Source organism: Diadema antillarum, unplaced genomic scaffold (assembly GCF_040938485.1).
Source record: "Diadema antillarum isolate AM-2024a unplaced genomic scaffold, OU_Dant_1.0 scf00000177, whole genome shotgun sequence".
Taxonomy (NCBI): Eukaryota; Metazoa; Echinodermata; class Echinoidea; order Diadematoida; family Diadematidae; genus Diadema; species Diadema antillarum.
This window is the reverse complement of record NW_027271066.1, coordinates 714,042-786,130: the sequence shown is the minus strand read 5'-3', so window position 1 is coordinate 786,130 and position 72,089 is coordinate 714,042. Positions and strand designations below refer to the sequence as shown.

The following is a 72,089-nucleotide window of genomic DNA, read 5'->3' as shown; positions in this document are numbered from 1 at the left end:
CTAGATTACACACTCTTTTAAACTTGGACGTTGAGACAGAAGCAGGAAGATAAAATAACGATGAAAATCAGTACTTGGAGATTTGTAAGAGTGTCGTTGTCATGGGGATTGAGCTAACCTAGCTGGGTTGGGACACACGTATGTTGTTGGAAATACACCTATGTATCACTGCAAGACAGTGTGGTATCGCTGTGGGACACCGTGGTAATGGTCGCTGCAGGACACATTGGTATCACCTCAGGACACCGTGGTATCGCTAGGAGTGTGAAGGGTCAGACAGGATGATTTATATACCATCTCCTCCGGTCTTGAGGAGGAAGAGAGCTCCATCGAGAGAGGACTTTTCCACTCCCCCCCCCCCCCCCCCCCCCACCCAACCCACATGGAGCTATCCTCAGAAAAACCCATCAATATGATTTTAACCCTTGCTGCACCACAAACTTTGACCAATGTGCATATTACTATGGCATTTTATACACCACAAACTTTGACCAATGTGCACAATACTACGGGATTTTATGCACCACAAACTTTGACCAATGTGCACAATACTATGGGATTTTATATGCCAATTGGTATTCAAAGCCCACCAAGAGTTAACAAACTACTATAAAAGTGGACAGTTTTCGCAATGTGGAATTTTTCGCACATTTCTCACGACCAGTAACTAGCATAAAAATATAAGCACACAAATATCTTTGCTTGGTATTATAAATATGTATCACTATGTAATGTCTTGATTCTGCAGAATTGAAAGCATACATTAAGACCATCTAACTCTGCAGAGCATGCAAAGTTACTCTCTCAAAAATATCCACTTTTACAGTAACCTAAATATCTGATGCAGCCATCCTGATAATGAGAAATTAATATGAGTATTCCTAGAAAAACTGCCATTAACCGCATTTATATAAGATGTATTAAAGAAGACTCATTCTGAGGTATGGCATCACCCAATGGTGGAAAGCTTGTGAAATATGAATAAGTAACCAAATAGAAAGGTCCTCACTCTTTATGGCATATTGTCAGAGCACTGGAGTGATTTTTTTTTTCACATGATGTTTGCAGTGAGTCAATTTACTGACGTTGGTCTAGCTCCATTTGCCAGCGACATTGGAGTGTCCATGTAACATAACACCTAGGCCTAAAATCAAACTTTTTTACTCCTATCATTTCAGCCTACACATGCATGCGATGGAATCAGGTGGGATTGACTGAATGATTTCTTTCCTTTTTTTTTGGGGGGGGGGCAATTCTGATGATGTTGTTGATTCAGAATGTGGAAAAAGGTAGATTCCTTCAGCTGATCTGGATCTCATTCATAGATTACAACCTAGAAGGACATCTAGACAACATCGCTGGCTTCTCCGCTCTATCATGTGTGTTGATATAATTTTTTGGCCCTTTTTAGTTGCTTGGTAATGATATTTGCAATGTTGAAAAGATGTGGGGGGTAAAATGATCATTTCACTCAAGAGTTGAGATAGGAGATCTCCCCAACCATCTGATAGTGTAGGAAGCACGTCACACTCTTTCTCTCTTTTGGTTTTCTTTTTTTTTTTGCGGGGGGGGGGGGGTAGTATAGTGTCTGTGATTGGCAAATACAGGCCCACCCAGAGTCAAATTACGTGGCCGATACCTCTTAAATTGTTTTTTTCACGCAGGCATTGACGTCAACCAGTAGGGAGAAGACTGCGCGCAGCCATGGAAATGTGTTCTTGCTCTTCCTTCTATGGCAGAGGGGATGTAACTCAACATGCCTGTAACCATAGCTGACTGGTTACACACTGAAGCAGTGCAAGGCTGAGTGAGTGAGGAGAGTGAGAGAAAGAGAGAGATATACAAATGAAGAGGTAGAGAAAGAGAGAGAGATAGTGGTAGAAAGAGAAAAATAGAGAGATGAAAGGAGAAAGATAGAGCTAGATTTATAGAGAGATGAGAGGGAGAGAACAAGAGAGAGAGAGAGAAAGAGATAGAGATGAAAGGAATAGAGAGAGAGCATAGGAGAGATAGAAAAAGAGATAGAGAAAGAGATTGAGAGACAGATAGAGATCTGGAGAGAAAGAGATGAAACAATAGGACAAACGAGACACCTGCAGAAAGACAGAGCAGATTGAATGAAGCTGAACTGATTGCTGAGTTTGTGTTGGTGTTGAAATGTAAAGGTAATCTCTTATGCTGAGACCCAGAGAAGCTCTGTCTCTGATTACAGAGGAATAGAATTAATGCCCTTTATGTTCTTCATCTAATCAGCAGCTGTAATGATTGACAAAGAGCAGTTGTCTCTTAACATATCTGTGACAGATCATCATACAACCCAAATAAAGTTGTAGACGTTAAAGCTAGAGAACCCCCCAGAATGATGGGTTAGCTGAAAAATCAATAGATACTGTCAAGCTTCCTCCTATCCACATTCCAAAGTCTACAAATGTTCTGAAATTCAAAACTCTGTGGACTTTATTGATTTTTTACATTTACAATGTATTTTGATCTTATGATGGCTGCACGCAGGAAATGTGTATTTTGAAGTATCCTAATGTATTAAATACCTTTAGAAGCTTTTTCACACTTGGCTGTAGTCTAAGCTTCTAATGAGTTTATTTAAAATTATCTATATTTTGTGGAGTTCTTCTTTCTGTAACAGTTGTTTGTATATAAAGTGGAATTAATTTCTATAGTGATACAGAGCAAAAAGAGTCTAGAGAACTTGATAATGGCAACAGACAGTAGATGTTTTGTGACCCATTTTGGCTCTCACTGTGACATATCAGATTGCCTTATATCTACTGTGCCATGAAAACTAAGGATTTGCCTAATTTTGTCTTTAAAAAATAGTATGTTATACACATACACTGTAGTCCTATGTTTACTTTTACATATATGTCTTGATTAAAAGGTGTAATTGGTATATCCTTCTTGGCAAGCTAATGTCTTACACTTTTTACACTACAAAGTGTCTCTGATAAAGTTGATATAATTGATTGTACATGTGTAACAATTCTGTCAACTTTTGTACTTGCGTCACACAAGACTTTCTTGATTCCCTCACAAACAAAATGAGAAACTGAACTATTAGTGTAATGCACCTGCTTTTGCTCTAAGGTCAGAGTGAGGAAGAACTGTGGGAAAGCTTTATTACTCTCAGTACTACACAGCTGCACTCAACTGTCCAACTGTTGTCTTCTTACTTTGAGTCAAGGTAACTTTGAACTAAAACATACATTTACCAGACACTGCATTCATGTCTATCTGGTTAGGGTGCAGCATATGATAGAAATTTCACCATATATTGGAAGTATAGGAGGTCACACACTCTACATAAATGTTGTTCCAAGGTAAAGTCTTGTCTTTCAAAGTAAAAAAGTTCCTGTATGAATATTTCCTGCCAGATGGCATTTCAAATGCCAAATTCTTCCAACCTGTCCTCCCCCCCCCCCCCCCAATTACAGTAGGACACAAATTGCAGTCAGGTGCCAGCACCTGCTGCAATGACGCAGTCCTGGTATTGTCTTTGCACAAAGTACATGGTCAATGTCACTTGGACAATTTCCTGTGATATTGTCTAGAATTCTATCCATTGAAAATTGGCCATGAAATATATGGTGTAACTTCTCTTAAGCCTTGGTACATTCATGCTACTAGTACGTTTTAAATGCTCATAATGCAACCAAAGTGTGAATGTTAGGAAAGCGATTGACATCTGAATACATAACGTACCACCTTAGAGGAATGAGACAGGTGCATGCATTTGTGTAATATATGTTTGTATGTATGTGTGTGTGTGTGTGTGTGTGTGTGTGTGTGTGTGTGTGTGTTTGTGTGTGTGAGTGTGTGTGATGGAGATTACAGAGAGATGAATATGCATGAATTCTTTTGATGTCAGTCACAAAAAGAAATTAGAATAGGAAAAGAAAAACTTTGGAGGAGTGTTAGATATTAAATCTAAAGAGTTTACAGTATCTGCATGAATGACATGTAGACATAGCCTAATTATGCATTGTGACTCTTTTGAAGAGTAAGAAATTGATGCGTTTGTTGTTTTGTATCCTCCCACATTTATTGGTACTTTCACATCTAAGGTAGATGTCATGAGTGTGTGCTCATCATCCAGCATACCTTTGACCAATAGGCATTTCTAATCAAATTCAAAGATGCTGGATTGATATTCATGTAATGGAGTAAAAAACTACTGTGATCTCATATTCAGGGGTAGTTTAATGTTCTGAAGAACCTACAGTTGTAGTCTGATTGACTTTACAATACAATACAGTACAATGAATGTTTAGCACCCTTTCTCCATGAATTTGATATCTAATATTAAGTAGCTCATTTGCTATGAATTACTTGTGTTATTCAGTCTTGTCAAGAAAAAGAGAACATCCACTATATCCAAAACCTATATATTGTAGCTACATGTATACTTAAAGCAAAGTATCAAAAAGAGCAGTCGGTAAAGTGAAGACACAAACATATGACATGTGAATTATACTTCTGGTTTGTGTATAGTGTAAGCTCATTGGTACGACTTGATTGGTTCTGCCCCAGATATGATGGGGAGCTATTAGAAGTAATTTGCAGCTAGCAAATGCAAGTACCTGCCCTACTATCCGTGGGTCCTAATTGATTGTTTGTTTTATAAATCATGGTGTGCTTGATTTGTGCAGCAAGCGCAGATGTGTACGTTATCACGTTGCTATCACTCACGGGACAGCCCGCAGTGACCCGTGGTCCTCGCAGTAGCGGTGAGAGTCCAATTTAGCCAATTGGAAACGCCACGTAAAAGTTGTTTTTACTGATGCAGGCTCTCAGTGTTGAAATAAATCAGGGTGCTCATTTCCCTGCCTGGATAAATATATACTCCACCCCTAGGGGAGTCTCATATAAGACTGTTCACATGTCACTGCTTGGTGTGAAAGACAGCTAAACTATGAAGAGACAAGAGAACACGAGTCCTTCTCTGTTTGTTTGTGTGCTTGTTTGTTTGTTTGTGTGTGTGTGTCTTACTCGCGTGAAATGTAATTCTTTGTGAAGATATGTTCTCATTAACTACCTTCCCATTCTGGTACAAGATTTTGCTATGTTACATGATCTTTATATAATTGCCATTAATGATAGAGAGTCAAGATACTTGTGGGGCACTTGCATTGCATGGTAAATTACATCATGTGTCACATAGAAGCTCACAAGCATTTAATTTCAAGTAGACAGATTAGGACAATATTTTCCAAAACAATAAAATGTAAAAACAAAATGGTTTTACTTTCTAGTAAGAATATTACTTTCAAACCGTGAAGAATCACATGTACATTATTACCTTGAGTTGTAAGCTAAAAAATGTACATCATGTGTGTATGTCATATAAACTTAGACTTCATTTATACTTGCTCATTAGTTCTACAGGTGTTTAGGATGTATAGATTTAGTTAATTTAGTTAATTAGTTAAACCAATTGGTTGAGTTGAATCAAGCCCATTTGTGTTTTGGCTTTCCCAAGCTTTACAAGGTAATGTCACCCCTTCAGATACAAATATATAAGATTAAATTCTCAGATACTGTGCTATTAAATCGTCTGACTCTGATCTGACAGAAGTTGGAGGAATTTGGTAAAAGGAAGGGAAAGATGGATAGAGAGATAGGTAGAGAGGCAAACGGATAGAAGATGACAAATGTTGATTCAGGTGTTAGCTTTCAAACTTCATTCTGCCTGCCAGTGAAAACTGCCCTTGAACAGAGGGCCCTGAGACTGTACTGGATTTGACATTATTTGAATGTATGCCACCACACAGTGAGAAGGGTGGCAGGAAGTGGCTAACAGGCCCTGCTTTCATTGGTGGAACATCAGCCACGCCTCCTTCATTGCACATTTATTGTGAGCAAAAATGGCTCTGTTTTTTATGTGTGTATGTGTGTGTGTGTGTGTGTGTTTGTTTGCTTGTTTGTTTGCTTGTTTGTGTGGAAGAGGCTAGGACCCTTGAAACATGAACATGAAATTCATGAAATCAGTTCTGTGGTCAAAAGGGACTATGGGCAATGACGGGTGGGGGGAGGGGGAGGGGAGGGGATGGTGTGTGGAGGTATCTGAATGTGTATGTATGCAAATGCATGAGAAAGACCAGGTGAATGGGAGAGGTGAATAAACCAATGGAATCTAATCATTAGTTCACACCTACACACATCTCTCGCTGCTATGGTCCTGTTTGAATAGCGGGTTTTTGCCTGATTCCCAGTTTTAAGAGACTATGCCATCTGCTTCTATCATTTACCGCTCTTCTGTCCAGATCAAGCCAGTGTAGGTCAGAGTTTATAGGAATCTGATTAGTATGGTGCAGTCAAGTGGATGCTGGCTGCAAATAGAAGATGATGTGTTTACAATCCCCAAAAAGTAAGATAACAAAACAAAACAAAATGATTGTATCTTGAAATATTTTTGTCACATCACTATTTAGTTGCCTTAGAGACACTGTGTGTGCATTTTAAGGGGATCAGTTCATTATTATCTTCTCTCAGATTGGATTCGTAGGAACAGGGAAATGGTTTCTTGTACTACATGATGACTCTATGCACATCTTTACCGTGATGTACCCATTTTACTTGTAATAGTGGTATCAGACTGGAAAAGTAAGAGTTGAGGTTTTTGATATGAGAACAGCATTGCCAAAGCTAATATTTGATTCTTTATTCAATTCTTGTATCTGAAGGAATGCTTTCAGTGATTTGCTTTTTTCCCCCACTCTGGTAGTTTTTCAAGAAAGTAAAAAGCCTCCTGAGCTATCCACAAGTGAATGAGGCAAGTGATTGATTAAATCTTTAAATGTAATCAGGGTGTCTCGACACAGGTTTGTATCAAAACTTTTGCTGTCTGTGCTAAGCGGAGCTTGTATGTGGTAGGCATGCCATAAATACACATCAATTTCTGACTGAATGGTTGCCTAAATCCCGCAACTACATCTTAGCCTAGCCAAAGCTGTCTCGGGGAGAGTGCCAGGGCTGGTCATACACAAGCAAGGAGCGTGCCTTGGTGCTCAGGAAACTCCCATACACTCTTGCACTATGAGCCAAGGGGACATTTCTGGCATACTGTAGCCACTCAGGCTGACCCAAACATACGAGGTGTGTACCTTTGGTAAAACATGTATTCAATTAGAGCCAAGTTGATTTGGCAGAGCTGTCGTGTGTGGGTGCAAGATGAGTCGGGGGGGGGGGGGGGGGGTGTTGAAGAAAGGGTGCCCTCGTTGATGAGAGATACCAGAGACAGCTGTGTCCTGGGTGGCTATCTGGATGCTGCTCTCGGTGACACAGGCCTAATTTTGGCAGCCAGGGGGAGCAGCCAAGAGGAAATGGGGAACAAAAGAAAACAGTGTCTCCTCTGACCTGTTCTCATGAAGCACAACCATCCACAAAGATGATGCTGTCATTGGGGCTAACTATGATTCTAACTTATATCTAATTCTTCATGTGCCACTTTCGCACACCCAACTCCGTCTATGGGGTGCCAAGTTCGCATATTTTGCTCAAATGCACAAACCCGTCCAAACTGATCGATAAATAGCCAAATGCCACACTACAATGAAATCTTCACACCCTATCCCATTCCTCTCACATCTTTCTCGCATCGTGAGGTGATTGAATTATCAAGCACTGTTCCCTATCAGATGTTAGAGTAAATTCTATAAAGTTTCTGTCACTATTTTGTGTGCAAAAGTCATGCATGGACAATAATGTCGCTCCAGGTCATTTGAAAGAAATATAATCAGAGATTTGTCACAAAATCTACATCAAAGCAACGTTTTAAATTTTCTCTACAACTTTGCTCATTGCATGTCCTGCAAAACAGTAATAAGTCTATAAAAACTTTATACATGGAGATGAAAAACAGAATGTTTTCCCATAGCATGCCTGCTTTACAGTCTCAGTATAATGTGGCACACAGTAGGTTTACACCGTGGCACATAAAGAGTTAAAAAAGATAGTCTAAAGGATTCAGAGAAAATATGTTCTGCTGTATCCTGCTGTCTTGTGATTTTGTCTTCTCTGTTTATATTTTCTTCACTGGGAAGTAATGAAACAGTTTGTAGTCTCTCACAAGTGTGATTTAATTGGTCACATTGGATGCTAGAAATATAAAAAGAGGACAAAAGTTCATTTACTCTGTCTATCCTGAATATTCACTCATTTTGTTGTTTTTATTTCAGCATTACCCTCCTTTCAATCATACTGCTGCCTGTGATAAAGTCTGAACATGGATGAATGTGCCATGTGCGTCACTCTCACAAGTTCTTCTGTGTTTCTGCGTTCGTAGAGTTTATGCATATTTCATGAGAATCCCTTTGGTATGTGCTTGACATTTTCCTTATTGTTATGTCCGCGGGTCACATTATTGTTGTGTTGATTTTAGGTTTTTTCTGTATTATAATTGACTTTTTGTAGAAAGCTCTCTGAGCTTTGTGTAGAGGACTTTGACTTGCGAAGGAGATTACGTTAATCTGGTCTGAATTCATCTTCCATTGGTGTCTGTGCTGGATTAACAAGCAAGAAATATTGCATGCGTAAACACACATGCCGTGACTGATCGTACATCTTATTTAGCAGGCTTGTGTTTTTGTAGATTTTGCAAGACCTTTGTTGAGAGTACAAAAGTGCAAAGGTTGATAAATGAGGGAATAGGATGAGAAGAAGAACTTGTGATGTGATTTGTTCTTTGATAATGTCACAATTTCATTTTCATTTTCTCTGATTTTGCTGTAGTTGGATAACAGAAATAGAGTATATGTAGCCAGCCTTGGATTTTAAAAAGGAGCTATGCGGGTCAGGATTCATCCAATTAAAGTCTTTTTCAATGTCTAACTAACAGGAATAGTATTAAATAAATCCTTTATGAGGTACCAAATAAAAAATCACATTAAGAACATAATGTAAAAATTAGTTCGGAACATATAAAATAGAAAAGATGCAGAATCAAAATAGAATAGAGTTGTAGCAGTATTGTAGCAGTAATGATGATTGTACAGTGGACTCCCATTATAACTAAGTCCTCAGGACCTGCTGTTCTCTTGCGTTATTTCGAAATTTCGTTATAACCAAACAAATAAACAATAAAAGTACATAGAGTGGAGAATGTCGCGGCCTGAATTTTTACTTCATTGTAACCAGAATTTTGTTATAAGTGTGTTCGTTATAACGGTAGTGCACTGTAATAAGTTTGTTATGATTGTTTTGATATCAGTATTATTATCTTTACTGCGATTTTCATAATCATTGAACTGATAATCACAGTAATCATTTTCATAGGGCACCTTACTGGCAAGTACTTTCGAAAGTGCTATATTCAATGTATACTTCAGAAAATGCTAGAAAACACTTTGGACATGTAGCAATGTGCAGTCCCAGTCTATTCACATTAGTTTTCAGGTGTGATTTGGGGTGCCACCATCCTGTCCCCTTCGCATGCCGTGAATTCCAGATACTCGCATTACCAGCATGGCAGCTCACCAGTCATCAAGGGGAAGGAAGCAGGTTAAATCGCAATCATCGCTATGATCTTTTTAAAGGAGAGGTGTGGCTAAGATGCTTCGCAGTACGCTGTGGTATAGGGCTCTAGACTCTTTGAAAGGAGATTCTGTGTTCAAGACCCACCCGATACAATACATTATTCTACATCTACACCCTTTGCACATTTTAGAGCTTTTCTCTTGGTGTGCAGGTTGACGTGTGTAAAATATGGATAACCAATGATGGGTGGGTTGATGAAAACAGCAGGGCCTTCTTTTAAAGATTGGTTCTAGCACTGAAAAGGTTTTTCTTGGTTGATCAGGGCATCCATCCCTCCACAACCAATCATGCTATGGAGAACAGATACATGACATGATGCAAATATTAGCTGCAATGTACTGAGCACTAGCTCCTTTCAATCTTGAACTCCAGTAGAAGTAGACACATGTTATTGTTCATTAATAAGGACTAGAAGCTAAACCCATCGGTCATATATTCTTGATTACTTTTTTTGGAAATATAGGAAATTGTGCCTTTTTTCCCCTATACTAGTACTTTCTATGTCTTACAATATGTATTTCATGCATCAATGCATATTATACATTAGAAAGACAGAATTTGATGATTAGGGCTTGCAGAAAAAAATCCCTGAAGTTCTTCATTCCATTTCTGATTCAAAAGGCCAATCTCATCTTTCTGGCAGCATAGGGATGTTTGTGTTGTACATAATGTTTTACCAGTGATTTGGATGATATTGAATCAGTGCACATAAAAGAAAATGAATCAGTTTAATCTGCTTACAAAGTAACGAAAAAAAAGAGCTAGGTTTTTTCTCACCTTTGAGACAACAATAACTTGGCATGATTTGTATCCCACTTTTAAATGCAGGGAAATGACAGCAGAGCTTGCGTTGATATGTATTCCTGATCATATTACAGAGGTAGTCTATGTACTCATTTGTTTCTAGGCTAAACTTTGTTATAAAAAACCCAACATATGCACAACTGAGAGCGTAGATGATCATATTTAGTATACTTTAATTTCAAAAAGTTACTGATTTTCCAGCACCCGTCACTTCCTAGAGATATGTGCGTTTACAAAATCACTTACTGTTTAACCGAACGTTTTCACAAAGAAAGAAGAAGAAAAGACACACATCCCATTATCTTCATTCTAATCAATGCACCAAGGTGATCACTAGTACTGTAAACGTCAATATTTTCGCGCGATTAATTTTTCGCGCTGAGCGACTCGAAAACATATTCGCGGGTTCTTAAATTCGCGCTCGGCAGCGGGTTAATACACAGTCGCTGTTTTCATCCTGCGATGCCAGCGTACGATAAGCGACGTAGCGAGCGGCGCGAGTGCGAGTACAAGCGCTCAACTACGTAGTACATGTATTTTACTCGATACATGTTCTGTAGGACTAGTACTGTAGTCGTGGGGATGTAGCACACCAATCGGCCGTGGGCTCGGTGCGTGCGGTGCGTGCGATGATACTGCTATATGCGTAAACATGTCTGTACTACGTAGCAGTATCATCGACGAAGCGCACCAGGCCGTTCAAAATGTGCATAGAAAATTGCGAAGATATATTCGCGCGTTTTTGAATTCGCGCTAGCCGAACGTAGCGCGAAATCCGCGAAAATTAATGTACCGCGAAAATTTCCACGTTTACAGTATTCAATCTACATTATTTACTAAGACAGAATGTTTAAAATACATTGTGAATGCAGTCAGAGTGCAGGACTTAGGATTCCATTCTATATTTTGCAAGCAAAAACGAATATATTCCTGATAGTGATAAAATTGAAGTTGTGTAGTCACATCATAATATGAATGCTTTTAATAGTCAAATTCAAAGCTTCCATACCTCTAGGCAATAGGTTTGCCAGGCAAGCAAAATCAAAACTGTGGTTTTGATTCACACCATGCTTTAGGCAAAGGGTTTTCCATGGGGTGAAATCAAAACTACGGTTTAGTTTCACACCATGTTCCAGATTGTAAACCCTGACTTTGATCCATTCCTCCATGGACAATTTGGACCAGAGTGGCTGTTACATGGAGGCAATGATTAGGAGAGGAGGTACAGGTATATCAAGGGGGGGGGGGGGGGTGGATACTATGGCCTTTGTTTCTGGAAGATGGAGTAACTGTCAGGGTGGGTGTGAGGGGCATGAGTCTTGAGAGATTATTCTCTGTGTCAAAGCATGATGAGTTTCAGTTTCTCCTCATCCATCATTCTATATTATCGGTTGCCTCTGTGTGTGTGTATGTGTGTGTGTGTGTGTGTGTGTGTGTGTGCACATGTATGTTAGCATGTACATGTGTCAGCATATGTTAGTTGTGTATGTGTTTGTATGAATGTTTAGATTTGTGTTTGTTTTTGTGTGTTTTTTTTTCTTTGTATTTATGCATTACCTATGTGGTGCGTGTTCTCCCCAAACCTTTCCACCATTTTAGTCACGCTACCTTGTACTACTTTCACAGATAGAGCGTATTTTAGAGATTGAATGTGAAAGGATGTGAGTTTTTCTGAAACCATTAACCCGTTGAGGACGAGTCCCGAGTATACTCAGGCATGTGTCATTGGGAAACGCGTGTTGTAGCAAAATCAGTACGTCCTCAACGGGTTAAAGACTCAGTAGCATGTGGAGAGAAGGGTGGCCTGATGGAAGTGATCTTTATTCGCTGCCCACCATGGTACATTAGAGAACCACAACTAGCACAGGCCTGCTATGATAGAATTGCCATCAGCGAAATATGTGCATTGACATGTATGCTCGCAGGCAATGTTCAATTCTAGTCAAGAGTCTTTTGCTGTGTGTGTAGAGATGTGTTGCAAAATGAAATGTGTTGTATACTTATCTTTGACCGGCAGCAGAAAATAATCCATCCGCTCTTGAAGACATTCTAATAAATATATCAATTTCCTATACCAAATCCATGTTTGTAGATGTCTGTTCTAATATTCTAGCAAAATAAAATGAAAATAAGGTCTTTTTTAAGCACTGGATGTATCATCACAGAGCATACAAATACTTTAGCAAAGACTAAGAACAGAAAGATGGTGTTAATTGAGAATTTTTGCATTTAAAAAAAAAAAACTGAGAACAAAATGCAGCAATTTTGGGGCTAGGTCTTGATGTGAGGATGCATCAACAGTTGAAAACGCAGCATACACACTTTACCACTCATGAGAGGTACGTGTAGCTAGTGAAAAATGGTATCAGTCTATTAAAGGATCAACTATCATAATGGAGTACCCCTTTAAGTGGCCAGGCAAACTTCTTTCCCCCCACTCTCTCCTCCAAATTTTTCACCACACATTATGCAAATTGTGGTTAAGCCCAGTCCGCCTTAAAGCATGCAGGTGCATCAGATTTTTCTCTCCATATGCGGAATCCCACTCCTGGCGAACCGTGACGTGCTATGATAATGTGACATTTGGGGTCTGCTTGATAATATGACATATTTGGATGCAGACTGTAATTTGCAATTCGCATGCTTGCGCTTGAAACGGTGGATGGAAGACTTAAGGTGTGTGCACTACCCTTTTCTAGAGAGGAGGCTTCGTGTACATTCATATACTAGTGTGGTTAAAAACCCAAAGTGCTGCTAGTAAATGTGTATGCTGTGTTGATTGGTCTAAGCAGGGTGGCGCTTGTAGCAAAGTGACATAAATGGACTGAAAAAGGATTAGGGATGTTTGTTGTTTTAATGCTTATGATGGGAGTGGGAAAAAAAGGAAAAGAAAAATACTAAGTTCAGACACCCTTTTACTGCGTGTGTGAGTGTGTGTATATTATATATATATATATATATATATATATATATATATATATATATATGTATTATTATTAGAATTTACTAGCAGTTAGGAAAAAGAGAAAAGATAATACAGGTGTATAATATATGGACATGCATATTACTGTGTTTTATTATGCTTTTATGTACAATTGTATGTGTGCATGACATGCACACATACATGAAAAGAGAGAAGAGAAAATGCAGCATGATGTTGGATGTCAAATGTGCTTTTGAAATGTAATTAGAATTATGTAAATACTGCAAAAGTGAAACATGGACACATCTTCCGTCAATTCAAACAGAATCAAGCTTTAATCACTCAATAGTAAAAAGAAGCTTCTTCGTGAGATGGGTTGCTATTCAACGTGATGCATCTTACAGAGGGAAAAGTGAAGTAGCAAGCGTCATGTCCTTAACTGAAATGCTTGAGATGTATATTGCCATGCATGTTTAAAAAGGTATGTAAAGATCAAAACCCTAAAAGGTAGCTAATTGAGTTCTTTTCCACATCCTTAATGTAAAGTGATGCAGTGCAAGCAGATTGTTGTACACTTTTAATCTCCTCCTCAGCTCTTATTCGGAGTTGTTTTTCTTCCATCCGACCCAGTTTTCTTTTTTTCCCCCGTCAACGTCTGCATGCCAAACTGCCCGCGGATTCCAAATTATCTCCAAAGATGGAAATAGCCCCAGACGATGCACCCAGCCTGAGAATGTCATGGCGCAACTTCCGGAGGGGAGAAGCCATTATGACATCATAAACAAATTATCAGCCATGGAGACGAGCGAACAAAGAAAGGGCAACAGAGTCAGTCCCTTTAACCTGTTACCTGTGGGAGTCTGTTAGTTCCTGTGTTGAGTCTATAGAGAACTCAGGATCTTGCAGGCAACTGGGTTACCAACAATTAACCGTTATCGTGGGTTGAGTTTTGCTTGGAAACATATTAAAACTATTTTACCTATTCATGCAACCACATTTCTTTTCATCAGGCAACTTTTTGATTTTTAAAGTTAAATTCAAAATGTTTTTGCAAAATAACTATAAGTCTGTATTTCTACGTCTGCTGTCTAGGTTTTTTCCTATCTGGTAGTTGCCCCATTTAAAGTCTGAGTGATCTTTTTTTTTAGCACTGTAAAACCAGAAATATTCACATGAATTTTAATTTTGCAAATTTCATGAGAGCCAAAATTTGCAAAATTAAGATTCATGCAAAAATTCTTGTATACGCTATATGCATTGAAAGCCAGTGGCAATTCGCAAAAATGTCGTGCCACAAAAATATGCATGCTTTACAATATCCTTCTTTTGCTTTTGTGTTCAAGGTTGTCTTGCTCACCGAGAAATCACCTACAATTAAGATTCTTTGGATATTCATACCAATGTAATGTATGCTTTTTATATTTCATCACTATATTCTTGTATGTGCAATTGCTATTCACTTGAAAATTGATATTAAGTGAATTTGGATTAAATGGAAAATTCTCTTCATTTACACAGTTAATTGTGTTGTTAGACAGATATAGCCTTCAACAACATTCCTCTTGGAGTAGAGGCTCATATATTGTATACCTTGTGGTGTGGTTGCCATGGAAACATACAGCAGCTGTCTTAAGTAATTAACGCACACCTTTCCAAGGATACTCTCTTGCAAGCATGTTGTGTTTTCCTGTACACATGGCTGCCATATCTCGGGTTTCTTCCCCATTAGGTTGATTGTGTTTCATCTTCCTTCAGTTGTCCATCTCTGCTCATTCATCCAGCAGGGTGGCATGCCATGGCAGCTTTGTGGATTTTACGTCTGATTTCAAATGTACATCCCTGTGTTGCCTCCTATGGGATTGGTAGAGTGTGTGAGCTGAAATGACTTCATGCTTTTATGATGGGTTTGGGGAAAGCGCAAGAAACATTACCTTCAAGCTGTATCCTGTTAAAGGCAAGGGAAATTCCATGGAACTTCTTTGCATTTGTGATCTTAATATGAGAAAAACATTAAACCTGTTCCGTACAAGAACCTGGTGACCTGCGTATTAAGTATATGGGCATTTCAGAATTCAGTATTGAATTGGTTAAGACTTGCATTTTCATCTGACCAATCTACTAGTGTTGATAACCTATTGCTAGCTATTGTACAAGATTCTCATGGGGATAATTTCATCAACAGCAGTTGTTTTTTCCTTCTGTTTATGCAAACAGCAGGAATTTATAGGTTTTTTTATGGCTTTGCCTAGTTTGCAACAGAGGTTTGCTATGGTGGTTAATTCCCATCAAATAGACACACACAGAGACTCATAAACCCAGTAACTCAGTCATGAAAATACAATGCAAAGTAAACACAGAAATACCCTAGTGCAGTGTCAGCTCCTACTCTGGTAAAATGACTTCTCCGTTGTATCTTTCTTGAACGCTTATAAAATGCTACCCGCAATCATATATAGATACATATAGTTTTATGTATTTTTTAATTCATTGTGTCATATTCTATGTTTTGGTGCAAATTTAACATTCCATTTGATTTTGAGAAATAAGTTTATAGCACTAGACTGCCAGTTTGAGATGGAATTAAAGAAATGTACAAAGAAATACAAATAACATTTGATATGAGAAACCTACTAAAAAGCAAAAAGCAAAAGCATGCAGGATGTAGGCTCATTATCCATAGAAATAATCTAAACATTCAGTACAGATTGTCAATGACGAAAAAAATCATGTGAGAACACAAGATGTTACAAATGTAGAAAAAAGAATAGATAATGATAGATATCTCTGATGTGAATGTAATAGATATTTTTGACTTGATATAAGAGCACTTGCACAAGAGTGATGGTGCTGAATAGTTTAATAGACCAGGGGAGGAGGATTCTGTCTTTGGTGAAATACCACACAGTCCAGGCTGTCATTGGGAGTCTTGGCCAGATGGTATCAGTACACACTGGGCCATGGCATGCTGGATCTCACTCTCTCTCTCTCATTGAGAAGTGTTGAGGGCGCCAAATGATGCGTGGAGCTTGCCTTTCCTGTTTATTCTCATCTCGCTGCTAGTTATTGGCATTATGGGCGGGTGACATCGTGGGGCGTGAAATACCCAATGTGGGGATATTAGGCATAGACTCATAGGAACCTTTAAAGGGATCGTATAGTTTTGGTTAAGACCTAATTTCACGTTTCTAACATTTTTTGATGAGATAACAAGAGACCTCTAATGAAATATGAAAGAACATGTAATTCCCAGAGGAATTCACCATTTATTTGATGAAAATTGGTTTGAAATAGTTGAGATATCCAAAACAGAGCAATCCTAATAAAAGTTGGGACTGCTTTGTTTTAATTTGTTTTTAGATGTCTCAGCCATTCCAAAACTGATTTTCACCTAATACACTTTGAATTCCTCTTAGAACGGTATGCATTGTACTATTTCATAAGTGATTTCTTGGTATCTCGCAAAAAGTTAAAAGCCCAATCCTCATTTCCACCAAAACTATACTATCCCTTAAACCCATTGACGACGAGTCCCGAGAATACTCGGGCAGGTATCTATGGGAAATGCGTGTTATAGCAGAATCAGCCCGTCCTCGAAGGCTTAATACCGAATGCATAGTTTTGTAAGATCTCCACAAAAAGACGAAATACAGAGCTTCTAATTTTCCCCAAAGCATCTCCAAACAGGTATTAGTTTTTACAATACAGACCAATATTTTACCATGAAATTATCAACATAATCTACACAGTGCAGGAAAGAATTACACCAGTTTCATTCTCTCCTGTTGAAAGAAAAGTTTTGGCATAGAATACTATTAATCTTCAGTCTCTGTCTGCCAGTCTGTGTAATTTTTTTATCTTTCTGTTAACCCGTTGATTTTGGAACTTGGTGATAGGTTAATACTTAACAGGATAGAGTTTGTGTGACCAGGCATATGTAGATGTATACAGACATCATTTTCCTGGACCATCAAGACCACACTCTGCTATGTGAAGTGTTGTACGCTTTGTTCTGTATTAGTTTGGCTCTCTTTACAGTAGTAACAGATTTTGCCAAAAACACCCATCAAAGCTTTAACTTGCCTCATTTAGTTCTTAGTTAAGCATTTCCCATTTCACTTTGTGTTGCGTGGTGATTTACCCTGTGTGTTGTTTGTGGCATCAGAACAAAAAATTAGAACAGGAATATAATTTGGCTGTGTCTATTAAATGATTGTATCATTCAACAGCAGTGGTTTTCTGCCATAAACAATTCCATAAATACTTGAATAGTGTGGGGAAGATTCTCCGCCTTGTAAATTAACTGCATATATAGTAACAAAGAGAATCTTCAAACTACTTTTTACACTTTTCATCCTGTGTTGTTATCTGCAAAAAAAAATGGGTTTTTGTTTGTTTGTTTATTTGTTATAGGGCATTGAATGTTATTCAAAGTCAGTTTTGCAAGTGGTTCTAGAGAACAGTGTGTGTACAGTGCTTATGCAGAGTGATTAACGTATCTCAAATCACAAATGCAATGGCGAAGGGGATAACAAGCATAAATAGTATTGAGCTATTTATAGTGAAGTGGGCAAATGGCCCTTGAAATCAATGTTGCAGGAAATGATTAGCCTGGCAAGCAGATTGAAAGTTGATGCCTGGAGAAATTGGAGGCTCTCACATTCATAATGTCAAGGACAAGACGTCAAGGAGAAAGAGATCATAGAGGAGTTAACAGGCAGGCCGTCATTGGAGGCAGCTTGTAGAGCCATTCTAAGGAACAATTATCTATCACCACTTTGAGAGGTGAGACATTATATCTGAGGTGGGACACAATTTTAGTGGATCCTCATCCAGTGTTATGTACGCCATATCGTCCACAGGGTTTTATTTTTGTAAATTTGGCGAGTTGGGCGCTATTTGCAAATTTTTAAAACACACAAAAATATTCTAATCCTGACATGAATACAAATTGCACATATATATTCTCCATCCATTGCTGTACTCCATGATTACAGAATGATTTCACCATGTGCAATACTCAGTATTGTTGGAAAGTCCTCATTTGCAAAAACATTGACTCGCGAAAATTTGATACAGTAGAAGAGTGTATAGTGCATTCTGAATTAAATGCGTAAGTAATGGTAGTCACATGAATACAAGATGAGACCACGTCTAAGTGTAAGCTTTGTGTATTATGGCAATCCCATGTTCTTTTCTCCCTGTTAACATATGATTTACATGTAGCAAGCAATGTTGCTATCCAGTAATTTCTTACATGTTAATATGTCATTCAATATGGCATTGTTACAGACCTGACAGTTTGTAGACTGATTTGCATCTTAATTTCCTTGCATAATTTTTGTTACTGTACTTTGAGAAATAAAAATAAACAGAAATAAGACCAAACCATAGCACATATATGGTAAGGAGTGAGTACAGTCAACCTTGCCTAAGTCAAATCTATTTGGACTAAAGGAATAGCTTTGACTTACAGAAAATTTGACTTATGAGGGATCAAAATCAATAGAATGTAAAGGCAAGAGGACTTAAAAGAGACCTTTGGCTTACGCGATTATTTGCCCAATGTGAGGTCAACTAAATCAAGGTCAACTGTATTTCCTGTAACAGGTCGAACCACCCTGTCATTATTTGGTTGTTCTTCATGTTCCTGGGCAAGGAAGCTAGTTTTGACCTCTCGAATGAATGATGAAGGAGTGAATGTAATTTTTGATCTCATTGTGCAGTTATGTATGTGCCATATCGGATCAACTCTGTGGGGCTAAGCGATGTGATCTTTCCTTGTGTTAAAAAGCTGTGAGAGAAAGTGGAAATTTAAAGCATATACCAAAAGAAAATGAGTTATGAGTCACCGTCAAAGGTTTAGCTGTGAAGTAATGAGGTTTGTGGTTTGCTTCATCCCTTGTGATAATGGGTTTATGGATTCAAGCCTTGTTGTGGTAAGTGTTCTTATTGTCTATCAACGAGACACTCATCATTCCACAAAACCATTCTCTACCATGGAATACAGATGTGCCTGTTATTGTGTCACTATGCCCAAGGGCCTGTGAAAGGATGGACAGTGAGGTATCACCCTAGATTTTCAGGAAATGGTGCTTGCAGTAATGCGCCAAGATACTTAAATGCCATCTCAGATGAATAAAAGGTTCATAGCACCTTGTGCTTTTGAAAAAAAAAAGGACAAAACTAACAGCAACAACCATGTAAGCTGTAAGGTAATTTAGCATCCAGGATGAAGTCATACGGTTAATATCATCGTAAGTTTAATCTAAAATAGCTAAATCTTTGAAACTCAACAATTGGGCAGATGTAGGCCAACAGTATGCTTTATTTTGTAATCAATCATGTACAATGTATCATGACACACAAACACCTGTCTTCCTACTTTGTTGACAGAGTCTTCTGATATTACTCTTATCTTCTGTGGAGTAATGATATACACTGTAAACATTTGATTTTGATTTGTTTTTCCAGGTGAAACAGAGCTGAAATAAATGATACCTTATGTTATTTCACGAGAGATGTACTTCAAATATATACAAGATTCATTCTTTGTTAAAAAAAAAAGTATGAAAGCATTACATTTTTTTTATTCATGATTCCAAGGTTTTTAAGCCTAAGTAGAGAGAGAAAACATATTTTTTGTCCTTTCTCACTTTTTATCCCGGTTCTTACACCCTATCAGTTTTACATTGAATAACTGAGAGAGCACCATCTTACAAAGCGTACTGTCAGATTGAGTGATTTGCCTATTTTGAGCATCAGAAGAGAAGCTTTTGAATTTGATTGGGTCAAAATGGCCATTTGCTTTAAGCACTGGCAAGCAAACATTAACCTTTAAATTTGTGATTTGCAATTTATGGCATTTTACATCCCCCCCAAATGATTGTTGTATCATTGACTGAAAACCAGAACAGCATTATGACAGTTGGGGGGGGGGGGGGGGTGTTGAATTATTGGTATCACATTGTAAAGCTTCATCTCCTCTTCATTAAGGTGTCAATTTTAAACAATTTTTATTTTTAATAAATTGGTCAAAATCAAAATTATAAGGGTGCTTTATTACCTGATATTTGGAACAACCCTTATAAATTTGCCACTTTGAAATAAGCTTTTTATTTCATGGAAATTGATTGTGTCATTTCCATTTGCAATATGTATGTTCAAATCTTAGAATGCGATAACGTTCTGGTTCTCAGATGACGATATGTACATCTTCCATATGTGGTATGTATGACACAATGAGTTACTGCTGGAAACCCAGATAGAAATGACTTTAATTTGGGTCAATGCATCATTACTGGCCATGTCATGGCTGGTGTATTAAGCACCGCATACTGGCTCCCCCTACCTCACACTACTGTGGGAAAACTAGGATGTGATGTTCAAAGAGTAGTGGTACCCAAACATATCGTTCCTAGTTTTTGATTTCTCAGGAGAGATTGAAGAGAAAAGTTTCAAATTTCCATCAACTATTCATAGCCATTGCCCTTTTTTACTCAGCTCATGCATCCTCATTACGGCTTCCAAACCGTGTTGTGGGATACAAATGGTGGTTAATAAGTAAATGGTTGTGAATATTTGATTGAAATTACACGAAGAGCATTCCCTGTCTTGCGGTGATGAGATGAGACAGAAATGGCAAATAAATTGACATTTAAGAATTATTCTAGGGGCTATGTTAAATTCATGTATATTGATTGGGGCATAATGGGCCATGCCCCAGCAGTGATATAAGGTGTGGTAGGACAGAGAAATGGGATGAGTGACGAAAGTGCAATGAAGTGAGACTAACGACTGTGTAAGAGGGGTGCGGTTTTAAACAGCGTGTTTCGGATGCGACTGTGTGTACAGGAAGAGCCTTGTGACTTTCAGTTGGTTGCAGCCAAAGCTATTCTTAGATCTGGTTATTTTTGACATTACTTCTTGCATACAAGCGTAAAGGTGATGTCACCAGCAACTATTGAAATATTTGCACACAAACACACACACACACACACTCACACAAACATTTTGTAAATATATATGTTTGCATGATATCTTTTGATGTATATGTGTATGTTTGTGTTCCCTATTTGGCTTATACCATCAATTTATCAATGCCTATTTATAACCTGTGTTAACAAGGAGCCAGAATTTTGTTAATCACGTACTGTTCGTGAAAAAAAAAATCAAAAGTTGCCAAAATTAGGATCATGTTTGATATGGCAATGAAATACTGCATTGAGTCTCTGATATATCAAGATCGTGGTCAGTAAAAAGGCATTTATCAACACAATATAGCATGGTGTCAGACGCTTATAACATCTGTCAAAAAGATGCTTGTTGTAAATTCAAACAACAAATTAAAAACTGGTGTCAAAAATGAAGGATGTAAAATTGATGAAGAAAGTACCTCCTTGAGTTTGTTGATAGGAAATCTCATGCAGAATGGAACAGAAGTTTTTTTTTTTGTTTTTTTTTTTAGGATTGGGATCTAGAGCGAAGAGCTTGACCAGTGCTCACCACCAGTTAGACTTACAAAGTGCGACTGATGTACATTATTAGCATACCCTGAATTGAATTTTATACCACTAACAAAACTTGTAATGTAGTGAATCAACTGATTCACATGCTTAAATTTTGCATCATTCTGTTGACATGTCCAAGCTCATTAACTCTGAATCTAATTGACAGATGCTAACAGATCTATGTTCCCTTGTCATTCAGATATCATATTGTTAAAGTTGTGATTGCAGGATGATGATCTTAGGATGGTGATCATAGGATGGCAATCGCATGTTGGTGATGGTATATTGTGATGGTAGGAAGGTCATTGTCAAATGGTGATTGTCGGATGGTGATGGTAGGATGGTGATCACAGGATGACAACCGCATGATGGTGATGGAATATTGTGATGGTAGGATGGTGATCATAGGATGACAATCGTATGATGGTGATAGAATGTTGTAATGGTAGGATGGTGATTGTTGGATGGTGATCATAGGATGACAATTGTATGATGGTGGTGGCATATTGTGATGGTAGGATGTTAATGGTAGGATGGTGATCATAAGATGACAATCGTATGATGGTGATAGAATGTTGTAATGGTAGGATGGCGATTGTAAGATGGTGATTGTAAAATGGTAATTGTTGGATGGTGATGTTACAGATTGTGATCATAGGATGACATTTGTGTGATGGTGATGGAATGTTGTGATGGTTGGATGGGATTGTAAGATGGTGATTGTTGGATGGTGATTGTCGGATGGTGATTGTCAGATGGTGATAGAATGTTGTAATGGTAGGATGGTGATTGCAAAATGGTGATCGTAAGATAGTGATTGTCGGATGGTGATGGTAGGATGGTGATCATAGGATGACAACTGTGTGATGGAATATTGTGATGGTAGGATGGTGATTGTAAGATGGTGATTGTCAGATGTCAGATGGTGATGGTAGGATGGTGATTGTCAGATGGTAATGGTAAAATGTTGATTGTAGGATGGTGATTGTAAGATGGTGATTGCAGGATGGTGATCATAGGATGGCAATCATATGTTGGTGATGGTATATTGTGATGGTAGGATGGTGATTGTAAGATGGTAATTGTAGAATGGTGATGGTGATCTTTGGATGGTGATCTTAGGCTCATGATTTTGGGATAGTGGTCTATGACAGCATGGTGAAGAAATTCATAGTCATCACAAGCATTTTATGGGTAAAATAGTACATTTTACCTTTGATTCAATCATTGGTCAAATCCCTTTCTCCATCAGAAGAACTGTAAATAAGTGAATGAGGCTAACTTAAGATGACATGTCTTCATTTAGATTTTCCTTAATTCACAACATCACTTGGTTCGAACGCATTAGCATGATGGTGATCATTCTCAACTGCATCACGCTTGGGATGTATCGGCCATGCGAGGACATCGAGTGCGACTCCCAGCGCTGTCTCATTCTCCAAGGCTTCGACCACTTCATCTTCGCCTTCTTTGCCGCCGAGATGGTGGTGAAGATAGTCGCCATGGGAATGACAGGCAAGAAGGGTTACCTGGGGGAGACCTGGAACCGACTGGATTTCTTCATCGTCATTGCAGGGTGAGTCTGAGTTATGGGGGGATTAATTAACCTTGGATTGCAAGGTGTAAATATGAAATTTGTTTTGTTTAATGAAAATGGGATTTAAATTTGGGATATTATAGATTTATGGCATATAAAATGTATGATACCTCTGGAGTCCATGCTAGATGGATTGAATTAAGCATTCAAAGAAATTTGTAAGGAGTAGGCAGTAACAGAGATTAATTTGTCAATTAATGGATTGAAAAACCTTCAGGCAACATACATGTATATGTAATGGATTGTGCATCACTCTGATGGCACATCTAATGGGTGGAAAGAATAGATTGTGAAGTCCATAGAGGTTATTTCAGGAGTTAAGACTGTTTGATATATTGACATTGTGTCGAGTGCATAGTTCAAGGGATTCGTGTTATCAGCAATGAGTTGTCAGTGCTGGGAATGAGTGGATTGACCCCAGGATGGACAGTGATTGTTTGAGGGCAGTGGTTGAACTTGTGGTGGTGACTGTATAGCTTCAACAATTTCATTTATCACATGTGTCTTAATATATTATGATGGTGATGGTTGTGGTTATGGGTTTGGATGTGGTTGTGTGGACATAAGTTATTATTTTTCAAAGTGATCTTTCTTATAAAACGAGTTGAATTTTAAGGTAGATTTGCCAATAACTTTTGTACTAACAAAATGATGATATGCAAAAAAAAAATCAAACTTCAGGTAGAAAAAGATAGATCATGAGAATCACACTTTAGTTTCTACTGACTTCAATTGACTCTTGCACTTCCCAATATGCACCAAATAAGATACATGCCCTTATTACAGGATAAGGTATAAGTTTGAAAAAGATGGTCAAACATTTCTAATCAGATTACAGTTCACAAGTGCTGTGCTTTCCACTCTTTTACATTCTCGGAATAAATTACACCAAGCCAGAAGCTATCAAGTTTCTGCAAGAGAGAAAATGATGAGTACCTATATGCTTTCAAAAATCGATTATATCTAACCATGCAACCATTTTAATACAGTTGATTTGAGTGAGGCAGCAACATCATTTAGATATTGACACACATGTATGCAAAAAAAAAGAAGCCCTAAGCCTTATTCTATGTCATTTGCAAATAAGATGAGATAACCTTTTTTAAAACTCTTGAGACATAAGTGATTCTCTTTAGTTCATGTTAATTAGAACAAGTTCAATGTGAGCAAGCAAGCACTGTATTTGTTAAGTATGCCAAAGCGTGCTTCCTGAGAAGTTGAAATTTCAACTTTCCAATTTTCAAGTGAGATATGTATACCATTAATATTGGCCTGCCAATCTTCCCCCATAAACCAAGAGTATACATACCATTTGGGCTATCTGTAGTTACAAAACAGTTATTTACCTTCTTAGTTGATGATAAGCATTCATGCAAAGAATTCCCTTTGAAAAGAACTTAGTCTTCAATTAAATTGAACTAGTGGGGACATTAAGATTATGTCACCCACTCCTAGCTCTTGCTTTGTGGATTATATGTTTTCACAAATCTCCAACTAATCCTCTTAAAGACTGATCCTAAACCTGACAGAGAGGATTAAGTAAGGATAGAAAAGTGTATAATGGCATTTATTTATATCTTTAAAGCACAAGACCTTGCAATGATAAAAACATCTGAAAAAAACGTTATAATATCATTCATTTGTAATCAAACTTAGATATTAACAAAGCAGGAAGTTCATCCTGTGTAAATGTATAAGTTACTGCAAAGTTGGGTTTTTTTTTTCTGTGCAGTGCTAAAGTTTACCAAACTAAAACTTAGATCGAGACAAAGACCTTGCAAAATGTGATCTCTACAACTCAACAGATGTGTTTAACATTATCTGCAAACCTTCAACCAATTCTTCATTATCTTTACTCTATAGCAGATTAGGATAAGAGCAATCCTTTTATAAGTTGACAACAGCATATTATGCAGTGATCATTTTGCACAGTCGGAATACTGTAAAAAAAAAATCATATTGTAAACTTAGTGCTTGTAATAAATTTTGATAGCTAGATTTTTGTTATGGCTTTATGTCATCAACATCAACTGACTATGAGATTCTGCTTAGAAGGAATATATATAAATTTATGTATATCTTTATTGATGCTGATGCTTATAATCTATATTTGGTGCATATTGTCTCCTGGTTGTTGAGAGTGAAAGAGAATGAATAGATATGCACTGAGACATTGAAGACTATAACTGCGCACAGAGTATCAAATGTTTTGAGTTGTGTTTCACAAAGATATGACATGGAATTTGCTGCCTCTTTTGATTTATGAAACTTGACTATTGCATCAGAATGAGAAGCTTTTCTTTATGACTAAAAGTGTTCCGTAATTGCAACCATGTGCATGTAAGTTCAATGAGACTTCTTGGATTGAATTTTCTTGCTTTTGAACAGCCTTCTTGTACATTATATTCAATATATATTTCTCTTGAGTGTGCATTTATCAAAGCTCTGTATTGTACTTCTTTCCTTTGAATCAATTCCAAACTTTATTTGATAAATCAACATTTTAATTGATATAAAATTTTTGGAAAGTGACTTAATTAGTCAATATACTGTTTGTAATAGGTAATAGCTCAAGCCCCCTTTGAAAGTGTTCCCATAGTTATGTACCATTATACATGTATGTATGTATATGTATGTATGTATATATACATTTATGTATATATACATGTGTATATACATACATACTGTAGATATCATGAGTTAGTCTCTCTAAAAAAAAATCGAGTGAAAATATTCACTCCTAAAAGAGTGAATACAAAAAAGAGTGAATTTAGAGTGAAATTAAAGTGAATTTTGAGTGAAAATGTTCATTTTCACTCATTTTGGAGTGACCTCAGGGATCACTCAAAGATTTTGGAGTGATCCCTGTGGTCACTCTAAAACGAGTGAAAATGAACATTTTCACTCAAAATTCACTTTAATTTCACTCTAAATTCACTCTTTTTTGTATTCACTCTTTTAGGAGTGAATATTTTCACTTGATTTTTTTTAGTGAGTAAGTGAAATAGCCAAGTTTTTAAGAAATTTCATCTGTACAAATCTCCACAGTGCCTTGTTAGGTTCTGCAACTCAAAAGATGTAAATAAAGTGCTTCTTTCATGTACTTTTTGTGATTTGAAAGTATGAAATGATATCTATATTTGTTACTGTATTATGTTAAAAGAAAAAGAGCCCAATGCAGAGAGTGAATGATATATTGTAACCAGACTTAATGATAAATTATCATGTTTGGGATGTGAATTAAAAAGACAACCCCTTCCATTCCTTCCATTTCAGTTTTCCCCCCAACAATCTTTTGCAAAGCTAAGTGTTTTCTTGGCCTCCGGTGCATAGGAGATGATTCTTTTAATAACGTCCTTCCCTTTTTCCTGCTTCCTTTGCCTTCCTCTTATGTTCAAATTCTCTGTATGGGAATGTTAAATATGATAAAGGATTGCTGAGTACATCATGGAGTAAGAATACACTTCCAACTTTATTTTCTTCGTCATTTTTTATATATTTCTTCTTCTTTTTTCTTTTTTGATTGGTCACTCAGTGTTGCATTGTCCTTGTGAATCAAGAGTTCTAGAGTTGTCCATTTTTTCAGTAGTGAACTAATGCAGCGAATCGTGAAGAGCTATTCTCAACCCATCGGTCCCAAGTGCTAATGGGAATGGGAAAAGTAGAGTGTAAAAACACCTCTCTACTTAAATGTACACATTTTTCACCTTGCCCACAGCCAGAAGGAAAAAAATAAGACACATGGTCATTGAATGTCATTCTACTGTAATCAAGTATTTAGTTTAGGAATTGAATTTGCTTCTAAATGTAACTGTGGCCAAAGTCAGTCACCACTGATCTTCTACCTCATCCTGAGGTGACAAAAAAAAAGAAAGAAAAAGAAAATGATAACACATTAGTTGCTCACACCTCCACTGAAACTCTGTCTTGGGCATATGAGATAATTAGCAGTCATAGTCTTACTAATACATGAATATTCATGACTTGCCACAGCCAATGACATTCCTGGGCCCGATGGGTGTGCTTTGCAGCTAACATGCATTTTGGCTTGATGTATTTTCTAACACTCTAATTTTCACTTTGCAATGTGCTTGCAATATTGATTATCATTAATTTCTTTCTTTTTTGTACGATACTAATAACTGAAAACTTAAGTTGTAGATGTCCTGTTGTCATGCATTTCATTAAATTGACACTCACATTTTTAGATTCTTTCTCTTCTCTGCATAACTGTATGTTTGTCATACACTTTTTTTTCACACCTTATTTTTGTCTGAAGACATGCAAAGCTGTGCTTCATTGCAAATTCCATCCCACCAATTGGAGAATTCAAAGAAATCAAGGAGTGAGAAAAAAACACAAATTTAGAAATAAATGGGTTATTTTTCATGCTCACCAGAATATTGCTAGAGTCAGCAGAAATACAAGTTAGTGGCCTTGATGTTCAACTGAGATATAGATTAGGACAGTGAACCATGTATACCAGAAAATTTAAAAAAAAAGAAAATGTGCCCAAGGCATTGAACGCTTTATGCTCATGATTCTTCTCTCATCATTCATTTCATTGCTCAAAGCTAGTCATTTGAAGCATGGATGCACCCTTTATATTGTGTTTCTTCATCCTTATTTTTTTCTTCTTTTCACTGCATGCCACAGACATTGCACAAAGCACATACTGTGAGCATATCTCATAGCAGCTCTTCACTTTTTTTCAGTCAATGTGCAAACACCTCATAGCCAGTAGACCGCTCTGTCCAGAGTGATGGGAAGATATATCATCGTGGGAAATGCTGCTGGGAGGACAAAAATATGTTAGCTTTAATTAAAGTTTAGTTCAGAATTTGGATATTGCACAAAATTTTTATTAGGCGCTAGTAGAAATATGTGTAAAGTGGATGGAGTTTAGCTTTATGTGTACACAGAGCAATTTAATTATCAGGTCGTGTGTAGAGAGAGATGTAGGGTATGACAGCATCTGTATATGTGATACCTATTCAGTAGTGTTGATTGTCTTAATGCAGTGTTACATCAGTACAACAGAGTGTTCATTTACAGATAACAATATTCTGGTATATACAGTGTAATCACATCAAGACTCTAAAACTTGATACAAGCATTTGTCTTGCAGAAGTTTTTCTTTTTCTTTTTCCTCTCTATCTCTCTTTTTATGCTTCAGAATGTACTAGTAACAGTATGAGGACATAGATAAGATCATACTCTATGCTATGACATCACTGGCCTACATTATTATATGCCAGGGAGCACAAAAGAGTGTGCAAGATGGATGTAAAAACATGAAGTATGTTTAATCTTTTGCCTGCTTTTGGTTTAGAGGACAGGATGCAGAAAACATGCAGTCTGTATGCAAGTCTATGTAACATTATACCAACTGTACTACTGTATGCCATGCCTGTAGACACAATGGTACACAACACTAGTCAAATTAAGTACTTGGCATCCAAATTGTTGACATTAATTGGTACTGTATGTCAAGAGGATCCACAATAGGTACATAGGTAATCGTAATATTTGATATCTTGGGCATTGTTTGTGGCAAGATTTCACGTTTTCTGAAGACCAGAATTGTAGACAGTCATGTTCTAGACTTAAAAGAATGTTTTTCATGCAGTATCTCAAAGCATAATGAACCTGATGACCCAGCAGTAAATAAAAGAAAGAAAGAAAGAAAGAAAGAAAGAAAGAAACAAACAAGACAGAGAACAATTGGCAAATTAGAAGGCTCCTCAAACGTTAAGGTAACGCTTTTACAGCCTTCTCTCATTGGGTGTGTCAAAGTAAGTTGGAATATTTGCAAGTGTCCCTTCCACTTGTATCACGACATGACATTCAGACATTTCTAGGAGAGCTACTTTCTGAGGGTTTTCTGTGTACTCAGCATACCCATTTTTTTGTTAAACCTACAAGTAAAGAAAACCTTTCTATAGTTAGATGCTAGCCATGGCTATTTTCTAAAAACAGGTTCATGATTCCATCATATTTTTCCACTAGGGCATTCCCAGAATACCTCATGGCTCAAAAGTCAGTTTCATAGTCCCCGTCCGCTGACCTCCGAACCGTCCATGCCTCCCTGTTTAGCCATCTGCTCATCTCCAGTCGCCTTGACCCCGCCTATCCCTGCCACATTATAGATTTCCCCTGCCCAAGCCTAAGCTCTCTTTCCCCAGCCAATTCCATTATTTGTGCCTAGACCTTCATTTCCTCAGCCTATTTTTTCCCTCCCTTTTTATTTGCTCCTTATATAATCCTGTGAAACTCTGCAACATCCAAAGCTTGATTTGAGAACTTACGAAAGAAAACATTTTGTATTGCATACTGCTGTTCAATTCCCAATGAATAACAGATTTTCTTCTCTTCATTATTCTTCCATTAATGACCAAGTTTGACAATGTGTAGACCATATTCCATTGATTTGAATGATGTCCCATCCAGAGCTGTATACCCTTAGAAAACCATACTTTTTTTTTGATAGACATGCTATAAAGAAGAATGGAATTTGAAGATATCAGACCACATCTTCAATATTTACTTTGTGTGGTTTGAAAGCTCTAGTAATATTGACTAGCATCAAATGTACTGTGAGGCAAGTTCCCCGGTAAAGTATATGTTCAGACCAAATATTTAAACAATGAGAGGCCTATTCCTTGCTGGAGGGTGTGTAGGATGATGTATTTTATCTCACAGAAGTAATCTGTGGTATTAATTAGTTTACCATTGAATGACCAAAAAAAATCCACAAGGAATAGTGCACCTTACCTGTTAAAATTTAAGCATTTCCAATCAGGAAATAAATACTCCATGTATCATAAAATAGAGGAAGAGTTATCTAGCTGCCTTGAATTCAATTAATTTTTGTCAGATTTGCGTGGAAATATTCTGTTCTTACGTGATAAAGTGAAGAGGACTAAAATACTTTGTAATCATTGTCTTATCACATTTCATTGCTGATGCAGTGTGCATAGTAATGTGTATAATATTATGAGTGGATATGTAGGCTAGTTATGACATACTTTTGCAGAATATTTTGTAAAAAAATCACTGTTTTCATTTTGCTACGAGAGGATTCACCATTTCCTGGACAGAAGAAGTCATAATGTGGTGAAATAATGATCCCTCTGCCATAACGGCTCCCAAAAGGGATAACAACTTTTCCCGCCGCCATCACAACTTTTATAGTACACCACAGGAAAAATAGGATCCCTCACACCAAATGCAAGATCCTTGGCTTTGCAACATTCTTTTGAGTAGAAAGAGTGAAATGCAAATTTGATGAAAGTTATAGAAGCATGAAAGTTGTTTGATTTTGCACACCCAGTGGCACACCTGAAAAATCATTGACTGCCTGCATTCATCGCTGCACTCGACTTGGTCAACTGGGTTTGAGACGGTGGCCATGTTGTCCCAGTGCATGTTTACAATCTTTGTGCATACATATGGTGGCAGCACTGGTACCCTTCTAAAACCGAATTGGCCATGCTCTTTGTGCAGAAGTGAGGTGCTCAGATGGCACGGAGCCAACTGCCGTCACTTCGCTGCTCACAAACATCCCCAGTTCAGTTTACCACCCTCACTCCGCAAGTTTAATTTCCATGGCTTATCACATCGTTATCGCAATATGACATCTCTCACTCGCCCAGTCGTATCGCTTCACCGTGCTCCCCGCCCCTCCCCACCATGCTCTTCCCGCTGCCTCCCCCACTTTCATCTCGATGAAAACATGAAGTCCGCTCTCTCTCATTGAAGAAAGTGTATTCTTCCAGTGATACGAAGCTTAATCTAAGGATAACCACTACCCTCCCATTCCTTCTATATGAAGTCCAGTTTTTATCAGGAAGAGATACTTAACACACTATATGTTATACACTCTATGCATTTGATCTTTCTAAAGCTCTGATTCTTATTGCAATATTGTTTGATCTCTGCATTGGTGCTATATTATCCAGATCATTAACATAGTCATGTTTGAATAAAACACTGTGTATATATGAGCAAGATAGATTATCAATGGTGGTACTATGGTTATGGTAAAAGAGATATCCCAACTCTTTCTAGAAAATGGAAAAGAAGTCTTTAAACCCAACATCATTATCAATTACCGAAAGAGCAAGTGGAAAGCAGATTTCCCAGTCGAGGAATGATGGGGACTTCATGTTTTTTTCAAGGTGAAATTTTCTCTGTGTTTCAGACAGTCTACACTCTTACTGTCATTAAGAAAGAACACTTTATTCAGCTGAGGTAGATTACATATATAGATATGATGTTATTCCTATAAAATACAGTCTGTATGTGCATTTTAAATGAAATTTGAAACATATTCATCTTTTAAGAAACTGATCAAATTCTTTGCAAGCTGCTGTAAACTCGTGCAACTCTGCTCTCTCCTTGAAACAAGATTTGTTCTTGGATTAAAAAGTTGTCATATTCTCCATTATCTGTAAATGCTGCACTAGTAGTTTTTTTTTTCCTCTCTGTCTCACGCAGTTATCTACATTACCACTTGGTTTATATCTGTTCATTGATTTTTATGGCAAACTTATCCATTTCTTGCTGTACAAGTCTTTAAAGCAAATTATACCACACTTAAATTTTCTCTATATGTTGATGATAGCCGTGCACAGCCATATCAGTAATGCATGACATATAGGCCATTACAGCTGTGTTGTGTTCTATTCAACGTTGTTGTCTTATTGTTTTACTCCACCATTGATCGTCTATCTTGCCTGCTCGGTTACATGATTTTTCTATATTTTATTGGGATCATATCCATATACAATTTTATTTTCTTACGGTAATAATCAGATGTACCTTTTATCTTGTCAACTGTGATAATCCAGTTATCAGAGTACTTAATACTGTTCTAACAGTTCTAATGATTATGTAAATGATTCCAATCAGTTGAATGTGTGATCTGTGTATGATTCAGGTATCAAGTTCTGATGCATGGTTGATGTTACGCTAAGTTCGAGGCATGTGTGAGATATCAAAGTATTCTATTTTACAAGTTCAGGACTATGTCATGCCCTGAAAACAATCTTTTTAATGTCACCTAAAATATAATCCAAAGAAAGCAAATGTAATAGAAAAAAGAAAACATCTCCAAAAAAAAAATGTCCCCTAGATCTTCAAGCTTGATAAAAATTCATAGGGCAGTAAGGTACCCACTTGTTGGATGATAAGAGCCAATTTCAGTTTGTAATCAAGAAGTTGATTCTGGGATCATGTCTGGACTTTATCACAAATTCCATTTCAGCGGAACGCATACTATGCACAAAATTGTATTAAAGTTGTCTTTCTTTTCACTTACTAAATATAAAGACAACTGTTTGAAAAGTAAAGCTACACAGACACCCAAGAAACATCATGTATCCTTAGGATACCGCTGTGCCTTATGTTCATGGAGTGTATTTATGTAACTATGAGATATATTTTTAGTGTTTCTGGAGATGCTCTGTTTAATATGAATGCAATAACACATACTGTGTACCAATGATGACAGGTTGGTAACAATGACTTTTGTTGAACACCTATGAAAAGAACTGGCTATTCCAGATGGCCTTGACATCAATCAAATTCCTCCACCAATAAAATGCTGTCCATTGCATGCTGTAAACACGAAAGAAATCCCTTTTGTCCATGTCAGTATAATGTCTAATACCTTCCTTCCGATACCTAACTGACTTTGATGTATTACACATAACATTTGTATATTTATCATCCATTCCAAACCCTCTGATGTAACTATTGTCACACTAACATATTGTGAAGTCAGTTACTGTAAAACCAGACATGTTTGCATGCATGAAACTTTCGTGAGGAGCCACAGTTTACGAAAGTAAAATGCGTGTGAAAGAGCTTGTCTAGACAGTCCAGTACATTTTTTTCATTTTTCTTAATGGTTAGTATTTCTTTAAAGTTTCATGCCATGAAGAAGGTCCTCAGCTCCAATTTGTGAAATATTCATGCTGCGAATGTTTGTGGTTTTACGCTATTTACCCTGAACCTTTCCTTTACCTTGTGATGTCTGCAGTTTAGGTGTCTTCAGGTCAACATTGTCCACATGTGACTAAATAGAACAGCTTTCAGGCAAAAGTACATACATATTATGCTCAAATACCCTCTCTTTTCCTACTGTTTTGATATTAATGAAGGTTCTATCACTACTAGTTAGCCATGTGACTTGAAATGTTCTTACTTCAATCAGATACCATCCATGCCAGATTTTTAAAAAAGTCATGTTACTACATTATAGTCTAAACAAACAGTTTTCAAACAAAGTTTTAAAAAAGTCCAGTGAAACTGCTGCCAGACATTTTGACCTCTGTTTTTATATTGTGTCTAATAAAATGCATAAACATAAGTCAAGATAAGTAAAGATTTGCTCTAGGACAGGAAAATATCAAATTTAAAAGTGAATAGACTGTAATGCCATTAACATGTAATATAATATTGTCTGAAAACTGAGAACCTAATGATTGGCTATCTATAATCACCACCACATGCTTCAAAAGATTTTTGCTCTCTTAGAAATTCATTATGCCTTACCACAGATAATAAATTTACATTTAGTAGTTTTCAAATTGAATGGAGAGGATATTTAGTATTAATGTGAAGAAATGGATGTAGGGAATTGAATTACAACATATTGTAGTTCTTTTTCATGCACCTTGCTTCCAAATGTGCAGATACACAGTTAGGAAGTATGGAAGTGTTGCTGAGAACAAGTTTTCTCCTTCTTGTGTAACATGCTTTCAAAGATTTGTTAATTTATTAAATATAGTGCAATTATAAAGTATTTCTAGGATTCAAAAAAGGCAAAGTGAAAGTAGGGTTTTAAACTCTTGAAATGTCAAGCATAAAACTTGCAATGGTGTTACATTAAATCAAAATGTGAACTAGTGTTCTGTAAATATTTAGCCGTGTTGAAAGTAAAGTTTATCAGTATTTAAATCTGTAGGATAAGGAAACTGACTTCGTGCACACTTTTCTAAGGCAACGTTGTTTTTCATTGTGTATTAAAGTCAGCATAAGTTATATTCATGCAGAAGCGTGGATAATTCGGGTGCTGTTTGTTATTCCGAAGGTTCGTTATTCCAAAGGATTGTTATTCCGAAGGTTTGTTAATCCAAAGCACACAATTTCCCTATGCCTAGAGGTTCTTTAATCTGAAAATGAAAAAGGGTTCGTTAATCCAAACATTTGTGGCGATATTCCGAAGGTTCGTTATTCCAAAGGTTTGTTAATCCGAAAATGAAATAGGGTTCATTGTTCCAAAGGTTTGTTAATCCGAAAATGAAATAGGGTTCGTTATCCCAAAGGTTCGTTGATCTGAAAATGAAATAGGGTCCGTAACGAACCTTCGGAATAACGAGCCTTATTTCATTTTCGAATTAACAAACCTTATTTCATTTTCGGATTAATGAACCTTCAGAATAACAAACCTTATTTTATTTTCGGATTAATGAACCTTCGGAGCAACGAATCTTCGGAATAATCAACCTTCGGAATAACGAACCTTCAGAATAACGAACCTTCGGACTAAAGAACCTTCGGAATAATGAACTTTCGGAATAATGAACTGTAACCGAGAACTCAATATCAGGCTTTTATGGGGGGGGGGGGGTCAGATTTGTTCTAATTCAATATTGTTTTGGAGTGATACATGGTGATGTCAAGATTATATTTGACATTTTAAAAGCACATGATCTGTTTGATCATAAAAAAGGTCCAAATACACTTTCCTTTTGACATTAATGCTTCTCTTTAATTACAGAGAGAGACTGCCTGTGGGATGCAGATATATCACACATACAGAAGAATTTATGCATGTGTACCTGATCACTGAATTATGCATCCCTACCACTGCTTCTTAGAACATGTGTGGTAAAGTTTAAATAAAACCCACTTTTTTTTTTTGGGGGGGGGGGGTTCCATAAGTGAAGAATTGATGTGCCTTGATTTTCATTGGCAGAGCTGCTGGGATGTAATTTGTCGTCTATGTTGAAATTGCAAGACTTAAAAATACTTGAAGCAATAAGTTAATATGATAGTCATGGTAAATCTGAAAACCTAATGATAGCCTGTCAACTGCTTCTCCTTAGGATTCATATTCATGTTTTCTAAAACTACAGCCTGTAGAGTATAGTCTCTTCTTATGTGTTACCACGCTGTGCTGAACAAAATGTATATTGTTAGTCCACTGCCAAATTTCACAAGAAATAAGATACATGTAACTTGCAGGTTTTTCACTTTGTTTTTATGATGAAAAGACCAAATCAGTCATCAAGGCAACACTACCATGATTTGTCAGCAATTACTCAAATGTTGCCCCTTTTTTTGATAAATGCCAAAAAAGTGTGACAATTGAAATGGGCATTTACATAATAACCTGCAAATTGTCATATTTTGTTTGTAACCATAGGAAATTGCTCATACTTCAATACCCTTGTCTTACTACCCAAATTGTTGATCTCCCTGGAATAACATTCAAACATAAAATGCAATTGATGAGTATATCCAAATATCCCACTCTGCAATTACTAAAAACATCCTTCTCATTTGGGAACGAAGTCTTTGTAATACTTTAACTCTTATATCGTTGTATTCTTCAAATTCACATTAATCATTGTATCACATACATATGCATACAATATCAATATATTGGTAAACAGGCAATAACAGTTAGTTATTAAGCTTTATAAGCATTTATGTCTCCTAACATGTGCTAAGGTATCAAACAAGAAGGAATGTTGATTTATTAAGAGTCATTTACTGTATGGGAGTAATAGTAACTAAATTATTTTCCTTGTTTTTATTGACTCATATGTTTCTGACTTGTGTTTAAAAATGACATGTATCTCTCCATGTAGATGTTAAGTAAAACTGATTTGTGATATGCCTGCTAATACATCTGGAAATGTGGATTTATTTGACTTAATCATGCATGATTTAGTTTCTCATCTATGCCTGCACGCTTTTTAGGAATGCTAATGGCTTCATTTCGATCAAAATGTCAAAATACGTTTGAAGTCCTCCTCGCATTAATGGATTTATGATTTGTGCTTGTTGTTTTGTATTTGCTATGCATGGACAGAACAAACTGTGATCAACAGTAGTATTATTGTGCAAGCGTACCACATGCTAGCTTTATTCCCGTGTAGTGTAGATAGAACTGTGTATGACTGGTAAAGGCTTGTCATTTCTGACTGTACTTTATTTGATATGTTTGTGCTGATGTGAAGTATTGTGTGCAGTGTTATTATTTTGTGTCAAGGCCTATCTGGAATTGTTGCCATAGAAACTGTCTCTTTTGACAGGTCATTGACCTGTTAGAGACACTCAAGAGCTGACATATCTTAGCTTAAGAAATCTTTATGATGATTGTGCCATAATGTATATGCTGTATATTTGTTTTTGCATATTCTTCAATGCAACTTAGCTTTTACAATCCAAAATGATGATATACTCAATGTTGATGCTTATGGAATTACAGCTTTCTCTATTTCTAGCCTTCTGTTACCAGCATTGTAAGTTTGTTTGGAAAAGAACAGTCTTCAAACATCAAATGGAATGCTTTTTTATTGTCAACTAATCTTATTCACCAAACCAAGCTTCAGTTTGTTTTTTTTTTTAGTATTCTAATTTGAGAATGTCTTCTTTTCACTTCAGAAACTTTACATTTCTTTCTTTTTTTAAACTAGAAGATTAAAGGGTTAATCTTATCACTTAGAAGAAAAACTTTAAGAAAATGATTCCATAGTGCCCAAGAGGATGTTTAACTCATTCAGTCGAGAAATGCATGTAGTGAATTAAGTGTGATGGCAAGTTGTTATTAATGCCATCGTAAATCATTCATGTCCATGATTTCCACTTGAGCAATGGTAAGCTCAGCCATGACTTCCAACAGAAGTATTTGTTAAGTCAAGACCATGCATCATTTAATTTTTACCATAAAAGAAATCCTTCAATTCTGCACTGCAAGATGTGAAGTGAAAGAGAATCTGTTTCTAGTAGACTATCATTATATTAAAATCTGATTTTTCATTGCTGAGAGGCACAGAAGAATTGTAAATATGTTTGCCTGACTTCAGAGCAAACAGGAAGCTTTTCTAGGGCCAGAAAATCATACCCTCGAATGGACAACAAAAGTGACTGTTAATGTCAGTCTTGAAACACATATTATTAAATTATGGTAGACATTCCATAATGAGAGTTATGATGGAATCTGTAAACTTAGTTAACATCACAGATTTAGATGTTTCAATTTTATTTGCACTGGGAGAAATGATACCAAAATGGTACAAGCAAGAATCTTTTTCAGTTAGGTACATAATATTCAATTTACAAATTTCTGTGTTTTATAGTTGCCTTTGCAAATTTTCCACTGATTATAGATTCAAATTATATGTTTGATTTTTCAATGTCAGCCTTATGCAAGACCAGTTCCTAGTTTTATTTGAAATTTTGGTATCATGGAAAACTTCACATTTATACCTAGTTTCATTTACAAAAAATCTTTCCTTCGGCAAAAATATTGTGAGGGAATAAAATTTTGGAAGCCTTCTATGCAAAGGAATAAAGGACATTGACATGTGCATCACAGTATATGCAATCATGCAAAGCGTTTGATCATTTTGTGATAAGATCTTACCTGAATATTGACATGAGTTGATCAAAATTATCATGAAATTAGCAAGGCAAATGTGGATAGCCTGTAAGACTATCCACAGGGCACAAAGTTCAACTTGAAGTGATAGAAAAAAAACAACAGAAAGTTGCATTAAAATTTTGTTGAAAAACTCTCAACATCATGTTACCAAAACCTTAATTCAAATGTTCTGTCATAGGAGAGGCAGAAGGGGATTAGTATCCTCAAAAGACTGCACAGAGGTATTGCCTTTTGCCTCTCATTCAATGACGGGTGTATGAAAAAATAACAGACAATGTGAATTCCAAATTGATCATAGATGGATGTCATTTTAATCCATAATCTTCTATGCTCTCTACCCGCTCCATCCTATCTTCATCCTACCATGCAACCCGCAGAGTCTTGGAGTACAGTTTGAACTTGGAAAACATCAACCTGTCGGCCATCAGGACAATACGAGTTCTGAGACCTCTGCGTGCCATCAACAGAATACCAAGTAGGTGCTCATTGTCATGCAGGACCATGCAAAACTTTAACGAGCTTTCATTATTGGGGTATGAGTCCCCCTTGGATATACTCTTGATGAATTCCTTGTGCATTTAATCTAGTATGATGACCAGGGAATAATATACCATGACATTTTTTTTGTAACCAGTGCTGGAGATTCTGGTTGTGGATAGAAATTCATGTTCTTGTGTCATATCAGAAGAAAATTATGATTGGAGTCAAAAGGGGCCTGAGCTTTCAATCCTAGCAGAATCTTTGTCAGATGCAAAATGACAAACATGTAGGGTACGAAAACACATGTGTTTGCTTTCCCCTACATGGACTACACACAACAAACAATGACCCCGTTTAAAGTGCGGGCGCGGCCCGGCCCAGCCCCGCTTCAGTACAAACACGCAAAAGGCTAAATCCGAGGCCAAAATTGGCCTCGCATTTGGCCTTGCTCTGGAGGTGGTCGAGCCGCGGCCGAGCCGAGCCCGGCCTTTTCTCAGTGTAAACGCAAACTGGGCCAAATGCGCGGCCAATTTTAGTCTGGCTTCCAAACCCTCTGTCTGTACTATTTCGCTAATCAGGATATTAAACCCCTCAACGTCGAAAACTAGCATAGTTTAAGGTGGTTTTGTCCTGCAAAGGATTTTTTCCTTCGACAAAGGCCTTTGCCCGAACGGCGACTTCGTCGCCATGGTATTCAGTTGGCAAAAGGTCTGAAAACCAGACAACACCAAATTGCGTTTGTTTACAAGCAGAGAGCCACTACGACAAAACATTGAAAGGTTTCAATCAAAAGCGCGGCCGAGCCCGGCAGTGTAAATGGACGAAATTGCTGGGCCCGGCCTCGCAATTGAGGCTGGGCTTGGCCCGCGGCTCGGCCGCGGCTCGGCCCAGCCCCGCACTGTAAACGGGGTCACAGTCTGAGGAAGGCTAGGGACACAGAACGAAGAAAACAATGTAGTAGGTCAGAAGTCAAAGGCAGGGACCAAAGCAGGTGAGGAATGGGGATTAAAACATAATTAGAAAATTATGATCATTAGTGACTGCTGCAGGATCACTCTATATCATTTAATTCATACATTTCTGTGTTCTGTAGCAACAGAGTACAACTCAAATTTGTTTTTTTTTTTGTGAAAGGGAGAGGGAAAGAGGTCTGTACGGGTAAGGTATTAAATCAATTTGCAACATTCTTTGTCCTTCTCCTATCATTCGTCCGTGAAACAAATACCTAGAAATGTCTTCCCTTTTATTGCCTCCTAAAGTATCATACCATTTTATGAATGTGTGTGTGGGGGGGGGCACATTTATCATGGATGGACAACCATGAACATGAACATGAACTCATTTCCTTGTGTTATGTTGGTGTTAACTTTAAGGAAAATTGTCATTGGAGGTTGCTTTTATCTTATTTTACTCTTTCTCCTGTTTTTCTTTGAAGTGAAAGGCTGTTTTTGTCTTCTTGTTTTGTTTCCCATAGTTAAAGGTTATTATGATAGCAAGATAAGGTCACCAAATATATGTTTCCAGTATCAGAGCACATCACAAAAGTCTTTCTTGAAATACACACATGGTGTTTAGAAAATTGAAGGAAGGAAAAAGGTTGTTCACACTATGCATTATGAAGAATTACAATTTGATTAGTTTCTGTGCAGTTGTATGAAATGATAATTTATATAATCTTATTCAGTACTATGAGAGTGATGTAAGATTTATGAATGTCAATCTAAAACTGATTTGATGTCTTCCCAGATGAGTGGGTCCCAGAAGATTTCTAATCCTTATGACAAACTCGAATGCGTATGCCTACTTGTGTGTGTATGTCACACATGGGAAATAACATGTAATTGAAGTTGGCAAATATTCGAATGAGATCCGTGATGATCATAACTCGATTGTGATGAGAACGGCAGGAATGGGTGATTTTTTGCAAAGAGGGGTGATGATGCTGAATGAATTTTTTAAGGGTGTGTGAAATTATCAGGGGGAAGAATGTCATGTTTGCCAAAAAATTGTAATGCTGCTGGATTCGTCTTCATGAGCCAGCAAGGTCCCTAGCTAGATATTGCCAGTTCGTCGTAAAAGGGTACAGTCACCAGCCACTGACCTTTAGAATGTGACCTATCTTCTTTACTTTCTAAAAGGATCAGTGAACACTGTACAGGTGCCACATGATCATTCTCTAATATTACAAACAAGTTTTTAAATATGTAGGAAAACACACAAAGTGCCTGTAGAAATGGTTTGCTGAACTGTACCAAATATAATCTAGCAAATGTAGGCGCAACTTACCCCCGTTTTGTGACAGCAAGAACTTTGATATTTAATAATCATGTGAAGATCAAGAAAGCAATGTACTATATAGAAATTTTTGAAAAAAAACTCACATTATGTCTTGACAACATTGAAAATTGTTTGCTTTGGGGTAAAATATCACATTTGGTTTGTGTGAACATATTTAGTTTAATGTACAAATTAGTTTGGGTAAATGTTAATTCATATTTATAAGCACACAGTATGAGTAGCTATCTTCTACTACATCTTAAAATATCTGTGCTTTACACAAAGGTAATGTGTGAACAGAATTTTCTTGATAAGTAAGCAAAGATGATTATCTAAATACTAAACCCATATTCTACTAAACCCACAATATCTTGGAGTGTAAATAAAACTCTGGTAGCATTATTTACAATGAACAAGGTAGTGTCAATTGTGTGATCTGTAGAAAGTCCTTTATGACATCAAATAAGAATATATCTAACATCTGTTCTTTATTTTTTTCCAACATTATCACAAAACAGAAAAGCTCATGGCTTTCATTTATAATCTATTAATATTCATCCCATTAATTGTGGGAAACTCAACACAGTTCAACACAGAAACTCAACACAGTTTCCCAATTATAGGGAAACTCAACACAGAAAAGCTCATGGCATTCATTTCCAATCTGTTAATATTTATCCCATTAATTATAGGGAAACTCAACACAGCCTTAATGGCAGTTTGTATCATAAAAGCATGAAAAGAAAGACTATTTTGAGTTCTTATTGTAACAGTGCTGAAGAATTTCTATCTCTGTCATAGGATTTTGCCTACAATGTGTAGCAATTATTACTACAATGATTTCCTGCTATGACATTTCTGGATTGACAACCCCCTCAACAATCGTTCAGACATAGTGAAGACTGAGGGTCTCTTCTACCTGGAAAAGATGGTATCAGCGTGCCTGACTGATTAGGCCATGTCGGAATGTGGTTTTATGCACGATAGCAAGACACGCTGTTGGTTCCCAGAATGGAATAACCGTCCGCTTTCATGTCTGAGAATTTAAGTTTCTCAGAAGATGTGTTATTGTATTCTGATCTCCTGCTTTGTGGATGGACTGCATGAGATATCACTGAGAAGATCTGATTACACAAACCTTCAATTTATGATTTATGTTTTCATTTGTTGGAATTAACAACAAGAAAAATTGTTACTTTGTCACTAAAGTAAAAGTAAAATTGTATGCCCTTTTCCCTGTGTGTAAATGATATTAAAAGAAAAGGATGCATTTCTTGCCTGTACAAAATGGTATCAAAGGAAAACCTTCAGAATACATTTTTTTCCTACATGAAAGTCATTCTATGGTATATATAGAAAAAAAAAACCCAGAATGCAGTGGAAAGCAGTTGTGAATTGTCTATCTTGTTGAAATGGGTTTGTAGGCTGTACAATGAATATGAATAAACAAGTGAGTTCATATAAATCTCAAACCCTCAATATGTTGTGATTTATGCATTCAGTTTTTAATATGATGTGCACATCAGGTGATCCAGCAGATGTACCTGTATACATACCTTTCATACTGTCCAGAATAAAGGGAAATACAAGCACCCAATAGCAATCAATCAAATTGGTACTGTTTCTTTATCTGTTAACTTGTATCTGGCTATGGACATTGGCTTTTTCTTTCTCAATCTCTCTCTTCTGTGCCCTCTGTGATAATAGTATGTATCCATTGGCAGTGATTGATATGTTACTTGTGTGCAGGGCACAGGTGTGTACAAAGGAGATCTGGCTACTCAGTGTGTGTGTGTGTGTGTTTGTGTGTGTCCCTTTCATTATGTGTGTGTTTTCATCCTCTCTCCCTCGCTCTCTATCTCTATCTCTATAATATGCTCTCACACAACTCTCAATCTGCATCTCCTCAAGCTGCCCACACTCCGGTGCAGATCGGCAGGAGACCGGTGGGGAAACATGATAAGATTCACACCGGCTGAAATTGAGCGCTGCCCTAGATGGGATCTAGGCCCCTAATGAGCCCAGTATATGAGATGGACACACCTGCTGCCTACTGGAGTCCATGCCGGAGTCAGATTCATGATGTATTGTACATCCTGCTCTCCCTACTCCCTCCGTTTCCCCTTCCTCTGCACTCTGCCTCCCCCTTGTCTGTCCTCCCTGTTACATCATCGATCAGTAGATCTGTGTCAAGTTCATACGCAGACAATACAGATCTAGGATCGCTGACGTGATAGGTCCTCCCCTACAAAGGGTTGATCGATAGATGCGATCTCAGATGCATTTATCGCATGGAGGAAAATATTGCGCCGGTGTTCATGCGTGTGCTGGTAACATGTTGCCATGGGGACGGCTCAGGCAGAGGCAGTCTGCGACACCTGACTGCTCTCGTGACATGAAATGAGGCACTCCGCTATCCCTCTCTTTCTCTGTGTGTGTGTGTGGCACATTACAGGCTATTTTCAGCATCACTGTGATGTTGTCCATATTGGCTTGATTGTGCCCGGTGTGTTGTTACTCTCTGAAGAGCCAAATTGGCTTATGTAGCGGGTTGTTTACTGTGATATGAGATGCATTGGTAACATATAACCATTCTGCAGAGTGCTGGTGTTGTCCAGTGCCATTGTTTGCTATATCAAAACATGTCCTACTCTGATTGAAAAACAATCTCATTTCATTTGCTATTCTTAACTGTAAGTGTGCCGCTTTCTTCTTTCTGAGAATGATATTTGAAGCAGCTTACATCTCATGAAGAATGTCTGTAGTGCAGTGAAAGGAAATACTAGTGGAAATGAATGTCAGTATTTCGTCCTTCAAGAGACCAAGTATGCATAAACAATGTGTATAAAATGCTGAATACTCCTGAATGAGTACTAAGATATCAAAGTCACTTCTTTTTGTTGAGATAGCACGGATGTTTCTTATCCATTGCTTGCTGCTCTAAGAAAGAGAGACACCGTACACGTGTGTATGGCAATATGTTGTGTATGGTAATCAATGTTATCTTTGGTAGATATGGATACATATTGCCCAAGCACCTGGAATTTTTTGTTTTGTTTTGTGTAACAAGAATGAAACTATTATTACTATCAAATTTTGCATAGGATCATGAGTGTTGTATAATGCTAATCAATGCTATCTTTGGTAGATGTGGATACATTTTGTCCTGGCACCTAGATTTTTTGTTTTGCGTAACAAGAATGAAACTTTTTCATTGCTTTCAAATTTGCATAGGATCATAGGTGATTATTTTAGGTCTGGAACAAGCATCAGCTATGAAATATGATATTAAAAATATCAGTGGGATAAATAACAAGGGAAGTGACAGAATAGGAAAAATTGTGTTTTGACCAAAGCATTAAATGTACCCAAACATTACAATCAGTACAGTTCACCAAGATATGCCTTTAATGGAAGGTAACAACACTATCGAACTTTATTTGGGATCTCTGTTGTGATTGTCCTTTGTAAGGTGGTCATTATCATTCAAACAGCATGGTAATGATTAATTTGGTCAAACAGTACAATTGTTATAATATTACTCTAGAGTTGCATTGCAATCACGTTGTGAGATGAAGTATAAATGAAAATAAGGTTTTAATTTAAGGACAGGATGTATTTATGCACCTGAGACATTTCATATCGAGAATTCTCAGTGCAGAACTAGAGATTTGCAAAGGGTTTCAATTCATTGATCTTACAGTTTTTAAAGATATGGATTACTCGGAAAGTTTTGCAACACCATATCAAAGTGATATTCTCAATTGCCAATGCATACTTGATATTAGTATACAACTGAACCTATAATTCTGCAGAAGGTCCATTGTAATACTTGTCTGGTGATTTTGTAGTATATAACTACTGATGCTACAATGTATCCACACCAGGTCAATCAAAAAATATTTCTAGCAGGATGATGTAAATGTTCATAGATGATATTAAATGGACTGTGCTTATTTCATCAATAGTTGATATTTATAACAGGCTTTCTCTGCTGGACAGAAAGTGTTATGAAATGACATCCTTGGATCAGCATTATACAAAATAGAAACACACTACCAGGTGGTGATAGTGTCCATAGTCTTGGAGAAGCAGCAAAGAAAGGTTCATGAGATAGCCAGCTAGCTTGTTGTTCAGTGGTTGCACAAAAGTCGCTGATGTTCATAGTCCACTGCACCTGGAGTAGGATGCACGTTATTGCACTAATTTTGGCCACTTTGGAGACTAGTATCTGGAGTTTGAATGAGATTCTATCCTTGACTGGAAGCCAGTGGAGTATAGATAACTCAGAGGGATGGAATATTATTAACCCGTTGAGGACGGTTTGATGTTGCAACAACACACATTTCCCATAGACAATTGCCCGAGTATACTCGCTACTCATCCTCAACAGGTTAATAGTAGTCCTATGAGAGATTCCAGTCTGGTCTTCTTAATGCTGCTGTGAAGAAACGCACAGAAGTAATACAATGGAATGAAGTTATCAAATGAATGAGACAATTTCTTGTATTTTCATAGTTGCTTTAACGTTTGGGCTCACTTTGCAACCTATTATCACAGGATATTTTTTTTTTTCATACATCACTTTTGATTTAGGAGAACTGATACTGGCTCTGTGACCTGTGATAAAGTGGAAGCCAGGCGCGAATCAATGTGCATTAAATATGCATTCCCATGACTCATAAAAAAGAAAGAGAATAAGGCTTGTACAGTTGTAGACACTGGAACTGAGAGTTTCCCAGGTCAAGGCTGGTAGCTAGTAGCGAAGAATATCACAATGGTAGAATCTATTTTTCTTAGGCTCTGACAAAATTCAGTAGGTTCTTTTTTCTGAGCAGATTAAATTTAGAGGTAAGACTGATATTTAATAGGTTTCAAGTCACACTCTCTCCTAGTGCAGCAGTAAGTGATGAGTGTTTTTCAATGATTTTTTGTACAATCTCTAAGCATTTCTATGCTTTTTGAATTCAATTACTTTTCCTTGTATCATTTTTGGCTGCTCAGAAATTATACAAATGGACATTCCACTAAGTAGGCAAACTGCAAAATAATTTGTGGTGAGCTGTTTTCTAGCAGAATGTCTTACATGGAATGTGAAAGTTTTTTTTTTCTCCATTTGTTAACCCCTTGAAGACTAGTCCCAAATAAACTATAGCAGGTGGCTATTGGAAATGCATGTTATAGCAAAATCAGTTTGTCTTCAAGGGGTTAAGGGAGGCTATCTGCAGCATGCATAGACATGAAGGTATATCATTACCAATCCAGAGCTATAATACCTATTGAAGGACATTGATCAATTAATTGTCAGTGTGACATCAGAGTTATTGCAGGGGCATCGGTTTGTTTGCCAAGGGAAATGAAAGCTGTGTTTATACTGCAGTCCTCTGTGCATTTCTTGGAAATTCCCTTAGAGATCATCTACCCAAATTTTAGGGTAACATTCCTTATTGAAACAGGAGGTAAAGTACCAGTTATATGCACACAAACATCTTGTGTCCTGATGTGATGTTTATGTGTACATATAGAAAGTTAGATCATACATGACCATTCATGTCTGTGGCCATGAGCACACCCTTTTTAGGAATTCACTAAGAATGCATCACTTTGCCACTCCATGCTTGTAATAATTCTAGTTTCAATGTGGATTTTTGGTCAAAAAGCATGCTGCTGATATGCCATTGGAAATCAGCTTCATTTACAACTAGCCAAAACTTTGCAGTGGAGCATTGTGTGCAGTTGGATGCTCTCGCGTGAGACTCCCAGTTTGTGTGCTGAGTCTGTCAATACTGATAGTAACTTGCTACACCCTCCGGAGGTTCCTCAATGTTCGTTCTGGACAGCGTAGCATTATTTCCATCTCACGTTTTGCTGCTGTATTTGTAACATGTTTGTGCTTTGACTCGCGACCGTGTGTACTGACAACGAAGGAGGGTAGTCACGCCAAAACTTCTGGAATTTGCCTTGTGTTTTTGCTGCCTTTTTGCGCAGTATAAACGGGATACAAGAGAGCTCTTCAAGACGAGAAAGAATGAGATAGAGAGATAGATAGATAGAAAAGGAGAGAGAGTAAGAGGAGAGATAGAAAAATATAGAGGGGGGAGATGTAGAGAGGACACCCATGGAGAGTTGAGAGTGAGTGGTGTCACTGTTGCTAGGTCACCACGGGACATCGCACTGCATCTTTTGTGGTCCGCTATGGGACCGGATGACTTGAGTTTCAGAGTGCCTATCCGGTCTCCTCTTGCCCTCAGTTCAACCCAGTTTTTTTGTTTTGTTTTTTGTTTTGTTCCGTAGCCTGCAAGACACAGCCCTAGATTTTCAGCTCATTGAATGCCCTTTGTCAACTCATATCTGCCTCCAGTGCAAGTCTAGAGTCCTCCTCTTTCTCCCTCTCCTCCCCTTCTTCCTCCTCCTCTTCTTCCTCCTCCTTCCTTCCTCCTCGTCCTCCTCCTCCTCCTCCTCCTCTTCCTCCTCCTCCTCCTCCTCCTCCTCCTCCTCCTCCTCCTTTCTAATCCTCCTGCTCCTCTTATCTTATTTCTCTGGGAGGGATCTACCTAGAAGGCTTATCTTGGCTTCTACACACTTTGACAGAATTCATTTACTACAAGTTGGAAAGTTTTCCTTCCTCTTTGCACATCTTCCTTTCTTTGTTTTTTTCACTGGATATTGTTCTTAATTTGGTTCCCCTCTTATCTGAGAAGGCAATCATTTTGAAGGTATTCAATTCATTGGAGAACCAGTTCTGCTCAATTTGCATGTATATCAAGAAATTAAACTTGATCACTTGATCAATGTTATTGTATACCCTGTCAGTTGGTTTCTCTTTCATGGTTGCCTTGATTTGTTGTCTGAGTATAAGATTATGTTAATTTTGTCACACTACCACAGTGCAGGAAAATTCATGAATGTTTGTATCCTGAACAAACATGCAGAATTTCAGTCATGTCTCTAGATGATCATGTAGTTGTGCACCCTCCTGTGGTCATAAGCTATAAAGTGCAGGTGTTTTATTAAGTCAAACAAGGAATGGCTGTCCTTAAAAATGTGATACTCATTTTGCATGTTAACCCAATCCATACTCAATTCTGAAATCCCCATACACTTAATACACCTGCCACCATGTTCCTGCATTGAACAAGTTAATTGACATCAGAGTAGATTCCAGGGGATTTTTCTTTTTCTGTTGAGACTCATAGCAGCCATGTAAAATAAACTAGACACTTTGCTTTAAAAACATAGTATCAAGAATTGCTCGTCATTTCTGGTCAATAGAAGCACGATTGTAATGGTGTCATGCCCATTTAAATGACCGTTGTAATGTACCTGTTCCATCCAAAAAGACAATTTGATTTGATAAATCTGTAAGTGGAGTAATGCACATAGTTGCCTGAGATTGTTCTTCTAGTGCCGTGGTGATGTACGGCAATTTCAATTTCCAGGAAAGAAACCCCTACGAGAACAATTCATACCACGTTTCAGAAATAGATGAGATCAATTGTAGTTTCACTTCTCTCTCAAATGTATCTTTGTGGCTGTCCAGATGAAGCATGCCTTCCTTTCTACATCTTTTAATGGCAGTATTAAGGAAGTCACGTGACTTTTTTTTTTTTCTTCTTCTTCTGCCTGCAGGAGAAAGAGGGACTTGAGTTTCCGAGAGTCCAATTCAGCCTAGAGACCTACAGGTCACAGCCATCTAGGTTGTGCACATAGACAAAATAAGAGGGAGAAAATTGTGTTCTGAAGGGAGGGGGGGGGGGGATCTGCGTTAACCATGAGACTTGCTGTATGAGTAGTGAATGGAACTACAATCAATTCTTCCAGGGTTCTCTTGTCTTCAGGGCACATTACATATGGCTAATATCTTCCTTCACTTCGTGTTGTTCGGAGGAAACAAAATATGCGTAATGATCTGTTGTCATATCCTTGAAGTTCCCGATTACGCAAAAACAACATCAACTGAATGACACACATCATGTGAAGGTTGAAATGCAATCTATGTATTGCTCACATCATCTGTTCAAGTTTTATGAAAAGAGAAAAGAAAAGATCAGCAAAAGTATACCTTCTTGTTTATTTATGTCTTTATTTGTTTGTCTTTGTTTTTTTAATCTCCTCCACAGGTTTGCGTATTTTAGTTATGTTACTGCTGGACACCCTTCCGATGCTGGGGAACGTCCTCATGTTATGTTTCTTCGTCTTCTTCATCTTTGGAATCATTGGGGTGCAACTATGGAAGGGGCTCCTCCGCAACCGCTGCTTCCTCGATCTGGGAAATGTCACAGTGGGAGACGGGTGAGCAAAAGTTGCTGATACATCTACTACCACCTCTACAACTACACCACCAAAAACACCACACCCACTAACAATGCTGAAACCACCTATTACCGCAAAAGCCCTATGAGAGTACAGCTACACCCACCACAGGAATCACACATACCACATCAACCTAGTATAATCATAACAAGTACTACTACCACAACAACAGCCGACACGATACTGTTGCCATGACAACAGTAACAGGAACAACTTCAACAACAAGTGCCACCACTACCACCATCAAACAGTTTAGCTTCACCTGTGACAGCGTTTGAAACAAATATCTTATAAAACCACTATACCTACAACAATAACTTTTCTCAAAGATTCCTTTTAAATTGAGATTATAGTGCCAATGTGTACACATTAGGTAATGGCCCTTGATTTGCGTCACTGTCACACAATGAAGCCTAATGATACAAAGAACATTCTCACAGACTACAATGACAGGGCTGCCAACTCTCACTCATTGAGAGTGAAACTCACTCATTTTGGTCCTTTCTCACTCTAAAACTTTATTTCATTTGCATGCATTTCTATTGATCTCACTCATTTTGACTCCTAAATTATAGCATTGGCCTATGGGAGTCTCACTCTCAACTAGTTTCCAGTGTTGGCAGTCCTGCAATGAGTTAATTAAAAGTGCTGTAACACTGACAAGGGAAAACAGATTGAGATGAGGTATATCCTGTTCTTGAAAGTCAAATTGTGATTTGTTCTGCAGAAACTGATTCTGTTACATCTCAGTCCCACACTCTTCATAAGATGTAAGCACTGGATAAAGTAAATCAGAGTAAATGCCTTGATTATTTGTTGTATACAGTAGCTTTTAGCTGGCATTAGGGAGGTTTATGTGAGATGAAATACAGATGATACATTTCATTAATACATAGAAGGGATATAAAAACATTTGTTAGGCTGCAAAGGGCAAAAAACTAAAAAACTAAAAAACAAAGCCATAAGACAAGAGAGATGTAAGGAGCTAGAAAAAAAGAAGGTAAATATTGGTCCTGCGTGCCATCCATTTCCAGCCCACATTGGGGGCACCCAGACCCACAAATATTGACTGCGTCAAGAATAGCCTGGAGACATGTCTCTAGTACACCACCCTGACATCCATCATGGCGGCTGAGGGCAGTCCGTACCTCCGCCTTTTTTTTTTCTCCAGTCCATTCAGGCATGGTAGCTGGAGGTAATGGTTGGGATGGGGATCATGGGTGCCTGTAATGTCCTGATATCGGCATTTACACTGCACCATTTTGTATCTCCTCCTCCTCCTCCTCCTCACAATGTACTATTGATTTTGAATAAGGGGTAGCCCTCACCTTTCCCAGGAATTCTTGGGTCTCAAGGATGCATAGCTTGTTTGTCTCATTACATCTTTTCTTTTGAAAGCAGTGCATAAAATTCAGGTCAGGGTGACCATGATGTACTGTAGTGTTGATAAGAGAATGAAAACATTTCTCTTCAGATGATTTCCCCATCCCCAGACAGACAAATGTTTACAAAATTTGAAACTGAAATATGGAAAGGAGCGCATAGGCAATGAAATCATCCAATTTTAATCTGTGTTGTAGTATTTTGACACGTGCAAAATATATAGGAATATAGTAATGAACAAATACATGTGTTCATATCTTGCAAAATGCAATCCCATACACCCACTTGCAAATATTTAGCTTATACAGCACATGGTCTAGACAATTTTTTTAAAAATTTTTGCATTTGCATGACTGGACAACTAATCCTGCTTGAAGAAGGAATTTCAAGTCAGTGCTTGATTACCCATTCATACAAATGTTCTCGTCTTTTCTGATTAAAAAACAAACAAACAACAACAATAAACTATATGCCAGCATATATCAAATGTCCAGGATTTCTTATAGCTCTTGTTCTGTACAAGAAATTTAAAAAAAAACATCAAAGAGGTGCAAGAGACTTTTGAAGTCTCTGTATGATATTTTGTTAAATGATTAACTTGCACTTAGAAGGTGATCATTCTGGCCTTCATTTCTCCCTCACTCGAGATGATTTGGGATAGATTGATTTTAGAATTAATTTTCCTTTGTTTATAACTTATAATATCACTGTCTTGTTTGGAGCAAATCTACAGCTGTTATATTGTAGTTTTTTTTTTCCTGTTCATTATAAATTGTAGTGAGCACCCTATTTGAAGAAAGCTGGATTAGTGCCAAGGTGCTGAGTAATTAGACTGTGAAATCAAAGTGATAGGGAGATAATTACACTCCAGAATGAAACACACTCACATTCCTTACAAGTGAACAAGGCAGTGATGACCGCATAGCTGGCTAATGGCGCATTTACAGCGAGCATGGTACGAGCAACGGGCCGGGTTTTTGCTATAGTACGCCAAAAGGAACCATGTCTGGTTCTGTCAAAAAGGAATCAGTAATTCGTTACAAAATCACCCAAAATGTTATTCTTATGTCCAAATCAAGAGCAACAAAATCAACAATAGAAGATTAATTTCGCAAGAAAATTATAAGCGGGGAAGTGACTTTGTAACAGAACCAGACATGGTTCCTTTTGGCCCACCATAGCAAAAACCTTGTTCCGTGACCCATGCTAGATTTGGTGTAAACACAGCTTAATGGATTGCTTTAGTTACATAGTGACATAATTACTAACAGCATGTACCTGTATGGACCTACTTTTGTATGATATTTGATTGTGACCATCATCATAATGGTATTGGTAATGATGTCAGTCCATTGCAAAAAAAAACCCAAAACTTTTGTTTGTATGTTTATTTGTCTGTTTGTTGGTTTGTTGGTTTGTTTCAGTTATATTTCAAGAGGGTAATGTCTTCAAGACCAGCAGGTCCTGCTCTTTTACAGAACCTTGCTTTCATGATAGAAATACATATTTATCATTCATCCTAGCTCAAAATGGACTTCGTACATAGTGGAACAGAAAAACATCATAAAATCTACACAGATTGTTAAAATCACCTTGTTAAAATGCATACAATCAGAATATCAAATTAAATCATGTCATCTAAATGAAAATGTTACCTTTAAAGTCTTGAAGCAATAAGAAAAGGACAGACTTGAAAGTCTTTGATCCTATTGCAACCCAAACCACACTGGCACCACAGGGACAGAATTGTGTACTTCAGCTGTACCTTGGTTCTGCCCAAGATGGCAGCCGTGCCTGCGACACCATCCCGTGAGATTCCGTCTCACTTCACACCGAAACAATTGTTGCCAGTCGGCGAGTGATGCAAGACGCGGTCTGTGCGCTGGTCCTCCCTGTGGGGCATCCAGCGAGCGATGTCACGTTAACGTGCTTAGAGCAGCAGGGCGTCGCCTTGGCGCTGGATGAGTGGGGCTATACCTGATATCACTGGTAGCAGCCAGACCAGACAGACGAACTGGGCTGCTGTGATTGCGTGACAGCTGTCCTAATCAGGGCTTGTTAATGGCACAGATCTCAGTAGCCAGCCGTAAATATGCATGATATGTGAAATCTGTAATAGCTGGATGTACATGAAGTCTGCCAAAGCTGGATACATGAAGTCTGTGAAAACTGCTCACATCTATGGCTCGCTTTGTTGTAGTCTTGAGCAACAGTTTAACCCTTTCAAAACCAACATCACAAGAAAATCATTGAAACAACACACAAACAATTATTCATGAGTATTGGGAGAGTTAGATTTCCCAGGCTGTAGCATGTGATTCAAAAAGGTATATCCAAATTCTTGAAACATATTGAAGAGATGCACAATTTTCCTGAACATATATGAGTTTACTTCAATATACATTATTTCAAAAGAAAGATTACTAGAAGAATTACACCAAAATCAAAACACTAATCATGTGACAGCATACCATGATTTAATATATCAAAGTGATGATATGCAATGTATACTATCCCTCTCTTTATGATATTCTGAGTGATTATTTTTCTATGTCAATTCTATGCAATGTAATACAATTGTACAATTGTTTTTAAGTCAAGATTTTAAGGTTTTTTAATGGGTTTAGGGCAATTACCCCCTGTGCAATTACCCTGGACCCATCCCCTGGCCCTAATCCTAATCCTGAACCTAATCCTAACCCTAACCCTAATCTTTACTCCAACCTTACCACTAACCAGTATTTAGCCGGGGGGTAATTGCCCTCTGGGGGTAATTGCCCGGATACGTTCTTTAATATGTATTTGTATCAATTGATACTGGAGGCCTGGTTACATGACTGAAAATTGCCTTTATGATGCTATAAAAAGTACTTTTAGAAGAAAACATGAGTGACTGAAAATAGCCTCATAGTTACTCCACAGAGCACTTAAAGCCTTCCTTTTGTCAATAGGATTGTGAGAGACAATGCAAAATAAAGGACTATCAGTGGAAACAGATTTATGCAATCTTATCCCTTTGGGAAATCAACAATAAAGGATCAATTATATTATTACTATTTTTGGTCTAAATGTGAGTTTTTAGTCAATGAAGTGTCAAACATATATATCTGTAATGAGTTGACCACATACAACAATTTTATGCTATTGCCTCTTCCTCTCTACCAGTTTTGAGCTAAGACTAGGTAGAAAAAAAAAAGTAGTTAACAAGCATATTCACATCTTACACCTACCTGTTTAACAAAGGCTATACCTCATAAACAGAAAGCTTGTCACAGGTTTGCCAAACATAGCAATATCTGATGTATAAAAATTAGATTCCACATTATTACAGTGTATTTTGCATAGCATTTGATTCATTGGATAGGAACAAAAGGAAGTACATAGCTCATCATGATTGTTGAACAGGGAAAAGTATTATGAATTTCAATATATCAGTAAATCATCCTTTGTGTGTGTAAATAGAAATGTTCCCTTTTTTCTTCTTTGCTACATCCTTAACCCTATTACATCGTGTCTGTCCTTGCAACAGGTACCCCAACCTTACCAACTTTTACAGAGAGCCTGAGCTCTGGTCGGACTATGTCTGTAGTCTGCCGTCAGACAATGGTATGCGGCAGTGCACGGAGAGCAAGCCGCCGTATGAATATGAGAACATGGCGTGCAACATATCGGCAGTGCCGTTTGAGGACAATAGTTATGTAATAAACTCCACGGAGTGTGTAAATTGGAATCAGTACTACACGCAGTGTGCCACTAGTGATGAGAATCCATTTTTAAATTCAATATCGTTCGACAATATACTCTACGCATGGATCGCCATATTCCAGGTAAGTGTCCAACAAACGTATGACTTTATTTTCATTGGACTCTCAAAGAAGCTCTCTATGAGACTTTGTTATAAGAAAAAATTTAATGGAAGATACATTGTATATGTGACCCTGCACCACAAAACACAAAAAGTCGCCAGACATGGATTTTTAGTTAAGGGCAGATTCTGAAAAAGCAGACTCTAAGCTTTAAAATGATGTATAACTCAATTCAAATGGATTCTCCTAACCTATCTACATATTGGAAAGAAAGCACACACTCAGGAAAAGAGTGAACTGAGAAAAGAGGCTCTGAAGTACAATGTGTATTCAAGCGCTTAATCTTTACCAAGCCGTGCTGCCTGTGCAATGAATGGGACAAAAAACAGAAAGTAAACCACCGGAGTAAAAACAATGAAGGGATTATCAAATTGAACTGATATTGAGCATGCCTTATTAACACACTCTGTCCATAATTAATGCAAACTTTTAAAGCAGTAGCGTCATCCTTTCAAAAGTTATTAGAGTTGAAAAAGAAGAGTGTGTACAAGGTTTCTCAGAAATGAAAATTGGACTCTAAAGACACATCAAATCACAGTATTCTACCAAAAATGTTCAAGATAAACTGCTATAAAACACACTTTCCTGCCCGTTTTATGATCCCAAATTTTAGCATAATGTAGAAGAAGGCTTGCTCTTTCAGAAAATATGAAATAGTCAAGATCGGCTAGGTTGACCCATTTCACCTATTTTCAGTCCTCACGCAAAAACAGTGTGTGCGACTTTTTGTTCGTTTTGTGGTGCACGGTCACATATATTTCTAATCAACCTGTTAGAATCAAGGTGTAAGTGTAAGTTACTAAAAATGTATTATTCATTAGATGTTTTCCCACTAGAACATGATATACAGGCACGACCAAATCTCAAGACAAAGATTACAAATGTCGGTGTATCTGTTCAAATTCGTCCATGTGTTACTTTAACATGTTTGCCTTTTATGCACAGCTTGGATGATTCGAAGAGGATCTAGTTATTTTTCTACATATTTGGAACATTGTAAGGAATGCGAATACATAATGCTTATTTATGAAAATAGATGAATTCACTCTCTTTGTGTATTTTTGAATTTGAGACAGAGATCCCTGTTATTTGTATTTTGTTTCTGTTGAATGGCAAGCAGTTTGCACTGGAAGTATGTGTTTCAGTTTTATCATTTTGTCTTTCTTCTCTTGATCAAAGCTGACAGTATAATGATACCAATGACATAAATAATCATTGTGCCATTTATTCAAGTTCCAAAAGATACATTATTTCTATGAGTTACTCACTATATTACATTTGACAGTTAAATGCCCACTTCAAAGATATGGATATTGAATTTGACAATTGTAAGTGATTAAAAACTGTAAGACAGCAAACATGATTTTGCTTTGATCATGTTTAACAGTTACTATTTATTCACAGTGAATCCTACATGCATGCCAGCTCTGCTCGTATAAGACAAGGAGTAGAATCCTGATCAGAACTGAATACTGGCATCGATTTCTCTTCCAATGCTAACCTTTAATCTATCTTTGTTTTTCAGCAGTTTACAGAGAGAAGTGTGTATTGATATTGTAAAGTTGCTACTGTCTGTACTTGTTACCCTCTTATAATGTGCTCTGGCTGATGTGTGTAAGACTGACTGAGGATGTGTGATTGTGCGTATTTCCAAGCATATGTCCTGAATGATGTATTAAAGTTCTACCCAGGCTGTGTGTTTGTTTGTTTTTTTGTTTTTTTTTCATTATCATTCTTTCGGCAATGTCACTTTAAATCATGGACATCCACCTACTGTGAAAATGTTTGGATGGCTGAATACATGCAGCTGACTACAGATCATGTTTCAAAAAAGTTTGAAATGTATACATCAGGCATGATATTTTGTGGATTTAAATCTGATTTCAGATTTTTTTTCTTCTCAAATCTGTACACATTTTGCTATTTTCATGTATCAAAATCACCTGAAAATTTTGATTTCCAATTCAGAAAACCTCAATATCATCCCTGGTACATATGTTCCAGTTTTCTTTTCTGAAGGAATATCGATGGACTTGATCAATTCCTCACCCCCCCCCCCCCCCCCAAAAAAAAAAATGAAATACAGAATACTGTGTGCAGCACTAGTACAAAGAAGAAAAAGAGGAAAAATAAAAGAAAATACTGCATTTCATCAACAGAATAAGTTTTTACAATAATTGCTGTAACAAATTACACATTTCACACAGTATTGAAAAAAAAGTTGTTCCTGGAAATTAAGTGAATTCATATCATTATTGTTTATACCACCCCTTCCCCCCCCCCCCCCCCCCCCCCATAGCTCCACACACATCTTGAGAGAGAATTAAAACATACATATTCAGGATTGCAGCTGTACCAAATCACTGTATTCAAAACTAAAATGTAAAGGAAAAACTAAGCTAAAAACTGAGATAAACATCAGACTACTGAAGCATGAATAAAAGAAAAAGTATTCTTGGGTAGCAAAGATATTGAATAATGTTTACTTGCATCAAAGAATATGAGAGATACATTTGTATACCTCTAAAACACAAAGAATTACTTTTCCTATCAAACATGCAAAGTGGCAGTGATGCTAAAGTGTATCATGATTTCACCCTTTTCCTATTTTATGATGTCTGTACAACAAATCTTGTCAGCGGTATGAAAAGTTAGGCTATTTTTCTCAGTGTCTCCCGACCTCTACATCCTTATCTCTAATATGCAATATGAAACATGAAGCGGCCGGTATGACATTACTCTCATGCATGCAATATTACAAGCAAGCCGCCCAGCAGACAGCACTCCCAAGTCATAGGATGACAACAGTTGTCAGAGTCCGTCCCTCAAACTGCATAATGAGCCAGCCATTGCGGAGAAAAAAAGAGAGAGAAAATGGGAAGGTTATGCACAGAGTGTGTGGTCAAAGGGGGGCAGGTGATGCATTCACGTTACCATGACATCAAAGAAAAAAAAGAGAGATGATGCGGGAAGGGGGAGGGAGGAGGAGGTCATCTTTGGATAGAGAGGAAAAATACTCCCAATTTCCTTCATCTGCCCAATGTATTCCTCCTTGCTTGCCGCAGGCTTCTCCTCTTCACCCTCATCTTTTAATACCTCTTCCTTGTCTTCTCATCCGATATCTCATTCTGGTGTACTATTTGCTGCCATCCATACAACCCTGCCTCCTCTCTTTTTCTCTATCATCCTCTGTATCTTCCTCCTCCTCCAATCCTTCTTGTTCTCCTGTTCTCTTCTCCTTCCTCAACATCTTCCTTCTCGTCATCTCATTTCTATGTCATGATCTCTTCATATCTCTTCTTTGTTTTCCTTGTTCACCTCTTCACATTTCTCCCTCCTTGTCTTCTCTTCTTTTCTTGTGTTCCTATGCTTCTTTCTACCTACCCTTTTCCTCATTTTCCAAATTCCTCTCCTCTTCCTCCTCCTACCCTCCTCCTCCTCCTCCTTCTCCTCTTCCTCCTCTTCTTTTTTTTTCTTCTTCTTCTTCCTCCTCCTCCTCCTCCTTCTCCTCCCCTCCTCCCCTCCTCCTCCTCTTCCTCATCCTCCTTCTCCTCTCTCTTCCTCTTCCTTCTCATCCTTCTCATCCTCTTCTCCCTCCTCATCCTTCTACTTCCTTCCCTCTTCCTCCTCCTCCTCCCTTCCTCCTCCTCTCTCCTCCTCCTCCCCCATCTCCTCCCCTCCTCCTCCTCTTCTTCTTCCTTCTCCTCCTCCCCTCTTCCTCCTGCTCCGCTCCTCCTCCTCCTCTTCCCCTCTTCCTCTTGCTCCCCTCCTCCTCCTCCTCCTCCCCTCCTCCTCTTCCTTCTCCTCCTCCTCCTCCTCTCCTCCTCGATCCTCTTCTTCTTCCTCTTCTTCCTCCTCCTCCTCCATCCACTAACTACTACTACTCATGCACCCTGTCTCCCTCTATCCATCCCTCCCTCATTCTCTCACCCTCTTTCATTCTCTGCTGGGCTGGTGCACATGGCCAGCCACATAGCTGGACGCATTGATTTGTGACAGAATCAGGCCTTATAGGCCCTGAGGGAGTGCAGATGTGCGCATGAAAAGCTGGAATACTTGATAGAGATACGCTCAATTTCTCCAAAATGTTACAGGGGCATTTTTGTACCTCAGCTCTGACACAAAGAACTGAGAAGATTTGAATAGGCATACCTGAGGCTCTAGAGTATTCACAATTCCATGCAATTGCCAGTGGATGTAGAAAATCTTTTGTTGGACACGGCAGGCTCTTCAGTCAAAAGAACATTTTTTATTTGATTTAATCTCCTTGGGCCACTTCTTAGAATAGCATGGGAAAATCTATGAGGAAGGTTTTTGTTTTATTATTAAATCTTAAAAGAGTTTTGTTGGCATGAAACATAAAACTGGAAGCTTTGATAAGCACCCTTTTATTTGTTATGCTCTGAAAAATGAATACGGTCTCTTGTATTTCAAAGAATTTTCTTTTTGTGTAAAGATCAAGTCATTGTAGGCTTCTATCTTGTGTGGTGGTCAATAGAGAATCAGGATATTACGAACTATCTAAAGAGGAGCTGGCAACATTATCTTTGAATGTGTGCTTGCATAAGATTATCTGCACCAATGTCTATGACTCGTGTGGACAGTCAGACATAACAGAATATAGACCAGTCAGACATAACAGAATATAGACCAGTCGGACATAACAGAATATAGACCAGCCAGAGGAAATGAGGGAAATTATTTCCTCACTCTACGGATGGTCCCTATGAACATGTATCCAGTGATATGTTAGAATGCTGTCAGTGGATTCTTTGTTGTGGTCTCTGTAGGCAGGTGGTCTTTATTCCCAAGGGATTCAAAAGAAGAGTGCTTCTGCCTGTTAAGTGAGCATAGTTATATTCTCACATCTAAATGTTACACAAATGCGTCTCCTGCATGCACAGTGCACATTGAAGTGCTACATTATCCCAGCAGCCTCACATTGTGGGCAGGATTTGAGAATACATTTTCATTTTTAGGTACCAACATTAGATTTTTGGTCGAAGTGATCAATTTTTGCTCAGTTTAATCCCAGACTTTGTTAACCAAAGTGACACGACATATAAGGGACAGATACCACAAAAGGGGAAAAAAAAACTGATTTATTTTATGATGTGAAATATGTACCAGATCAAATGTCAGGTTTCAAGACTTGTAATCAAATATGTATGCAGTGTCTGCGTGCTGAACAAGTCTGGGTAGGTTTGTGCAATGTGTGTGTTTGTATGACTGTGTGTGTTCATTCGTGTCTGTATTCATTTGTGTCTGCGTAATTCTGTACTGGCACATGTTCAAGTGGTATGCACCACTATAATGTTTGCCTCGGAAGATGTGATTTTGATTTTCATGTAATGCTGAAGATCAATCTGTTTATGCCTCTCTTGTTTAATTCTCCTTTCCTCCAAGTGAATATAAATGTTGTAATTCCTCTCAGTAAAACCCCTTTTACCCAAGATTGACAAGTATTGCAGACAAATTTAATATCTGTGGTGTAGCCTCAGGGGCATGCTATCTGTATATGTCATTCCATTGAGAGAGGGACCATGTCTGCTTCCCAAGCATACGTTTCCTGACAAGCATGGTGGATACACACACGTGTCATACGGACCGGCCTGCTTAATAAAACCGTCCTGCTCGTTTCAGTGCTTGATAAACTATCAATTTGCTCGAGTCCTTACGTATGATATGCATTGTCGTGACGTATAAATTACGCACTATGTACATTTCCGCTCACGTATGTCAATTTCATGTATGTCAACATGTTTGTTGACCATGCACTCTTGCATACCTATTTATATCTGTGTGAAAATGCCAGCTTTCTTACAAGAGTGGATATTTTGCATTGTTCTTCCTAATGTCACGTTTTTGTCAAGTATAAATGTTGGCTCTCTTGCATAACTTGAGTGCCGCAATGAGGTATGCTCTGTTTTTTGACTGCATCAAAATCCTGAAATGCACTCTTTCTAACTCTTATTGTGAGGCACTTTTTCCTATCAAATCCCAACACTTTGTAGCTGTGTGGTAGTGTATGTAAGTGTGTATGAGTTTGAGACAACTCTAATCCTCAATGTCCACTATGCCTCATTTCCCATGTCATTTCTTTGACCAGCACGTTACTGACTTTGACCTTATGACTTTTCTTCTGTCAGAACTCTTTTCAAAAATGTTCTCGTAACCTTTGACCTTCTGTTTCTTCCTACCTGTGCGTTGTGTCTGTGTGTCGGCACTCTGTAGGTGATCACTTTAGAAGGCTGGGTTGACATCCAGTATCACCTTCAGGATGTCTACTCTCCCTGGGTTTGGATCTATTATGTGTTTTTGATCATTGTAAGTATATATAATAATCCCAGCGCTGCCACCCCAAAAAAAAGAGTGAAACTTGGTTGCGATGTAAACCCACCATAATCAACCTCCATGCCATGTATTATTATTAGCACCTCACTTCAGTGGAGCCATTTATATGCACATGCTTGCTGCCCGTCTGTTCACACCAAAGTTACCAAAGCATTACTGCACAGCCTGTTCTAACATCCGATGGTTGCTTCTTCCTGCATATACAGTGTATCCTGCCGTGTTTCATGGGAATAAAGCTGTCGGTGAAAGGCTTTACATGTGGTGTTTGAATCCCTTACATCCGCATGCTGTCCAACTCACATGATACGCAGCTTGCCCCATTACTTAACTTGATATAACATACTGCACAGTAGTGTATAACCCCACCTTTAAATAATAACATATATTGACTTTCAAGATTGTATATCCATATTTGTATTCCTCCTTACCTCAAAGCTGCTGCCTGCTTCATCCATCTCTCACAAAGCTCTGAATTTTCTTCATCTTGCTCCATCGATCTTCCTTATAACCCTTGATTGTGCCAAACCCAACTCCATACATATGATTTCTTCTTCTCTCCTTCAAGGCAGTGCAGCGGTGTCATCCACAAGGTCCGACAGGGGAGCGCTACTCTCCCCCCTTCATCTCAGCCCTTTTCACATGATGATTTTTTTTGACACCCAATCACCCCATTCACACAGAGTTTTTAATCCTGTTTCTTTTTTAGTCAACTTTGGCTGATTCTTTTGCCCACCATTCTTTGTCTCTCCACTCATTCCACTCATCCCCCAGGTTATCACACTAGAGGGATGGACCGATATCATGTACGATATTCAAGATGTTCATAGTTTTTGGAATTGGGCCTATTTTGTGATTCTCATAGTTGTAAGTATATGGACAAGTGTTGTCCTTTGACAATCTTCTCCGTGATATGTTTTGAAGCAGAAGATGTGATTTTTTTCGGCACGTATCTTTCTATCTCTCGTTCTATTGTCGCGCTTCTATCATAACTCTTATATCTGTGAAAAATGTCTCATTTACTCAAGCTCAGTCATCTTCTCTCTGTCAATCTTCTGTATATGTAATCTCTTGCAAAATTGTCACATATCATGTGTGCACTGCTGACGCTTTCACCCACTCAAAACTTGACATCAATGAGAGCTACCAAGATTTCATATATGAAATATTTCAAATACACAGAATAGGGAAATATGGAAGGAAACATTTCCTAAAACTAACTATGCATGAATTCACCGAGTTTACTGAGGTATTTGTGGACAAGTACAATGTTTTTATCAGTAATCAGCAAAGATGACACATTCTGCATTTAAAGGTCCTGTTCACCTGTGGGAGAAATGGTTTTAAAAAATGTTGAAGATATCACATTTCATGCATATGTGTAGGTCTGTTGTATCACAAAACATCATACCATATGAAATTTTGGCAGTAAAGCCTAAATTATAAGGAGACATCAGTATTTTCTCAATAAACCATAACTGTAGATGGTTTAGTCTGGAAGCATTTTTATTATAACTATTGTTCACATTTTGTGTATTCAACATTACTCATCATCTATTATACGGATTCAAATTATACAGTGGTTGTTTCTATTCCTAACTCACATTTTATAACTATTTTAAAGCACCAATGCTGGGGTTTTTGTTTCATCTGCAAATGGTAAATTATACCTTTAAGGTCTGTCAATAATGTAAAGGCTACCAAAAATTGAGATTTAAGTAATGAGTTTATAAGTTGGTAGTGATATGTTATAAACCTTTATATGTAAAAGAAACCTTTATATGTAAAAGCAACTTTGTTTTGTGTGACAATAGATAAGTGAAGTATAGGAGAAGAGTCAGGTAAGGTTCTCGGAAAGGCATGGTCATTTTTCGCGGTGATACACCTTCAGCCACAAGGACTGATGAAGTGTTTTAATCTCATTCATATTAAATTAGCGCTTTCCTGCCTTAAATCTGTACTTAACGGCATGTGGCTGGAAGGTGGTCATGGAATGTAGCCTTTCTCTCGGCTTCATTATCTTCAATTATGTAGATTAAATGTCATCCTTCCATCACCATTCCTGAGGTGCCACCTGCTACCGTGTATCCATGGTGTTTTACACCTACCCCTTCCTTCAACTCCCCCCCCCCCCCCCCCCCCTTGGTAGAATCATACACGTAGACCAGAGAGATGATACTATCTACATTGGAAAGTCTTTCATGGGGGAACCTCATTTTTCATGAGGGGGGGGGGGGGGGGGGAGAGGGATGAAAGACTGACTAATTGCCATCTGAAGTCAAGTGGCAGCATACAGCACCATATGAAATTTTGTCATCACATGATGAATAAAGACACAAAAAAACCTCATCCTTTCTTTGAAGTAATCAGTTTGAGAAGCCTAAATATCATTCATTCCCCCTCAGTGAACCTGCTTAACATGATAAAGCTTGTAATAATATGTAACCACAGTCACAGAATGCGCTATTCACTATGTATTTCCAAACAAACAGATCATAGCCATGTAATCTGCAAAGTGTATACAACATTTCCACCTTCATGCTCCATTATTACATCCTTGAATGATCCTCATCTATCTTCTTATATTATTAAAAACTTTTCAGAAGCAATTTCCCCTGCCTTGAAGAACACAGCTGCTCCCCATTTCACAAGTCTTGCAAGACCGTTGCCATGAAGACGTCTTAAGATTTACATTTTCAAACAAAATGGAGCTGATAGATATAATGAGCAACTTGAAAGCAAAAAATCTATCGCAAAACAGAACAAACAAAACAAACAAAACAAAAGGCAGACTTATAGATTTGTCGCTGCATTAAAGATGCACTTCTTAGAACCAAACTTAGCGACACGCTCCTCGTTGTAAATTTGAGGCCTGCAGAATATTTCAGGTTTGGATATGGCAGATAGCTTCAGGCCACACTTTGTTTGTTTCCAAGAGATACTTCTCGGATGAGCTGTGCATTTGTACTGCGTGGCCCTTAGGCATCGTGTGAAACAGACCTTTGTATGAATGACATGTTGACTTACAGATAGCAATATCTGTTATGGGATGGGATTTCAAACAAGTGGAGAGCTAATGAACAGAAACAGCAACAAATAAGAATACACCACAGCTATAGCACCGCCATATTTTCATCCCGCTGAGAGCCTCAGAATTTTGCACGCGAGGGCCTTCTTTGATTATCCATATGTACATCAAATTCACTTTCATTCAAGATCATTTGCATTCATACATTCAATTTAATCTATGCAGATTTCATCATGAATTCACTGCATTGCAAAGTCTTGATCATGTGTCAAATATCTTTCTTCTCTCTTTCTTTTGTAATACTGTTGTGTCCATTCAGGATTTCCTTGTTGGTACCTTTGCTTTTGTTTTTGTTTTTTGGTGCTCAAGAGGATTTGCCGTTGGTTTGCTATTTTTGAAAAAAAAATGGCTACATTTTAACCAAAATTAGAACAGTCTTTTAAAACTGCACCACAAGCAATTGCTTGTGCAGAGCTGATTAAACAAACCAAGAAACAAGCAGTGCAAGCAAATGGCAGCATACTGAAGGCAGGTCCTATGAGCTTTAACACAACACTACGTAGTAAATTTCTTTTCAATATATTAGCAGCATTTTCAGTCTTTTTCTTCATGTCTATTTTTATTTTTGATATATGAACTCATGCACAAATGTCAGTCTCGACTTTGTCATATCTGTTTCATTCATGCACTTTCCTTTGTTTTTTCACTTCCTGTGTCACTTGCAAGTACTGAGACTAGTAATTTGTTTCGTTCTCCTGCATGGATCATTTCTTCACTAATATCTTTAGCAAAGGATATTTCAAATTTGACTTCTGTGACAATGGCTAAATGAAAAATTAACAAGCAAGCAGTTTATATTACTGTGAAAAGAATTCTCTTGGCTGGACAGTAATATACTTGTTTTACAATGATAGACTAAGTAGTCATGGAATTTAATTCTTAGGATTTCATACTGTTATCATAGAATCATTGACTACGAAAGCGATTTTCTTTCATTGGTTTTTCTTCCCTTCTTTGCAAACATGTATCATACATGCTAATGCTGCAGTCACTCACCGCTGGATTTCAAACTGGGTCCATAAATAATCAAAACCGCATTGACCCGGTTTGAGCCATAGAGACCCGCATTGACCCGCATCGTAACCCGTGTCAATTCCTGATGGATTCCGGGGGCTAGGATACGGCGGTGAAAATTTTTTGGTCGTGTTCAAGATTTTCTCATGGATTTCAATTCCGTATTGATATCCAAATTGACCCGGTTCAAACCGCATTGACTCGCATCGACCTGCTGCAACCCGCAACGTAAAACCGTATGGACCCTTGCCGTATACCGCATTGCCTTCATGCAATGGATGATGACATGGTTTACATCCGGGTCGATAAGGGTCGAAGCGGGTTGACACAGGTCGATAGGGGTCGAAAAGGATTCAGTTAAGGATGTTACAGCGGATTCTTATACGGTTCCATTCCGGGACTAATCCGGCGCATTTTCACTTGGATCAAATCCTTTTTGTGACCCGGCCGTGTGTGACTGTAGCATTAGTTTAAAACCTTGTCTTTCTCACTTCTCTACCGCACTCATCAAACATGAAACTATGAGAGTAAATGCTGCAAGTGAGGTTATGGCTTGCCAAAGTGCTGTTGACCATCACACATTGCGAGCAGCTTCTTGTTATTAAACAGACATCTCATTTCCATGAAAAGCAGCCATAAGCCTTCGAACATAAGCCAGAAATTCTAGGAAAGAATTTGTGGACACATGCAGAGATAGTCGTGTTAACTGATACACCCTGATGCATTCTTAGGCTCGTCAATGAGTCAGAATCCAGGTGCATTACATACTATGTACGTACGTTCATTGAAGATATGCCCGAAGCATGCTGTCATATTCACTAACAATACTGTTCATCATCATCAGAGCTAAATCGGTGTTGTGCTCTTTTCATGAAACTCACAGCTTAGATAAATCATTAGTCTCATGTGGCATGCAATGAAGGCCAGTGGCCAATTTAAAGGGAATATTTTCCCGGCCTTGACTTAGATCATTTTTATGGAAGTAGTACGTTGAAAAGTGCATATGATATGTATGTATTTACGTGTTTCTGTCTTATATGTATGCTTCTCCTGGCTATGTCTTTTTTTCCTTCACATCTAAAAGATTTAAGATTTGAAGACTTGTAAATTGGCCACCGTCGAAGTTATGTGCAACATACTCCCCCTTTTCTCAGATGGAGGTTCCATGTATAGAAAGTTACTTGTCAAGAGGTTATTTGAATTTTTCAACTGATTATTGATCAAGTCCACTTGAACATGAATATGGGACACCAAGGTATAAGAATTATGTGATTTAAATGTTTTGAGCATTTCTGGATTGAACTAGATTTGAAGATTTGAGAACAAAATAATGACTGCCATGAGTTAGAAAGTCATATGACACAAACAGTGCTTTGTTTATGTTTCATTTTGAGTTTTGAGATCTGATCTTTGATTTTGAGATGACATTGCCAATATGAAACTCTTTATTTTGTGAATATTGGTTCTTTTAAGGAAAAAGAAATGGCTACCATTACTTTGAGCTAGGTATAAACCTCTGATTTATTTTGAAGAAACTCAAGCAAACACACAAATTTGGATAATTTACTAATTGCCAAAAGTACAGGTTGGCATTATCAACAAGGACACAGGCATCCTATTCAGATTTTTTTTTGGCTCTTTTTAGAAGATTTTATTTGCAAAAAGACTGAAAACATATTGAAAATATTGCATCTGACACCAGGATATATATGTGATAAATTAGATGTGATGATGTTTTCCCTAGGCTTGAAATATGATCAATTGTAACATCATTCAAATTCATGTATCTGTGAGCTGAAATTTTTGTTTGCAAAGAGTGAACATCCATGAAAGAATAATAAATTGCTCTGTTTTCTGTTGTTATAAAGCACATGATGCTTGCAATCCCCCCCCCCTCCACACACACACTGAAAAAAAAAGTTTTTGACATTATGACCTAGTAATACATTTTCTTCTTGGCTGCTTTCACCCTTCCCCACAAATCACAGATTGGTGCCTTCTTCTTGATTAACTTGTGTTTAGTCGTCATAGCAACCCAGTTTTCAGAGACCAAGCAGCGGGAGAGCAAGCTGATGGAGGAGCAGCGAAAACGTTTTCGTTCTAGCAGCACCCTGGCCAGTAACAGTGAGGTAGGGAGCTGCTATGATGAAATCCTCAAGTACATTGGACACTTATTACGTCACGCCAAGCGACGCTTCCGGCGGTGGCGGAAACGCATGCAGAGTAAGCGCCAGAGGAAGGTGATGCCAGCAATATCGTTACGACGGAAAAAGAAAAGGACCAGAAGTGTGCATTTGCACCATCACTTACACCATCACCACCACTACCACTTTGGAAATGGGAACTCCCAAGCCCCAAAGGCCAGCCCAGAAGATAGCGATGTCAGCTCCTCACCTTCACGCAAGCACAAGCTGGCATTACCATCAAGTAATGGTAGTGCCACCTCCCTCCAATCCATGAACTGCTGCACGGAGCAGCTCTCCAAACTGGAACCAGTTCCTCTCCACCAGGGCCAATTGTCTTCCCCGTATCACATGACCACCACGCTGTCCATTCACAGAGCGTCGTCCATCAACTACCCCACGACCAACTCCAAGGACCTCAACCAGGCCGTCATGTTTGCCAAGATGGCGTCGGAGCGCGAGGGTGGGTCCCCGAACCCGGGCACCGTGTCCCCAAGCAGGTTGCAGGAGAAGTGGAGCGAGTTGTGTGGAGGGAACCACATGAGCAAATATAGCAAGCTACCACCAATCAAGACTGACAGTGCCAAGGGTGGGTAACATCCTTCTTTCTCTTCCATCTTCTCCTCCTCCTCCTCCTCCTCCTGAAAGAATACAATGTGTATCAATTATGCACTTAGAACTTTGTGGTCTATTGTTTCAGGAATGGATCCACTAAGTTTATTGTGTTTTCTGGGTTGTTTTCATAGATTAAGCCATTTGTTTTATTACTCAGTATTACTGTTTCATATTTGCTTGTATTAGGGCTGTATAACTCTTTTTGTGCAATCCGGTGTTTGTCATGTTTTGTTGACAAGAAACGTTTTACAGTAAATTTCATGGCTATGTTATAGGTTTATACAATGTATGAAAATGAGTGAAAAAGCAAGCAGAATGGACACGGACATTTACATGTGCTGAGATCTCTTCTTCATCTATTGGTCACTAAATTGGCAACATCCTTGCTCACCTTTGCTTTCTACAGACTCTTTGGTGCCATCCCACCCTCCCCTCGCACAACGTCTCTCAGCCCCGCCCCTCACCCAACCAGGCTCCCCCACCCACGCCCATCTGACCCCGCCCTCTCCTTGCCGTGCAATGCACTCTTCTTGCCCCGTGCATGCACCGTGTCCGGTCCACACCCCTTGCCCCACCCACTCCCCATGTTTCTCCTCCAAACACTCCCACTCCCGCCCCCACTCCTGCTCCCACGTCTGCACCACGACGGAGCACCGGTCCGAGGAGTACGAGATGAGCGACAGCTCCTCCTCCTCGTCCGTGTCGGACGACAGCGACTCGGACTCGGACGCGGAGAGCAAATCGGAACTGAAGGTGCGGCACCGGTCCTTTGGGATACTGGGTCAGATCACCTCCAAGGTGCAGGAGATTGTTGAGAGCAAGTACTTTATGAGGGGTATCCTTGTCTGCATCCTGGTCAACACACTCAGCATGGGAATTGAGTTTCACGGTCAGGTAAGGAAAACATTTTTTTTTGCCATTGAACAAACTACACTTGAAATTGAGCAGTTACATTTTATAAATGTATTTTCATTTTTCTTTCAGAGGGGAATGGAAAGGAATGAATTGTATAATCTCAAGTTTGTCCTTCAATGTTGAGGCTTTTTCTCTACTTTGCTAACTGTTTGGCCTGTGTATATGTTTTCTTCATGTATTTATTCATTCAAGTTGGATACTCACATAAGTTTAATGTCTTCTTGCTGTTGAGCGTAAAAAACCAAGCATATATTTGGAACATTTCTTCTTATTCATTTCATTTTGGCTATTCATCTAAATTCAGAAGAATGCATCACACTTTGTGCGCCGTTTGAGAAACTTGTTTCTGACCCCATAGTCAAAACAACTTTGCATTTATCAACTGCCCAAAATTCCCTGAAAGTTGTTTGGAAACCTTAATTCTGCACCAGAAGCGAGTTTGTTGATAAATGCACCCCAAGATGGCTTATGCCATGGGGCTTCATGGTTACCACACACTGGTTACATACGTCACAGACAATCCCAGACACCCACCCAGTGAATGTGACAACTTTTGACTGGTCCCGCAGAGGGGGCATGCTGATTGCAGCTTGGCAGAGAACCAACCACACTTATATCCACCATAACCCTCTCATCAGGAGTTGTAGTTTGTTGGAGGAAAGATGACTCAATCACTTGCAGCTGAAATCATTCAGTACTTTTATGCCCTCACATTATATTTCTCAGAAACTAGACAAGGAAGGTATTGATGTAATTGTAACCTTGGATGTTGAATGCATCAAATTTGCTAACTCTAATCAGGTTACAATAACTAATATTCTTAAAAGAATCTAATAGAAAATGCTTAAAGGGTGTGTACAGTTTTGGTTGAGACCTAATTTCGGGTTTCTGACATTTTTTGGTGAGATAATGAGATACCTCTTATGAAATATGAAAGAGCATGTAATTCCATGAGGAATTCAACATTTAATTGATTAAAATTGGTTTTGAAATGGCTGAGATATCCAAAAAAGAGCGATTCTAATCGCTTTTCTAATCGCGATTCTAAACACTTTTATTACAATCACTTTTTTTTACTTTGTTTTTGGATGTTTCAGTCATTCCAAACCCGATTTTCTACAAATAAACTTTGAATTCCTCTTTAAATGGTATGCTCTGTACTATTTCATAAGTGTTTTCTTGGTATCTTGCAAAAGGTTAAAAGTCTAATTCTCATCTCCACCAGTACTGTACCATCCCTTTAACTCTTTTTCATCATGCTGTACATCCTCAATGATGATATTTCAGGATGTAGAATGCAGTTTGCCTGCTTTGTTTGTTGCTATGTAGGGCAAGACTCGGGCAAGCTCTCTGGGTTTCAGAACCAACCTTTTACATAATGATATGCAAAGAAGTTGAATAAATTATTGAATCAGCATATTGGGTATGTTCTTATGTAGCAGTCTAGTTCAGCACAATGCACTGTTATAACTAGGCTGATTGTATACTAGAGTTTGCAACCCTGCACATAAGCACTTTTGCCTTGGCTGTGTCTTCACGTCGTGTGGGAAATGTTTTCTCCCAGCTGCCACCAAATCATCTCTGGGGAGAGATGCTGGTGCGGGTTGATCATCTTGCCTAATCCATGGTAATAGAGTGCCAATGATAAGCCAAGGTTGCCATTAGCGCATCGTTCAGGAATGGCGATACATATGAAGTGGGTGGAGGGGCAAGGAGAGTGGGAGAAAAAAAGAGCAGACATTGTTAGTATATAGAAAATTTATTTTAAGTGGGTTTTTGTTTTTTAAAGCTGACTGAAATCTTAAGATAAATTCCTTCCATTAACGTTTGCCATGGTAGAAGTTTGGTGAATTGTTCAGAAATTTCTTCCTCATGTTTGTGGTCATAGTAGGATGCTCACAGAGAAAATAGTCCTCAACAGCTAGCCCTCCGAAAGAGATTTCATTATGTTTCAGATTGCACTAAATTGTCCTTGCCACACTTGAGTGTCATTGATTTTTTTATTTTTATTTGAGTACTGGTGTTACAGCAGTGGGCTGTTTGAAGTGTTCAGTCAATCAGCATGACCATCAGGTAGATTGAAAACAGGTGAAAATCATCTTACCCAGCCGAGCGTGTACAATTACTCAAGCAAAATTTCCACTTTTACAGTATATTAAAATTTATGGTATTTTCTTTTGCTTCTGGGTACATTGAGACAAGTTTGCTTGTTTGCCCATTTCTACTGAATGCACTTCAATATTCAGAATTAAGCTTGCATTCTGCAGCTTTTGTAATAATTAGCTAATCAGTCACTGCAAGCACTCTGGTCATCAGGGACATTGTCTGCTTGTCACAGACATCTTCTGGTTTGAAAGCAGGCAGAAAATTTGAATATGCTACTGATCCAGTCATTTAATTGGAATGCATTTTGTATTTCAGGGTTGTTGCTTTGGTTACTACCTTTAGATTTGGTTTGATGTGAAGAATGTCTGTGAGAGATTGTGTCCCCTTGGATCTCAAGCCTGTTGAGCTTAAGTTTTAATGAAATCTTCATCAAGAATTGGTATCTGCTGTCTCAAAAACATTGAAACTAAAAAAACAAAACAAAAACAAAACATGTGCCAAACTTAAATAACTCAGCCATTTCAAAACCAATTTTCATCAAATAAACTTTTGTTTCCTCTTAGAAGTGTATGCTCTTTGATACTGCATATAAGTGGTTTCTAATTATCTCACAAAAAGTTAAAAACTGAATCCGCATCTCAAACAAAGCTACACCATCCCTTTAAGCAAAACGTGGTTTGTGTGGCCATGGGGGGGGGGGGGGTATCGCTGTTCCTTGAAAGTTTCTTACATGCATGCAGGGTTGTGTATTTATAGTGAGATAAAACAAAGCCAATATATTGAACTAATGGTATTCATATAAGTTTAAATGTTTATCTACCTCATGCTTGTGCTATGAATAGACCGTTTGGAAAAGTTTGTTGTTGTTGTTGTTGTTGTTTCCCAGGACCCTGTGCAGCTTACCCCATAGAGCTCCTACCTTAACTAGTAAAATACCCCAAAGTTTGCTGATTATGTAACTCTGAAGTCATGAATAGAAAGCTATGACATTATTTGACCACTGTGTCAGGTGGTGTGAGTGGTCAAGATGTCAGTGGAAGGAATGCCATGTTGTGTTGCACCCCTTGGAAGTCGTATGAGTCCGTTGACATTTACGAACGATTCAATTCTAGGAAGCGAGGCGGGAATGTGCAACGGTTCATTTGGCTTCCTCCCTTCCTGTTATAAATCTTATTTTTTATTCCTCACTGTTTCTGGGAAAGACAGGTGTTTCCCATCATATAAAGAACTTGGAATCTACCAGAGATGACATTCTTGCTGGCTTGTATTAACATTGCATTTGTTTTTAAGAGATTACACTTGGTACATGTATGTATGTCTTGGTCAAAGATGAAACATGTATTATTTATGTTTGTTTGATTCTAGGTAGTCTTTATTGGTAGAGGTAATTTTGAATTGGAGTCTTTCATATGCGAGATAGGCTCTTCATTTCCAA

At 38.0% G+C, this 72,089-nt stretch overlaps 1 protein-coding gene across 1 annotated transcript; it reads left to right on the top strand.

Moving 5' to 3' along the window:
* The first annotated feature begins 23,119 nt into the window (after positions 1 to 23,119).
* Positions 23,120 to 70,169, top strand: LOC139722919 (voltage-dependent T-type calcium channel subunit alpha-1G-like). Its single transcript, XM_071634201.1, has 8 exons — positions 23,120 to 23,359; positions 38,441 to 38,538; positions 48,941 to 49,112; positions 54,046 to 54,343; positions 61,508 to 61,600; positions 66,824 to 67,607; positions 68,040 to 68,527; positions 70,113 to 70,169. Exons 1-8 carry the CDS (start codon positions 23,133 to 23,135, stop codon positions 70,167 to 70,169), a joined length of 2,217 nt encoding a protein of 738 aa, XP_071490302.1. The 5' UTR covers positions 23,120 to 23,132.
* The last annotated feature ends 1,920 nt before the right edge of the window (positions 70,170 to 72,089 follow it).

What these genes read in the sequence shown, in the direction of transcription:
- LOC139722919 (XM_071634201.1), top strand. Translation starts at nt 23,133, where the DNA reads ATGATGGTGATCATTCTCAACTGCATCACGCTTGGGATGTATCGGCCA. An exon ending in TGCCATCAACAGAATACCAA is followed by an intron (nt 38,539 to 48,940) that starts GTAGGTGCTCAT and finishes TCTCCTCCACAG; the next exon opens with GTTTGCGTATTTTAGTTATG. An exon ending in CATGGATCGCCATATTCCAG is followed by an intron (nt 54,344 to 61,507) that starts GTAAGTGTCCAA and finishes CTCATCCCCCAG; the next exon opens with GTTATCACACTAGAGGGATG.